Source organism: Passer montanus, unplaced genomic scaffold (assembly GCF_014805655.1).
Source record: "Passer montanus isolate IOZ18808 unplaced genomic scaffold, ASM1480565v1 scaffold62, whole genome shotgun sequence".
In the NCBI taxonomy this organism is placed as follows: domain Eukaryota; kingdom Metazoa; phylum Chordata; class Aves; order Passeriformes; family Passeridae; genus Passer; species Passer montanus.
The window spans coordinates 1,401,552-1,469,947 of record NW_024371260.1 but is presented as its reverse complement, the minus strand read 5'-3'; the positions used below and the strand labels follow the sequence as shown (position 1 = coordinate 1,469,947).

At 48.3% G+C, this 68,396-nt stretch overlaps 5 protein-coding genes across 7 annotated transcripts in view; 4 read left to right on the top strand and 1 right to left on the bottom strand.

Moving 5' to 3' along the window:
- The window catches only part of C1QTNF12 (C1q and TNF related 12), a 9,409-nt gene extending 6,876 nt beyond the window's left edge, over window positions 1-2,533 (top strand). The window contains exons 7-8 of the mRNA XM_039727692.1: window positions 1,434-1,512; window positions 2,401-2,533. Coding sequence (XP_039583626.1) covers window positions 1,434-1,512; window positions 2,401-2,499 — 178 coding nt within the window. The 3' untranslated portion in view covers window positions 2,500-2,533. The remainder of the gene's footprint in view (window positions 1-1,433; window positions 1,513-2,400) is intronic.
- Window positions 2,534-13,398: 10,865 nt separating this feature from the next.
- Window positions 13,399-16,759, bottom strand: B3GALT6 (beta-1,3-galactosyltransferase 6). The gene has a single exon (XM_039727791.1). The coding sequence runs from the start codon at window positions 16,547-16,549 to the stop codon at window positions 15,533-15,535; it is 1,017 nt and encodes a 338-aa protein (XP_039583725.1). The 5' UTR covers window positions 16,550-16,759; the 3' UTR covers window positions 13,399-15,532.
- Window positions 16,760-17,345: 586 nt separating this feature from the next.
- Window positions 17,346-28,533, top strand: SDF4 (stromal cell derived factor 4). Of its 2 annotated transcripts, none has more exons than XM_039727695.1 (7): window positions 17,346-17,412; window positions 19,277-19,650; window positions 22,094-22,230; window positions 22,582-22,695; window positions 25,191-25,349; window positions 26,002-26,177; window positions 26,907-28,533. In XM_039727695.1, the coding sequence occupies exons 2-7, from the start codon at window positions 19,343-19,345 to the stop codon at window positions 27,081-27,083; spliced, it is 1,071 nt and encodes a 356-aa protein (XP_039583629.1). In that variant the 5' UTR covers window positions 17,346-17,412; window positions 19,277-19,342; the 3' UTR covers window positions 27,084-28,533. The 2 variants fall into 2 exon arrangements, with proteins under 2 accessions (XP_039583629.1, XP_039583628.1); XM_039727694.1 differs by lacking the exon at window positions 17,346-17,412 and adding an exon at window positions 17,762-17,918.
- A 1,501-nt stretch (window positions 28,534-30,034) lies between these two features.
- On the top strand, window positions 30,035-36,973 carry TNFRSF4 (TNF receptor superfamily member 4). The gene is made up of 7 exons (XM_039727786.1): window positions 30,035-30,312; window positions 31,248-31,370; window positions 32,038-32,139; window positions 33,010-33,076; window positions 33,526-33,794; window positions 35,060-35,185; window positions 36,114-36,973. The coding sequence occupies exons 1-7, from the start codon at window positions 30,174-30,176 to the stop codon at window positions 36,182-36,184; spliced, it is 897 nt and encodes a 298-aa protein (XP_039583720.1). The 5' UTR covers window positions 30,035-30,173; the 3' UTR covers window positions 36,185-36,973.
- Window positions 36,974-42,999: 6,026 nt separating this feature from the next.
- Window positions 43,000-61,714, top strand: TNFRSF18 (TNF receptor superfamily member 18). Of its 2 annotated transcripts, XM_039727787.1 has the most exons (7): window positions 43,000-43,756; window positions 44,755-44,922; window positions 45,432-45,566; window positions 46,034-46,121; window positions 46,713-46,801; window positions 47,543-47,713; window positions 48,633-49,304. In XM_039727787.1, the coding sequence occupies exons 2-7, from the start codon at window positions 44,790-44,792 to the stop codon at window positions 48,773-48,775; spliced, it is 759 nt and encodes a 252-aa protein (XP_039583721.1). In that variant the 5' UTR covers window positions 43,000-43,756; window positions 44,755-44,789; the 3' UTR covers window positions 48,776-49,304. The 2 variants fall into 2 exon arrangements, with proteins under 2 accessions (XP_039583721.1, XP_039583722.1); XM_039727788.1 differs by lacking the exons at window positions 43,000-43,756; window positions 44,755-44,922; window positions 45,432-45,566 and adding exons at window positions 45,712-45,772; window positions 55,497-55,618; window positions 60,847-61,714 and having other exon boundaries at window positions 46,034-46,801; window positions 48,633-48,756.
- The last annotated feature ends 6,682 nt before the right edge of the window (window positions 61,715-68,396 follow it).

Here is a 68,396-nt window from a genome sequence, read left to right as displayed (position 1 = left end):
GATCAGGATGGATTTGGAACAGATCCCAGATCCATCCACCCCCCCATCCATCATCCATCATCCATCATCCATCCATCCATCATAATTAAAAAAAAAAAAGGAGGAAAGTTGTTGATTTAGTTGGGAAAATAAGGAAAAGCCGGGCTCAAAGCTGAGTTTAACTGGGTGTGTGCTCAGTGGCAGGTGGCAAGTGGCTCCCACTTTTTATTTTTTCTGGAAAAAACCCATTGGGACTTGCAGGGATTCATCACTGGGAAAAAAATAATTTAAAAAAAAGGAGGAAAGGGGTTGGTTTAATTGGGAAAATAAGGAAAACAATGATGGGCAGGAATTCCATCCCTGATGGACCCACCAGGCTCTGCCCTGATGGACCCACCAGTTCCATCCCTGCTGCCCACTGACGGATCCCCCTTGGATCTGCTGCCTTTGGCTCCATCAGATCAGAGGAACCTTCTGGCACCTCCTGCGGCCGTCCCGGGGCTGCTGGTGTCCCTGGGGAGCGCAGACCCCAGAACTGGTGGGGCTCTGACACTGTCCCCCTGTTCCTGCCAGACCACAGCGAGCTGAAGAGCAAAGTGCAGCTGCGGGCGCGGGACAGCGTGCGGGTGCTGATCTGCATCGAGTCCCTGTGCCACCGGCACACGTGAGTCACGCCGGGCCCTCCTTCTCCTGATCTGCCACATTCCCAGCACTTCAGCCACTTGGGCAGTTCTTTCCCTCCCGTTTCCCTCAGGGGGATTTTGGGAGCTTTTCCAGCAGAGGGCAAAGCTGGGCTCTGTGCTTGGCCCCAGATCACAAATCCCTGCCCAGGGTGGTTTTAATGCCCTGCCCTGAGCTCCTCCAGATATCCACAGATGCAGAAATGCAGAGATGCAGAAATGCAGAGATGCAGAAATGCACAGGTGCAGAAATCAGGATGGATTTGTGATGGAACCCAGAGAGATCAGGATGGATTTGGGGCAGATCCCTCAGGATGGATTTGGGACACATCCCAGGATGATCAGGATGGATTTGGAACAGATCCCAGATCCATCCACCCCCCCATCCATCATCCATCATCCATCATCCATCCATCCATCATAATTAAAAAAAAAAAAGGAGGAAAGTTGTTGATTTAGTTGGGAAAATAAGGAAAAGCCGGGCTCAAAGCTGAGTTTAACTGGGTGTGTGCTCAGTGGCAGGTGGCAAGTGGCTCCCACTTTTTATTTTTTCTGGAAAAAACCCATTGGGACTTGCAGGGATTCATCACTGGGAAAAAAATAATTTAAAAAAAAAGGAGGAAAGGGGTTGGTTTAATTGGGAAAATAAGGAAAACAATGATGGGCAGGAACCAGCCGGGCTTAAAACTGAGTTTAACTGGGTTTGTGCTCAGTGGCAGGTGCCAAGTGGCTCCAACTTTTCATTTTTTAATCTGTTTATTTCTTATTTTTTAGGTCCTTGGAAGTCATTGCTGGCCTGGAAAGCAACAGCAAAATCTTCACTGTTTATGTGCATGGCTTGCTGCAGCTGCAGGTGGGGCCCTGGAAATTGGGAATTTCTGCCCCAAATCTCTGGGCAGGACAGAGATTCCTCCTTCTCCTTCTCCTTCTCCTTCTCCTTCTCCTTCTCCTTCTCCTTCTCCTTCTCCTTCTCCTTGTTCTTTGTCTTGTTCTTGTTCTTGTTCTTCTTGTTCTTGTTCTTGTTCTTGTTCTTGTTCTTGTTCTTCTTCTTCTTCTTCTTCTTCTTCTTCTTCTTCTTCTTCTTCTTCTTCTTCTTCTTCTTCTTCTTCTTCTTCTTCTTCTTCTTCTTCTTCTTCTTCTTCTTCTTCTTCTTCTTCTTCTTCTTCTTCTTCTTCTTCTTCTTCTTCTTCTTCTTCTTCTTCTTCTTCTTCTTCTTCTTCTTCTTCTTCTTCTTCTTCTTCTTCTTCTTCTTCTTCTTCTTCTTCTTCTTCTTCTTCTTCTTCTTCTTCTTCTTCTTCTTCTTCTTCTTCCTCGTTTTCTTCTTCTTCTTCTTTTTCACCTTCTCCTTCTTCTTCCTCTCCACCTCCTCCTCCTCCTCCTCCCTGGTTTGGGTGGTTTTGTGTAACGGGATAAAGAGCCCCCACTGCGGCCCATGGCTGGTTGATTATTGGGTTAAAAGTAATAATAATTAAGGTGTCATTTCCTAATTGGACACGTTGTCCTTATTTAGCCTTGCAGAGAGAGCTCCAGAGCTGCATTTTTGGTTTGCTGGAGTGCAGAACTCCCAGCTTGCAGCACAACAATGTCGATAAAACCCAGTCAGCATCTGAGTCCCAACGGGAAATCCCCTCTCACACACTCAGACACAGACCAGACCCCAGCCCCGCCGGTTCCTGCTGCTGGAAGGGGATTTCCTGCTTTTCCCCCCGGAAATTCCCATTCTTTTCCCGTTTCCCTGCAGGCTGGCCAGTACACCTCCATCTTCGTGGACAACGGCGCCGGGGCTGCCGTCACCGTCCAGCACGGATCCGACTTCATGGGAATGCTGCTGGGAGCCTAGCGCCAGCAGGGCCGGCCCCAATCCCAAAAATCCCGAATTCCTGACTTTGGGATTGAAAAAAAACCCCAGAAATCCCAAATTCCTGACTTTGGGACTGTGCTGCTGGAAGGGGATTTCCTGCTTTTCCCCCCGGAAATTCCCATTCTTTTCCCGTTTCCCTGCAGGCTGGCCAGTACACCTCCATCTTCGTGGACAACGGCGCCGGGGCTGCCGTCACCGTCCAGCACGGATCCGACTTCATGGGAATGCTGCTGGGAGCCTAGCGCCAGCAGGGCCGGCCCCAATCCCAAATCCCAAATTCCTGACGTTGGGATTGAAAAAAAACCCCAGAAATCCCAAATTCCTGACTTTGGGACTGAAAAAACCCAAAAAACCCGAATTCCTGCTTTTGGGACTGAAAAAACCCCAAAATCCTGAATTCCTGCCTTTGGGACTGAAAAAACCCAAAAACCCCGAATTCCTGCCTTTGGGACTGAAAAAACCCAAAAATCCCGAATTCCTGCCTTTGGGATTGAAAAAAAACCCCAAAAATCCCAAATTCCTGCCTTTGGGATTGAAAAAACCCAAAAATCCCCAAAATCCCAAATTCCTGCCTTTGGGACTGAAAAAAAACCCAAAAAATCCCAAATTCCTGCCTTTGGGATTGAAAAAACCCAAAAATCCCCAAAATCCCAAATTCCTGCCTTTTGGACTGAAAAAACCCAAAAATCCCAAATCCCAAATCCCTGCCTTTGGGACTGAAAATCCCAAATCCCGAATCCCGAATCCCTGCCTTTGGGACTGAAAACCCCAAAACCCCAAATCCCGAATCCCGAATCCCTGCCTTTGGGACTGAAAATCCCAAATCCCGAATCCCTGCCTTTGGACTGAAAATCCCAAATCCCAAATCCCAAATCCCTGCCTTTGGATGAACCCCCTCCCTCTGGCCTTGAAGTTCCTCCAGAATCGCGAATCCCCCCCGGCTCCTCCACTTTGCTCCCAGAAGTCGCTGCTGGTTTTGGAGCTCCTCACCAGCTCGTTCTTCACCACAATTCTGCTTTTTTCCCTCTTTTTACCCCCAAAACCCCTGGAATATTTAATTTTTGCTTCACGGAGCAGCACGCTGACCTTTGGGGCTCGTTCGTTGTAATTTGATTTTTCACCCTAGCACTTGGAACCAGCACGGGGTTGGGGGTTTTTTGGGGTTGGTTTGGGGTTTTTTGGGGTTGGTTTGGGGTTTTTTGGGGTTGGAAATGAAGGATTGAGCTGGGAAATATCAGAAATAAATCATGACTCCTTTCTGTGTGCTGGGGGGGAGGGGACAGGGATTTTCCAGCAAAGTTGGTTTTTCCAGGGGGTTGGAAATGGTTGGGATCCTCCCCAGGCTCAGAATTGGGTGCGTTTGACCAGGAAAATGTTGGATTTTTCCACAACCCAAGGAAGCCAAGCTTGAACTCTTTACTTGGGGTCCTTTGTAGCAAAATAAAATTCTATATATTATAATTATATGTTATATATTGTACATTTTATAAATATAATTATATATATTATTTTTAAATGCATATAATATATATAATTATATGTGTATATATGGTTTTCCATGGTTTATAACGAGTTTTCCCAGTTTATTTATTCACTGTCCCTCAAACCTGGAATCCTGAACTCCTCCCCAAACCAGGAATCCTGAATTTATCCACGAACCCAAGATCCCAAATTCTCCCTCAAACCAGGAATCCCAAACTGCCCCCAATCCCAGAATCCCAAACTCTCCCTCGGACCAGGATTCTCAAACTCTCCCTCAATCCCCAAATCCCAAAGTCTCCCCAATCCCCAAATCCCCCAATCCCAGAATCCCAAACTCCCCCAAAATCCCAGAATCCCCCTCAATCCTGGAATCCCAAACTCCCCCAATCCCCAAATCCCAAAATCCCCAAATCCCAAACTCCCCCTCAATCCCAAAGTCCCAAACTCCCCCCAATCCCAAAATCCCCCAATCCCAGAACCCCAAACTCCCCCTCAATCCTGGAATCCCAAACTCCCCCAACCCCAAATCCCCCGATCCCAAGCTCCCTTTTCATCCCAAACCTGAGCCAGCTCCCCCATCCCGGGCCTTGCTCCCTCTGGGACATTTTCCGGGCAATCAGGGACGGGAGCAGAAGCGCAGGAATTCTCCCAAAATTCCCTTTTTTGTTGTTTCCAGGGTTTGATTTTCGTTTCCTCCCAGCTTTGATTTTCCTTTGTCCCTTTGATCTGCAGAGCACGAGGGGACGGAGGCGAGGGGCGGTCACGGGTATTGGATTCCCAAAAAAAATAAAATAAAACCTGGAAAGGGGAAAAAAATGGGAAAGCAAAAGTGAAAAAGGAAAATCCAAGAGTGAGGGGGACGTGGGCATTCCCTGCGATATTTTGGGAGTTTTTCCACCCAAAAATTGGGGCCCAATTCCAGAGCTGGAACCTCACTTTGATCCCTGGGTGTGGGGCTGGGAGAGATCCCTGGAAAATTCTGCTCCTGCTCCTGGGAATTCCAGGTTCTGGGTCGGAATTTGGGGGGAATTTGGGGGAGTTTGGAGAATTCTGGGTCCCAAATCTCGACCTGTGTGTGCAAATCCAGGTGTGAATTCCCAAATCTCGACCCGTGTGTGCAAATCCAGGTGTGAATTCCCAAATATCGATCTGTGTGTGCAAATCCAGGTGTGAATTCCCAAATCTCGACCCGTGTGTGCAAATCCAGGTGTGAATTCCCAAATATCGATCTGTGTGTGCAAATCCAGGTGTGAATTCCCAAATCTCGACCCGTGTGTGCAAATCCAGGTGTGAATTCCCAAATATTGATCTGTGTGTGCAAATCCAGGTGTGAATTCCCAAATATTGATCTGTGTGTGCAAATCCAGGTGTGAATTCCCAAATCTCGACCCGTGTGTGCAAATCCAGGTGTGAATTCCCAAATCTCGACCCGTGTGTGCCAATCCCAAGTGGAAAAGTTCCCCGGGGCAGGAGCCGGAGCTGCGGGGCAGGCGCTGAAGGATCTGTCAAGTGGAATTCCAGGAGAAGTGGGAACTGCCAGAAATGGAGAGTCTGGAATGTGCCTAAAATAAATATTCCCTGCCGGGTGTTTATTTTGTCTGGAGGTTCCTGCTCAGGGCTGCAAATCCCGGCCTCGGGATTCTCCAGGGAATCCAGGTGCATTTGGGATTTGTGTGCTGCAAACCTCGCCTCGTTCCCGCATTCCCTGCAGGATGGGGCTGGAATTGTGCTGGGATCCCAAAAGGATTCAGCTGGGACAGAATTCCAGGGAATTCCTCAGGGAAGCAGCTGAGAATCCTTGGAAAAGTGTCCAGGGGGGATTTAATTCCCTGCCTCGGGATTCTCCAGGGAATCCAGGGCCTGGCATCGTCCTAAAGTGGATTTTGGGATTTTTGTGCTGCAAACCTTTCCCTCAATCCCTCCTTCCCTCATTCCCTGCAGGATGAGGTTGGAATTCTGCTGGGATGCTGTGGGATCACATCCAAGTCCAGCTGCCCCATTTGTTTTTGTGGATAAAAGCCCCAAAATTCCCTCCAAAAATCCCACTTTGGGAGCACAAATAATTGATCATTGCATTAATAATAAATCCCAATATTTGGGTTTATTCCTTTTCCTTCCCAAACCTTTGGTTTCCCTGAAGGAATCCCTTTTTCTTTTTGGGATTTTTTTGGTGGGTTTCTTGGGGTTTTTTGGGTGGAATTTTGGGGGTTTTTAAAGATTTTCTTTCTGGTTTTCAGCTCCTTGCTCAGCGCTCCCACCAGGACACATCTCCTGGCTTTCCTGGCTTTCCTGGATTTCCTGGATGGAATTCCAGGCTGTTTTCTCCCATCTGGAATCCAGACACCCAGAGCAGGTGTTCCCACTAATCAGAGCCTTCCAGATGTTCCCGGCCTCGGGGTGTTTGTCTTACACAGGCAAAATCCCAAAAACTCCCCTCCAAATCCCAAATCCAAGAGGGAAACCCCATCCCTGGGACTGGCTGTGTACTCCGAAGGGATCATGGAGCTTTTCCCAATGGATCATGGAATGGATCATGGAGCCTTTTCCCAATGGATCATGGAGCCTTTTCCTAATGGATCATGGAGCCTTTTCCTAATCAATTGTGGAGCCTTTTCCCAATGGATCATGGATTGTTTTCCCAATGGATCATGGAATGGATCACGGACCCTTTTCCCAATGGATCATGGAGCCTTTTCCTAATCAATTGTGGAGCCTTTTCCCAATGGATCATGGAGCTTTCTCCTAATGGATCACGGAGCCTTTTCCCAACGGATCCCATCCCAATTTCCCAATGGATCCCAGCCCCTTTCCAAAACGGATCCCAGCCCCTTTCCCTAACAGATCCCAGCTCTATTTCCCAATAGATCCCAGCCCCTCTCCCCAGTGCCAGCGAGCTCCCCTCCATTCCAGGAAGTCTCCATGCCCAGAACCCCGGTGATCCCATCCCCATTTCCCAATAAATCACAGCCCCTTTTCCCAACGGATCCCAGCCCCTTTCCTGGTGGATCCCAGCCCCATTCCCCAGTGGGTCCCAGAAGTCCCCATGCCCGGAACCCCGGGGATCCCATCCCCATTTCCCAATGGATCCCAGCCCCTTTTCCCAATGGATCCCAGCCCCATTCCCCAGTGGGTCCCAGAAGTCTCCATGCCCAGAACCCCGGGGATCCCGTCCCCACGGGGGTCCAGGGCCAGCCCAGCCCCTCTCCCCAGTGCCTGCGAGCCCCCCTCCATTCCGGGAAGTCTCCATGCCCAGAACCCCGGGGATCCCGTCCCCACGGGGGTCCAGGGCCAGCCCAGCCCGGTCCCCGCTCCCGGGAGCGCGGAGCCCCCGGCTGCCGTCCCGTCCCGTCCCGTCCCGTCCCGTCCCGTCCCGTCCCGTCCCGCTGCAGTTAATTCCCTAATAGCCGCTCTCCCCAGCCAGGCTGGAGCCAGCCCCGCAGCAGCCCCTGCCATCAAACGCTCCTCTGTGCCTGTGACACTGGCGCCTTTGATGGAGCAGCCCGGGACGGTTCCAGCAGCGGGGATTAAATATCCCAAATATCCCAATTAGTGCGGTTCGCAATTAGCGACAATTAGCTGGTCCCTCTCCAACATTCCCCGAGTGCTCATCACCCCCGGAGGAGGGAGGGAGGGAGGAGGATGCTGCAGAGATGGTTTTAGGGATGGTGTGGATAAATGTGGGGTAAATTCCACTTCCCAGCCGGAATCCCCCATCTCAGAGCCATGGAAAAATGGGATTTTGGGACTCTGGCCTGCAGAAAGCAAAGGAGAAGAGGCTGGGTCTGGAGAAATTTGTCCAGCAAAATTATTCATATTAATATAAAGAATTACTATATTATATAGCTTATATATATTATTATTATATTATATAGCTTATATATTATTATATTATATTATATTATATTATATTATATTGCTTATATATATATATATTAAGAATTACAAAGAATGAATTAATTCATATTCTATATCCTGTTATGTTATATTATATTATATTATATTATATTATATTATATTATATTATATTATATTATATTATATTATATTATATTATATTATATTATATTATATTATATTATATTATATTATATTATATTATATTATATTATATTATATTATATTATATTATATTATATTATATTGCTTATATATATATATATTAAGAATTACAAAGAATGAATTAATTCATATTCTATATCCTGCCCAGGCCCCCAAACACAGGATTTTCCCTCTGAATTCCCACTTCTTTGTGGGAATGAGAGGAAAAAAGCTCTGACAGGTAGTTTTGAGTCCCAAAATGTCCAAGGAGAAGCACAGGAATGTTAAAATTCTGCCCAGTTCTACCTGGAATCCAGGTGGGTTCCTGGCTGTGCTCTTGAGGGTGCCAAATTTGGGAGTCAAAGGTTGGAAAAGCCCTTTAGGATCCCCAAATCCAGCCATGAACCACCTGGCTGCTGTTGTTCCCCAATAAAATTCTCCTTGTGCATTGGATTGTTCTGGATTTGCCCAGAAAAAGGAAAAAATAGGGAAAAAATTCCTTCTATTTCCATTTAACCCCATTCACAACCAGGGCAGGATGTGAATTCCCAACACTGCAGGGTGATCCCAAGAATCCCTTAAGGATCATTTCATCCCAATTTCTATCCTGAATTTTGTATTTTCCTCACCTTCCCTTCCCTGCTCTGCAAAACCAGAGAGGGGAACGAGCAAAGCTGTGGAAAAATATTGGATTTAAAGTGTTAAAAAAGGAAAGGGGGGGGAAAAAAAACCCCAAAAATTCCTGGCTTTTAAATCACCCTCAGGGCTGCTGATGCAGTTGTTTACCAGCCGCTGTTCCAGCCCATTTCACGGACAAAAGCCAAGGGAAAGGAGCTCTTTGATGTCTGCAAAGGCATGGGAAAGCATGGAAAAGCTCCCGGGGACGGGGAAGTGCTGGGATAAACACTCCGTGATTGCGGGAAGGGCTGCGGGGCACCGGGCATCACCCCGTGATTGCGGGAAAGCAGGGAACGTTCAAGGAATGGGGGCATTTTCTGGGATTTCCATCCCCGTGGGGAATATCCTGGGCTGGGAGGATCCATGGGATCATCAGTTCCCATCCTGGTCCTGCAGGAAAGCAGGGAACGTTCAAGGAATGGGGGCATTTTCTGGGATTTCCATCCCCGTGGGGAATATCCTGGGCTGGGAGGATCCATGGGGTCATCAGTTCCCATCCTGGTCCTGCAGGAAATCAGGGAACGTTCAAGGAATGGGGACACTGGGACACCCAGAATCATGGAATTAGGGAATTAGGGAATATCCTGAGCTGGGAGGATCCACGGGATCAGAGTTCAGCCCTTATCCCAGCCCAGAACACCCCAAAATCCCACCTGTGATGCCCCAAAATCCCACCTGGAAGCATTGTCCAAAACAGGGAAGGGGCTGAGTGCTCCCCACCAGGGAAACCAGGGATAGTTCAAGGAATGGGGACACTGGGACACCCAGGATCATGGAATTAGGGAATATCCTGAGTTTGGAATCAATCCCTTTCCAATTTTTCTAATCCAGGTTTATTTTCTCTTCACCCAGGTGATGCCTGAGGTCCCATCAGGGTCAGGAGATGCTGACTCCACTCAGGAATTCCTTTTCCAGCCTCCTTCCCTTTGCTCTGGTTATTCCCTGCCTCTATCCCAGCAGGAACTGCAGCTTTTTTAATTCAAAGAGGGAATTTTAAAAGGAGGGAATTCCCTCTTGGAATTAAAAAAGTAATCTCCCCCCTTAATTCCTCCTTTTCCCCTCAGTCCTTCCCCTGAGGTGCCCCAAGGAAAACCAGGCCAGGCCTGGCTATCCCACACCTTGCAATATTTATGGATTTCCTTGGAGACAGAGCTCTTTGGGCGCCTGCAGCTCAGGTTTTAGGATTTATTTCGGTGTCTCCAGCCCTGCTGTCTGAGCCTGAAAATAGCAACCGAGGCTGATCTTATCAGCAGCTCTTGGAGACTCCAATTATCTCCTCCCGCGGCTCCGCAGAAATCGGATCCCACTTATTGTTTTCTTATCCCACTCCCTGTCCTCAGAAACCTCCCAGCCACGGCCCGTGGAGCTTTTCAGGAGCCACGGTGGAATTTTATAAAGTGGGAGATAAGCAGAATTCCCGAAATCCAGCCAGGCTCCATCAGGCAGAATTCCCGAAATCCAGCCAGGCCTCCATGCCGAAGCCTTGGGCCCAATGTTCTGAGGGAGAAACTGAGGCAAAAATTCCTTTTTATCATCTCTTCCCGCTCAATTCCCTTGATTTACAGCACCAGGCCAGGATTTAGGAATTTTGTGTTTGGGTATGGAGTGGAAAATTCCAGAAATGCTGACTCCAGTTAACTGCAATTCCCTAAATCCAGGCAGGCCTGCATCCCAAAGCCTTTGGGATCGGTGCCTGAGGGGAATCTGAGGGAGAAACTGGGGCCAAAATTCCATTTTAGCATCTTTTCACACTCAGTTCCTTTGGAATTATGGATCCACAGCACCAGGCCAAGATTAGGTTGGATTTTTGGGAATATTTTCTCCCTGAAAAGGTGCCCAACCACTGGAATGGGCTGCCCAGGGAAGTGGTGGAGTCCCCATCCCTGAAAGTGTCCCAAAATCCTGTGGATCACCATCCCAAAAACCTGTGGATCACCACCCCAAAATCCTGTGGATCACCATCCCAAAATCCTGTGGATCACCATCCCAAAATCCTGTGGATCACCATCCCAAAAACCCCTGGATGTGGCACTTGGGGGCTGTATTTGCATCTTGGAAGGTTTTTCCAGCCTTAATTCCAAGATTCCAGGGAGCAGCTGAGTGACCCCCACCCCACAAAAACCCCAGAACTTCCTCCTAGCCAGGAATCCCTACGGAATTAAAGGCAATGATAAAGAAAAGCGGAACAATTAAATTTTTTCCAAGTTGTTGTGCACAGCACCTCAAATTGGGAAAATCCTGAGGATTCTCCCGATGTTTTTCGCAGCAGGATTTGGGAAGGGACAGTGGGATCTGCAGAGCTCTGGAGCTGCAAATCCCAGCAGGAAAAAAAACCACCCAGAAAACTGCAAAAAAACCTCCAAAATTAATCCCAGTCTGGGATTTGAGTTTAGCAAAGCCGGGTCCAGCCCAGCACATTCCCAAGGGTGAGCAGCACACTCATTTTTGTGGTTTCAGGGCATGGAAAGAAGGAGAAATAATTACCCAAGATAAAATCAGAAGGATTGGCCCCAAATTCCAGCTCCTAGCACCTCAAGCCTCGGGATTTTGGCACATCCAGATCCGTGATCCTGGCTCGAGTCCTTCCCTAAAATCAACACCTAAAGTAAATATTTGGAATTGTCCCGGGCAGCAGCAGCTCTGGATAAATGTTTTTTCCAGTGGTTTGTGCTGGGATGATTCCAAACCCTCTGGCACCACCCCAAATCCATCGATCAACCGGCGGCAACGACGGCGTCTTCCTTCAGTTCCAAAATCAGGAATTATTCCTTTTCCAGCCTTTTTTTTTGTTCCCCGTGGATCTTGTGCTTTGTGGGAGCTGCTCCGCTTGGCCAGAGCTGGAGAGTGGAAAATAAACAGGGATTTGTCATCGCATTCCTGGGATTGTGGCTGTCAGGGGAGCAGGGAGTGACGGGACCACCAGAGAGTGGGAACTGGGGTTTTCCACCACGAGCTGCTCCTGCCCAACATCCTGGACATTGCTGGGCACCCCAGGGCTCTTTGGGAGCGTGGATTTCTGTTTTCCTCAAAATTTGGAGCAGTGTCTGAACTTTTCCTCATTTTTTTTCTATTTTTTTCCATGATTAGAGGTTCTTCAGCCTCATTCCCAACTTTTTGGGGTCCATCTCTGTGGTGGCCTTGGCACCCCAGAGCTCTCTGGACCTGTGGGATCATGGATTTCTGTTTTCCTCAAAATTTGGAGCAGTGCCCAGATTTTTCCACATTTTTCTACATTTTTCCATGCTTTCCATGAGAAGTTCCTCAAATATAACAAAATTCGAATTTTCCCCTAAATTCCAGCATCCAATCCAGGTGAATATTCTTGTTGAAAATAAAGAGGAATTAGTTCCCAATCCCAGAAAAAAATCCCCTGGGACTGCTGGAGTGTAATTTTAAATAAATTTTAATAAGAATTTGTAAATCCTACAGTTTTTAATAATCAAAAAAAAAAAAAAACTGGAGCAGGGGTCCCACATGGACAGGTTTGGGAATTAAAATCCTTTGGAAATTCCTTCGGAAAATGAAATTTCCCAACTCAAATCCGTGGGATTTTCAGCTGAGGAAACCCCAAAAATTCCAGATTAAAAGGGGACACAGGGACTGGGATTTTGGCTTGAGTTGCTCCATAAAAAAATCCAGGAATGGTTTTTAATTATTTTAATTAAATTTTAGTAATTTTATTAATTTTTTCCTGTATTTTAGGGGCTTTTTCAAAGGTTTCCACATCAATTTTCCATGGATTCCATGGAAAAACACGGTGGCTCCATCCTCAATAATTCCATTTTTTAATTGGAAAACCCCTTTCCCTTTTCCCCCAATTATTTTATCTTAAAATCAGAGAACGCCGCCCGACTTTAGTCACAAACATCTGGGTGTGGACAGTTAAATTCCCTTTTTTTTTTTTAAGGAATTCACATTCCAAAGGCTTGGAGTGACATCTAGCGACTGCCTGGGACAGGCAGCAAAATCCGGGAATAAATTCCAAAGGATCCCTTTGCTGCAACGGTTATCCCGAATTATTTATGGGAAAAAAATCGGATTATTTTCATTTTTGAGGGAAGTTTGAGACCTTTGTTTGAGGGTGGAATGTTTGGATTTGGGGGAAAGGTGATGTAAAAAATATTGGAATGTTGGGGATTAAAGATTCCAAGAAAATCAAGGGGGAAAATTTTTTTTTTATAAAATAATTTGGCCTCATCCTCACTTGATTTTGCTTCCCAGGTGGAATTTTCTAGGGGAAAATGGATAAAATAATGGGAAAATGGATGTTATTCTGGGAATAAATGGATTTATTTGGAATTTTTCTGAGATAAAAGGGTAAAAGTGGATAAAATAATGGGGAAATTGATGTTATTCTGGGAATAAATGGATTTATTTGGAATTTTCCAGGGAAGAAAGGGTCAGATGGGTAAAATAATAGGAAAATTTATGTTTTATGGGAATAAATGGATTTATTTGTAATTTTTCTGGGAAAAAAGAGTAAAGGTGGATAAAATAATGGGGAAATTGATGTTATACTGGGAATAAATGGATTTATTTGGAATTTTCCTGGGAAGAAAGGGTAAAGGTGGATAAAATAATGGGAAAATGGATTTTATTCTGGGAATAAATGGATTTATTTGTAATTTTTTCTGGGAAAAAAGAGTAAAGGTGGATAAAATAATGGGGAAATGGATTTTATTCTGGGAATAAATGGATTTATTTTTATTTTTTCTGAGGAAATAAAGAGAATACACTGGTAAGAATTAGAAATAAATATAATTATAAATAAATATTCACATTACAGGTAATTCATCACGATACAGACAACACTGATGAACCTCAGATGGCAAATGGATGTTTAAAAAACTGGGATTTGCTGACATCTTGGAAAATTCCTGCTTTGGAATAGGATATTTGGGGAAAAAATACTCCCTGGTAATCCCCACGCATGCATTATAATAATAATTATAATTATTAGAATAATAATTATAATAATTGAGTTGAACATGCTAAAATAATCGAGTTTTTGCAGGATTTTAGTTTTGTTTTAGGGCAAAAATTTGAAGTTTTCAAAATAAAAATATCTTCTGAAGATTTTTGATCTTCAGTAATGAATGAATTAAACCAAGAATAACAAAATAATAAAATTACAATGCAACTGATCCCTTTGGTATTCCTAATTCCTAAAATTCCTAATTTTGCTAAGCAAAAAGAAAGAGAAATCGGCACTTTTTTTATTTTTCAATTTTTCTGTGCCATTTGTTTCTTCCAGCCAGAGTTGGGAAGGAGGGAACGCAATGGGAATGAAAGTGCAGAGTGCAACAAACACCAAAAAAACCTCACAAAAAGACGTTTAAAAAACGGAATTTGACATTTCCAAAGTAAAAACCAGAGCTGCAGCTGGCACAGGGGACTGGGAAATTCTGAAATTCGGGAGCAGCTGCCACTGGAAAAGGTTGGAATTCCAGGTTTGGAGGTACAGAAACCACGGCTGAGTCCTGTGTGAGCTCTGATTGTGTTGGTGCAGGCAGCACTGAGGGAAAAACCCAAATTTTGGACGAGTCACTGGTAATTAATTCCATTTTAGTTCCTCTGCAAGGGATTTTTGGAGAGGAGGAGGGAATTCCCTCAGCTTTGAGCACCTAAATGTGATTTTTAGTGTGTTCTCCAAGTTGAATTTTTAGGGTGGGGGGAACATTTTTCTCTTGACTACACAAATTTCACTTTTACACCTTAAATCCCCACCTCTGGGCAAATGGTTTTTGAACTCTCACTGGTCAATTCTTGCTCATTTGTATTAAAAATAAATGTAAATTTGAAGTCGTGGTGCAGCCAGGGAGTTCTTGAGTGAGTGTTGGAGGGAAATGAGCTCAAAACAACACCTGGAGGCTCTGAAAAGCCAAAAACTCTTCTCCCAAAATAAGAATAAATTGAATTTCTGCCAAAACTCAGCCACCTCCCTTTGGGGGTGCCAGGTGATTTATGTCCATTGCCTTTCAGAGAGAAAAAAAAAGATAAATGAATAGATTGAATGATTCCATTCTCTGCCAGAATGCTCTCCCAGGAAAAGCTGATCCCTTTTCCTGCCCTCTGGAATCTTCTGGTCCCAGTTTGGGCTCTTCCCTCCGTGCCAAGCTGGCATTTCCTTGCCAGGCAATAAACAGCAGCCTCATTTGAGTCTTATCAGCATCAAAACTTAGCATGACCTTTAGCAAATCAACCTCAGAATCTGTTCCAGCTTTTCATTCCAGTTCTCTGCCCCCGATTTTCTCTGCTTTTTGTGTTTTGCCACCTTTTATTTGCCTTCAACGCTGGCATCTGACCCTTGGCTGTGCCTGCTGGCACCTGTTTGATTTGATTTTTTAAGCATCTCTAACCATGCCACGTCAGCAGCTCTCAGGGAGTGACAGAACGAGTCGTGCAAAATCTTTTTAAGAGTAATTAACCCCTGACTCCAATTAACTGCTCTTCCCTAAATCCAGCCAGGCCCGCATCCCAAAGCCTTTGGGATCGGCGCCTGAGGGGAACAGCTTGTTCCCAATGTTCTGAGGGAGAAACTGAGGCAAAAATTTAATTTTAGCAGCTCTTCCCTCTCAGTTCTGCTGGGATTATGGACCCACAGCACCAGGCTGGCATTTGGGAAGTCTGTCGTTGGATATGGAGTCAGAGATTGCAGGATTCTGCTCTTCCCTAAATCCAGCCACGCCAGCACCCCAAAGCCTTTTGGCCCAAAGTTCTGAGGGAGAAACTGAGGCAAGAACTCCATTTTCATGGCATTCTCCCCGTGTAACAGCGAGCAGAGTCCACACCCCGAGCCTTGCTGCCGAGGCTTTCAGGGGATGCCATCCTTCCTCTGGCAGCACTGCGAGGGCGGCACTCCCCAGTCGTACATGTAGGAAAGCCTGAGCTTCACCTCCTCCTTACAGAGCCTGCCTTCCTTGGCCAGCGTCTGGTGCTTCTCCAGCATGTCCTCGATGCTCTGCTTGTGGGTCACGATGTATTTGTTGCTGCAGCCGCGCGATTTGTACTCGGTGTCGAAGCGGGGGTCGTGCACCCTCTTCACGTCGATGGGCGCCAGCCACACGCCCAGGGACACGTCCTCGCTCTGCCACAGGTTCAGGTAGTCGCTGCTGAGGCGCAGGTAGCGCACCAGGTCGGCCGAGATCACGTAGCCGCCTCCCAGCGCGTAGGGCAGGTAATAATCACACAGCAGCCAGGCGCTCTCCTTCCACTTGCCGCCGGATTTCACCCGCCCGCGGCCCGAGAAGAAGCCCCAGTAGAGGCGCCGCGGCTCCTTGGCCCTCAGCTCCTCCACCAGCACGTCCAAGCGCACGAAGGTGTCGTCGTCCGCCTTGAGGGCGAACTGGAAGTCCAGGTGCGCATCCAGCCACACGTAGGTGGCCAGCACCTTGGCCGTGAGGTTCTCGTAGGAGTCGCGCAGCTCCGGCAGCAGCAGCAGGTCGCGGTGGCGGCTCTGCTCCAGCTCCAGGCTCCGCAGCTCCTCGGCGCTCAGCCCCGCCGTGCCCACCACGAAGCGGCTCCAGACGTGGCCGTGAGGCGCCTGCCGCGCCGCCGCCATCCAGGTGCTGCGGATGATGCTGCGCCGCTCGCTGTACTTGGGGCCGCTCATCACCACCACGGCCACGAAGGCGCTGCCCTCAGGGCCGGCCGGCGGCGCGGCGTGGGCCCCGCGGCCGGGCTGGCTGTGCGGGAGCGCGGGGGGCGCGGGCAGCGGGCGCAGCCCCTCGGAGGTGCACTTGGCGAGGTAGAGCAGGACGGCGGCGCAGAGCGAGAGCCCGCCGAGCCCCAGCGCGGTGCGGTGCCGGCTCAGCCGCCGCAGTGCCTTCATGGCCGCGGGGCCCCTCACGGCCGGCGCCGCCGCCACGCCCGCCGCGTTTAGGCGGGAACGGCGGCACGGCCACCAGAAGGGGAAAAGCTTCTGCGGGAGCGCTCACCGCGCGCCGCCGCCGCGCTGCGGTGGTTTCATGGCTCTCCCCGAGCTTTCTGCCTTCTCCGCGGGGAAGCGGCGGTTCCGTCCCTGCTCTGGCCGCGGCTCCGGCGGTTCTCGCACCGGGGGAAGGGGCGGGAGGAGAGGCGGAGGCCGCAGCGCCTGACGCGGCCGCTGCCATCTTTGAGCAGGGCATGTGAGTGCGAGCAGGAGCCATCTTGGGTTTGGGCGCTGCGCCTTGGCCGTGCCGTGTTCATGGAATCATGGAATGGTAAAAAGATTGGATGCGCTCAAAGCCCATTCAGTGCCATCCCCCGCCATGGGCAGGGTCACCTTCCACTCCCCCAGGCTGCTCCAAGCCTCAGTGTCCAGTCTGGCCTCGGGCAAGGGATTTGCATTAGATGTTATTTAAGGCCGCTTCCAACCCAAACCATTCCCTAGCTCAATGAAAACAGCCACACACACAGAGCCAGGAAGCAGGACATCAACATGTTAACAACGGAGACAATGACGGGACCGCCAGGAAAACTCCTCTTTGCCCCTGTCTGCCGGAAATGGCGGTGCCCTCAGCTAAGATGGCAGCCGCGCCTTCCCGCGGCGCGGCGCAGTGACAGAACATCCGCCTCCTCCCGCCTCCCTCCGCTGGCAGCGCCGGGCTCCCTGAGGGCCGTCAGGGGCTCTCAGCGGCGGCCGGGCCCGGCTCAGCCTCCCCGCGGCCGTCACGGCGCTCGGGGCAGTGTCCGCTCCCTGCCGGGCGGCTCCCGGTGAGTGCGGGCGGCTCCTCCCGCAGCCCCGCGGGGATCGTGGAGGGCTCCGAGGGGTGCCATGGGCAGGGTCACCTTCCACTACCCCAGGCTGCTCCAAGCCTCAGTGTCCAGTCTGGCCTCGGGCAAGGGATTTGCATTAGATGTTATTTAAGGCCGCTTCCAACCCAAACCATTCCCTAGCTCAATGAAAACAGCCACACACACAGAGCCAGGAAGCAGGACATCAACATGTTAACAACGGAGACAATGACGGGACCGCCAGGAAAACTCCTCTTTGCCCCTGTCTGCCGGAAATGGCGGTGCCCTCAGCTAAGATGGCAGCCGCGCCTTCCCGCGGCGCGGCGCAGTGACAGAACATCCGCCTCCTCCCGCCTCCCTCCGCTGGCAGCGCCGGGCTCCCTGAGGGCCGTCAGGGGCTCTCAGCGGCGGCCGGGCCCGGCTCAGCCTCCCCGCGGCCGTCACGGCGCTCGGGGCAGTGTCCGCTCCCTGCCGGGCGGCTCCCGGTGAGTGCGGGCGGCTCCTCCCGCAGCCCCGCGGGGATCGTGGAGGGCTCCGAGGGGTTCTGAGGGCCCCGAGTGCTCTGAGGGACTCTGAGGGGTTCTGAGGGCCCTGAGTGCTCTGAGGGCTTTGGAGGATTTTGAGGGTTCTGAGGGCCCTGAATGCTGTGAGGGGTTCTGGGGTCTCTGAGGGGTTTCTGAGGGCTCTAAGAGGTTTTGAGGCCTCTGAGAGGTTTTGGGAGCTCTGAGGGCCCCGAGTGCTCTGAGGGACTCTGAGGGGTTCTGAGGGCCCTGAGTGCTCTGAGGGCTTTGGAGGATTTTGAGGGTTCTGAGGGCCCTGAATGCTGTGAGGGGTTCTGAGGGCTTTGAGAGGTTTTGAGGCCACTGAGGCGTTCTGGGAGCTCTGAGGGGTTCTGAGGGCCCTGAGTGCTCTGAGGGCTTTGGGGGGCTCTGTGAGGGCTCTAAGAGGTTTTGAGGCCTCTGAGGGGTTCTGGGAGCTCTGAGGGCCCTGAGTGCTTTGAGGGGTTTGGGGGTTTTTGAAAGTTCTGAGGGTTCCGAGGGATTCTGAGGGGTTCTGGGGACTCTGAGGGCTCTGAGGGGATTGGGTTCCTTGGCGCTCTCTCTGATAGATTTCGGATTATTTTTTCCCTGGAATTGGGAGGGATGGCCCCTGTGTGTCACTTCCAGGGCAGGACACTCGGATTTTGTGGCTCTGTGACAGGATTTGGGATTGTTTTTCCCTGGAATTGGGAGGGATGGCCCCTGTGTGTCACTTCCAGGGCAGGACACTCGGATTTTGTGGCTCTGTGACAGCTCCTCCCTGCCGCTGTTCCCTGGGTGTTTCCAGCTCCACTTTCTCTTGGATCTGCCCCTATTAATGCCATATATTTATTATTTAATATGCTTTTTTAATGTCTGGCATTACAATTTTCTCTATTTTTATGTAGCTTTCTCTAAATTTATTCTTGTGTGTATGTATGCAAGTGTATATATACACACTTGTATATATATACACATATATATTAAAGTACACATATAAACATGTATATATATACATATATATATATTAATAAGTTATTTACCTATATGTATATAAATAAGTTGTGTACCTATATCTATCTATATATAAAACATTTATGTACATCTATTTATGTGTATATAAATAAGTTAAGCACATATAATTATATGTAAATAAGCAAGTTATGAATACTTTGTGTAGGTTATTTTAATTTTTATATGTTCATTAATGACCTCTTGCTTTGAAGTTTAGTTTGTTTTTCCTCTTCTTTTCCTTTTAGATCCTTTAACCCACAGTGACCTTTTGCATCAGAGTCGAATTGTTCTTTTATCTTTTTACCTTTTAGATCCCACAGTGATTTCAACAGCCGATAAATAATAAAAAAGGACAAAACCCATTAAAAAACCCCAAAATGATGTCAAGACAAGCTTTCCTGTGCAGCTTGGGCTCCCTGTACCTCTCCCTGCTCTTCATCTTCCTCCTGATGGACGTGTACGCCAGGCCTGCCAACCACTCGGTGCTGAAGGAGAGGGCAGGGGAGGGCAGGGAGGACAACGAGATCCTGCCCCCCGACCACCTGAACGGGGTCAAGCTGGAGCTGGACGGGCACCTGAACAAGGAGTTCCACCAGGAGGTGTTCCTGGGCAAGGAGCGCGACGGCTTCGAGGAGGACTCGCAGCCCCGCCGCAACAGGAGGAAGCTCGTGGCCATCTTCTCCAAGTGGGTCCATTGTTGGGTTGTCTGGGTCTGGGTTAAGGTGCTGGAGGTGATGGTTCATGTTTGGGCTCGGGTTTTTATTATTTCTTATCACTAAACAGTCTCACTGCTGTGAGTTCTGCAGCTTTTCGTTAGAAGGCACAAAATGGCCAAAAATCTCTTGTTACAAGGTCTTTGAGGACTAAACTTTGGCACTTTTCCCTTTAACCCAATAACTGATCCCACAGAGCTGCAATGCAACTTTTCTGCCCAATTACAAAATGCCACCCAAACCCAGGAAGAAGAAGGAAGAAGAAGGAGGAAGAAGGAGGAAGAAGAAGGAAGAAGAAGGAAGAAGAAGGAAGAAGAAACCCAGGCCCACAGCCTGTGCCCTCCATCCCCACACACTCCAAATCCCAGACCCTAAATGTCTCAGCAGTGACACACCTACACCACTCTGTGATCCATTTCCACTTTTGTGGGGTCTGTCTGTCTTGAATTTAGGGAACTTTCTCCAGGAATGAGGGTCGGGGTCAGGAGACCCCAGAGCAGGCAGAGAAATATTCCTGAGATATTCCTGAGATATTCCTGAGATATCCCTGAGATATCCCTGAGATATCCCTGAGATATCCCTGAGATATTCCTGAAATATTCCTGAGATATTCCTGAAATATTCCTGCAATATTCCTGAGATATTCCTGCAATATTCCTGCCCTGGGTTCCACAGGGAGTCAGGATTGCATTTGCAGGGATGCCCCAACCAAAGCAGGAATGCAGTTGACTGCATGATATTATATTATATTATATTATATTATATTATATTATATTATATTATATTATATTATATTATATTATATTATATTATATTATATTATATTATATGGATACTTACTGAATGCTAAAAAGATAATAAAGTATAAAAATATAAATATAAAATATAAATATAAAAATATGAAATATAAAAATATAGTCAATATAAATAAATAATGTTTAAAAATCGGGAATTTAAATGAATATCTTCAAAATTAAGGATTTTAATAGTTCCAGATTGGAAATTTGAATGAATCTTTTTTAAAATGGGGAATTTTAATGTTTTCAGAATTGGGAATTTTAATTAATATGTTCAAAATTTGGAGTTTTAATATTTCAAAATTGGGAATTTTAGAAAATAGATAATATTTTCCATTAATGGCTTTTAAAACAAATTAATTAATTTCTTGATTTGGTGGAAAAATACTAAGTTTTATTTTAAGACATTCAAGCATTTTCTTGAATAAAATTCCCTTTTTTTTGGCTTTGTTTCAGCACTTTCAGACAGCAGGTGGCAGAATTGGCTTTATTTGCATTTTTTAATGAAAACACCTCCAATTAATACCACAAGGGGGATAAACTTCCAAAGCTTTATTTGCTGCCAACGTTGCCTTGAATCAATAGAATTTCATTCAAGTAATTATTGAAGAAATAATAAATAAATGAGAGAAGGCTCTCCCTGGTGGAAGCTGTGATATTGAAACTCCCTAAATCTGCAGTTTTTGGGGCTGTTTATCTCTTTTTTCACATTTGGTTGACATTTCAAGGCAAATCACATCTTGAATAATTCAAGTTTCAATCAAAACAACTCAAGTGATGCCAGCAGATAAAGGCCAGCCTCAAAGTGGGGCTTTTGAGCTCTGGTTTTTCTGTGACTTCTGAAAAAAGTGGTTTGCAGGTGCTTTAAATAGAATTTGAAAGGGTAACAAAATAAAATCTGATTTTTAGTGACATTTTGAATTACAGAGAGTGGGTTGGGGATGCTTTAAATAGAATTTGAAAGGGTAACAAAATAAAATCTGATTTTTTTAGTGATATTTTGAATATTTATTTCATGCTTAAAAAATCCCTTCAAAGTGGCAGAAATTTGGATTTATTTTTGGTTTTGAAATGTAATTTTTAAATTAATTTTGAGGATTGATTGGATTGGATTTTTCTGATAATTTTAATCAGGAAAAATTGAATTCTGCAGCTCTGAATCCAAGAAATTCCAGAAAACTCATGGAGAACAAATGGATGTGCAATGTTCAAATGTGTAAAAAAATTAAAAATTCAATTAAATTTGAAAAAAAAAAGGGTTTGGAAAGAGAAATTGAGAGAGAATTCAAGGTCTGGAAGAAAATGCTTCCAATCCTGAATTTGGAGTGACCCAAAGTTCCATCAGGAAAAATTCCCTCAAAACCACAATTTAATTCCAGTAAAAAAAAAAAATTCAATGAGTAATAACCTAAATCTTGCTAAGTTTAATTAAATTAATTAAATTATTTACATTTAATTCTGAACTAAAGGCTGATCTGCCACTTGTTTTTCACAGAGACTCAAAAATATTCATTTTTCTGTGAATTTTTGTTGAATAAAACAATTTTTAAACTGAAACCCGAGCAGATCTTTCCCTGCTGACCTCCAGACTGAAATCCTGTTTGTTTTTCCTCCCCAGGGTGGACATAAATAATGATAAAAAAATCAGTGCCAAGGAGATGCAGCGTTGGATCATGGAGAAAACAGATGAGCACTTCCAGGAGGCCGTGGAGGAGAACAAAATGCATTTCAGGGCTGTGGATCCTGATGGGGATGGTAAAATCACCATTTTTCCCCTCAAAAAAACCACTTTTTAAGTCACTTCTAGCACCTAGAATTTATTCTTGTGATCAAAGTTAGGCTGGGAATCTCAAATTTGGATTTTTAGGAAAGGATGTGCTGCAGGCAGCTCTTTGTTTCATAAAGAAATGAAAAAAAAATCAAATTTTTTACAAAATTTTATGGCTGAAAAACCCCAAAAATGAATCAGCTGGCAGCTTTTATGTTGTCATTCCTAAAATTCAGTGTGGGGTTGTGATGGTGGACTAAAAAACTTTAAAATTTGCTGATTTTGGAAGAATTCAATCCAGAATTCATCATTTCAAGTTGAAATGTTCTCAATTGCAGGTCACGTTTCTTGGGATGAATACAAAATTAAATTCTTGGCAAGCAAAGGCTTCAATGAGAAGGAAATTGCAGAGAAAATCAAAAACAACGAGGAGCTGAAAATAGATGAAGAAAGTAAGTGCAGAATGGGGATTTTGGTCTTAAAACCTGGGGCTGAAAGTAGAAATGGGAGGGAAATGTTAAATAATAAACCAAAAATTCTGCAGTTTTTAATGTAAAATGTGCTGTGAAAATTAGATTTTTTTTTTTGAGGAATCTTCCTGGTTTCCTCCTTAATTAAAAAAAAAAAATCTGCTTTTTTTCCACCTAAAATTTGGTGTGAAAATGACATTTTTTAGAGGAATGTTATTGTTTTTTTCCTTAAAGAAATATTTAAATTTATTCTAAAATCCCCCCAAAAATTAAGTCAAAAGACACAAATCCCACATTGTTCCTGCCCAGAATCTGCCATGAAAATTGCAATTTTTAAGGGGAATCTGCCATGAAAATTGCAATTTGTAGGAGGAATCTGCTAAAAAAATTTTCAAATTTCTTCTAAAATCCCCCCAAAAAGTGAAGACAGAGAACACAAATCCCACATTGTTCCTGCCCAGAATCTGCCATGAAAATTGCAATTTTTAAGGAGAATTTGCCATGAAAATTGCAATTTTTAAGGGGAATCTGCCATGAAAATTGCAACTTTTAGTGGCAATCTCCCCATTTTCCCCCTGAAATAAATTTGAATTTATTCAAAACTCCCCCAAAAAATTGAAGTCAGAGGACACAAATCCCATTGTTCCTGCCCAGAATCTGCCATGAAAATTGCAATTTTTAATTGCAATCTCCCCATTTTCCCTCTGAAATAAATTTGAATTTATTCAAAACTCCCCCCAAAAATTGAACTCAGAGGACACAAATCCCCCATTGCTCCCGACCGGAATCTGCGCTGAAAATGGGATTTTTTAGGAGGAATTTTCCTGTTTTTCCCCTTCAAAGAGCATTTCAGTTTCCTGTAAAATCCCCCCTGCACCTTTCCCTTTCCCTGCAGGGATGAGTCATTTCCAAATTGCTTCGCTGACATTTTCCAGTGCTGCAAAAACGCCTGAAATGCAGAAAAAAGGAGCTGAGAATGTGCAGGGAAATCACCTGGGGCTGATTCCAGGAACCCCAGAGCTGCTGAGTCAGCGCCTCACGTCTGCACCTGAGCCCCAAAATCTTCTGCAGGAAAACCAAATTATTCATCCTCCACTTCCTCAGGGGTTTTTTCTTCTCCTCCAAACACTGTAAAAGTGATTTTTGGGTTTTTTTACTGTGACAGTCGAAATCCTAAAAGTGGATTGGGACAACTGAAATCCTAAAAAATGGATTAGGGCAACTGAAATCCTAAAACATTGGATTGGGACAACTGAAATTCCTACAACTTGGTTGTTCCAACTGAAATTTTAAAATGTGATTGTGCCAAATCCCAAAGATGGATGAGGGCAGTTCCAGCCTTTGGGATGAATTGTGCCAAATCCCAAAAACGGATGGGGGCAGTTCTATCCATTGGGATGAGCTGCAATCCCAAACATGTGGGCTCAGCCTTTGAGATGAGCTGCAGTCCCAAACATGTGGGCTCAGCCTTTGGGATGAGCTGCAGTCCCAAAGCCAGGCAGTTGTAGCCTTTGGGATAAACTGCAATCCCAACTGTGTGGGTGCAGGGTTTGGGATAAACTGCAATCCCAACTGTGTGGGTGCAGGGTTTGGGATCTAATCCCAGCCCTGCAGGTGCAGCCTTTGGGGTGAGCTGCAGTCCCAGCCCTGCGGGTGCAGGGTTTGGGATGCAGTCCCAGCCCTGCGGGTGCAGCCTTTGGGATGCAGCCCCAGCCCTGCGGGTGCAGGGTTTGGGATGAGCTGCAGTCCCAGCCCTGCGGGTGCAGGGTTTGGGATGAGCTGCAGTCCCAGCCCTGCGGGTGCAGGGTTTGGGATGCAGCCCCAGCCCTGCGGGTGCAGGGTTTGGGATGAACTGCCGGCCCAGCGGGTGCAGCCTTTGGGATGCAGTCCCAGCCCTGCGGGTGCAGGGTTTGGGATGCAGTCCCAGCCCTGCGGGTGCAGGGTTTGGGATGCAGTCCCAGCCCTGCGGGTGCAGGGTTTGGGATGCAGTCCCAGCCCTGCGGGTGCAGGGTTTGGGATGCAGTCCCAGCCCTGCGGGTGCAGGGTTTGGGATGCAGTCCCAGCCCTGCGGGTGCAGGGTTTGGGATGCAGTCCCAGCCCTGCGGGTGCAGGGTTTGGGATGCAGCCCCAGCCCTGCGGGTGCAGGGTTTGGGATGCAGCCCCAGCCCTGCGGGTGCAGGGTTTGGGATGAGCTGCAGTCCCAGCCCTGCGGGTGCAGGGTTTGGGATGAGCTGCAGTCCCAGCCCTGCGGGTGCAGGGTTTGGGATGAGCTGCAGTCCCAGCCCTGCGGGTGCATGGTTTGGGATGCAGCCCCAGCCCTGCGGGTGCAGGGTTTGGGATGCAGTCCCAGCCCTGCGGGTGCAGGGTTTGGGATGCAGTCCCAGCCCTGCGGGTGCAGGGTTTGGGATGAGCTGCAGTCCCAGCCCTGCGGGTGCAGGGTTTGGGATGCAGTCCCAGCCCTGCGGGTGCCGTTGCAGCGCAGGAAGTGCTGGACAACCTGAAGGATCGCTGGTACCAGGCGGACAATCCCCCCCCGGACCTGCTGCTGAGCGAGCAGGAGTTCCTGTCCTTCCTGCACCCCGAGCACAGCCGCGGCATGCTGCACTTCATGGTGCAGGAGATCGTCCGTGATCTGGGTAAGCTGGGAATTCTGTCCATGCATTCCCGTTTTTATGTGGGTATTTGGGGCGTGCTGCACTTCATGGTGCAGGAGATCGTCCGTGATCTGGGTAAGCTGGGAATTCTGTCCATGCATTCCCATTTTTATGTGGATTTTGGGAGGGAGCAGTCTGCTGGAGTTCCATGGATTCCCGGGAATTCTGTCCATGGATTCCCATTTTTATGTGGATTTTGGGAGGGAGCAGTCTGGTGGAGTTCCATAGATTCCTGGGAATTCTGTCCATGGATTCCCGTTTTTATGTGGGTATTTGGGGCGTGCTGCACTTCATGGTGCAGGAGATCATCCACGATCTGGGTAAGCTGGGATTCCCGGGAATTCTGTCCATGCATTCCTGTTTTTTATGTGGATTTTGGGAAGGTTTTGCATGGAATAGTCTGGTGGAGTCCCATGGATTCCCATGTTTATGTGGGTATTGGGATGGGTTTGGTTTTTGCACAGACCGGGGGGAAATTCCCATTTTAATGGGATTTAAGCAAATCCGTTTTAATTTTTTGCACAGATCAGTAGGAAATTCCCATTTTTACAGGATTTAAATGAACATATTGTAAATCCTTGTGTTTTTCTCACGGGAATGAATGAGCCCGTTATCACCCGCGTGTTTCTCCCAGACCAGGACGGGGATAAGAAGCTGACCCTGTCCGAGTTCATCTCCCTGCCCGTGGGCACGGTGGAGAACCAGCAGGCCCAGGACATCGACGACGACTGGGTGAGGGACAGGAGGAAGGAGTTCCAGGAGGTCATCGACGCCAACCACGACGGCATCGTCACCATGGAGGAGCTGGAGGTGAATCCTCGGCCTTTTCCGGCCCATTATTCCAAAACACGGCTTTGGAAACGTCACAAATTCACTCACAGCTCATTTTTTTAATTTAAAAAATGGAGATTTGAGTTTAATTTTAATTTCGTGTTAATTGAATTTTAATTTTGTGTTAATTTCATGTTTCATTTAGAAATAGTCTGTGGGAACAGTCAAGAAAGCAGGAAAAATGAGAGAGTTTAGGTCCTGAAAATTGATCTTTCATTTTTAACTGGAATTTGATCCTGAGTTTAATTTGCAGCCCAAATTCCACAAATACTCCTTGGAATGAGCCGAAAAAATCCCGGATTTCTGTGGGAGCAGCCAAAGAAGCAGGAAAAATGAGAGAATTTGTGTTCTGAAAATTAATTTTTAATTGGAGTTTGATCCTGAGTTTAATCTGCAGCCCGAATTCCAGAAATGTTCCTTGGAATGACCCCAAAAATCCCAGATTTCTTTGGGACCAGCCTAGAAACCAGGAAAAATAATAGAATTTAGGTTCTGCAAATTGCTAATCCTTAATTTTTAACTGGAATTTGAGCCCAAATTCCACAAACACTTCACAGAATGACCCCAAAAAATCCCCGATTTCTTTGGGAGCAGCCTACAAACCACCATGAAACCCTTCCTAAAGACCTTCACCCCACTTTGGGCTGGGGTGGGGATTCTGGGAGCCCAGCCAGGGCTGGTCCCAGGTGGTTTTCCCACATTTTCCAGGAATACATGGATCCCATGAACGAGCACAACGCGCTGAACGAGGCGCGGCAGATGATCGCCGTGGCCGACGAGAACCAGAACCACCACCTGGAGCTGGAGGAGATCCTCAAGTACAGCGAGTACTTCACCGGCAGCAAGCTCATGGACTACGCCCGCAACGTCCACGAGGAGTTCTGAGCTTCCTCCCCCTCTTCCAGAACTTTCTCTTCTCCTCCCAACCCCCCCAGAAGAAATCCCAGGGAAGAAGGGTCCAGCGAGCGGCGGGATTCTCGATTTTCCGTCCGTCCCTGCGGGCTGCAGCTCCTCGGAGGGGTTTTTCCTGCTGGAAAAAATTCCTGGATTCAGGTAGTTTTGCTCCTTGGTTTGTGGGTTTGGAGCCAGCTGGAATTCTGGGTGGGGAGGATCCTGGAATATTCCCTGGTTTCCTTCAGCTGCTGATCCAGGGGATCCCAAATAAAGGTTGGATTTTGGGAAGGGAACGGTGACTCCAAGGAATTGGGTCCTCCACACCCAATTCCATTTGGGAAATTCCTTAAATTTATTCCCTGGTTTCCTTCAGCTGCTGATCCAGGGGATCCCAAATAAAGGTTGGATTTTGGGAAGGGAACGGTGACTCCAAGGAATTGGGTCCTCCACACCCAATTCCATTTGGGAAATTCCTGAAATTTATTCCCTTGTTGCCCTCACAGCTGCTGATGCAGGGGATACCAAATAAAAGTCGAATTTTGGGAATTTTGGTGATTCCAAGGAATGTTTGATCTCCTGGGAATTGCCCTCACAGCTGCTGATGCAGGGGATCCCAAATAAAGGTTGGATTTTGGGAAGGGAATGGTGATTCCAAGGAATGTTTGTCCTCCACACCCAATTCCATTTGGGACACTCCTTAAATATTTGTTTCCCTCAGCTGCTGATGCAGGGGATCCCAAATAAAAGTCGAATTTTAGGAATTTTGGTGGTTCCAAGGAATGTTTGTCCTCCTGGGAATATCCACACTCAATTCCAGTGTTTTTCTCAACTTCTTGAAGAGTTGTTGGGAATTTAATGGAATTTTTTCAGGGAGCTGTGGGGAAGAATTTATTTGAAATGTTACAGAAAAACTTTCTGGAATTAAATTTTAAAAAATCAAGTAACATTAATTAAGATTAAATTAATATAAAATGACATTGTTTTGTTGACATCTGCACTGGGAATTGGAGAGTATGCTTTTAAAAAAATCAGATTTCAGTCAAAAATCAAAAAACTAGGAAGTTTTTTTGGGAATTTAAGCTGTTGGACAGAGCAGTGGGAATTCCCATGGAGTTTGATGGCTGCTTAATTAATATTCACTGCAAAAATTAATGAACTCTGTGTTAATTAATGCTGTTAATGAGCTGCTGATGATGATTTGGGGGAAATTCCAGGCTTTGGATGAGCTCTTTCCCAAATAAAATTGATTTTTCCCTCTGCTTCCATCTTTCCTGGGAAAAACCCCTCTTTGGGAAAGAATTCCTGAAAATCTGAGATGTTTTATTTGATTAAATTTATTCTTAATATAATGTAAATACAGGAACTGCTGTCCCTCTTTCCCTTTTCCTGCTCTTTATTTGATGTTTTTATTAAATTCCTTGGATAAAAGGTTTTATATCCATTTTTTTGTTTGTTTTCCATTAAATATTTCTCTCCATGCTTTGGAAATTCTGCTGCTTTTAAGGTTTGTCGGGGCTGGGGAGGGGGATAAGAGGAATCAATTCCATGGATAATCTCTGATAAAATGAGTTTAAACACAAAAATTCCAGTAAAATCAGCTGATAATTGTAATTATCTATGAAGAGATTTTGCCAAAACCATCCCAGTTTAATTCTGGGACAACGTGAGCATGGAATATGTAATTTCCAGTATTTTCTGGAGTCAGTGAAGGTAAAGCTGCAATTCCAGCAGCTAGAACACCTAAAATTGAGATCCTGGGTCCCATTCTAATAGGCTGGAAAATGAAATTCCTTCATTCCCACTATTTTGTGGATTCAGTGATGCCAGGGAGCTCTCCTAGAGCTTAACTGAGCTCCTGGCTCCAGCTCCGGCAATCTGGAAAACTGAATTCCCGAATTCCCACTACTTCCCCACCTCAGCCAGGGCATTCCCACAGCGCTCCTCCATACCTGCTTTTCCAGCCCTTCCCATCGGGATTTCCCTCCCTCGAGGGCTCCTTTTACCCCTTAAACCCTTCTCTAGCTCAGCATTTCCTTTACCTGCCGAAAAACCCCAAACCGGGAGCGGGAAGGGGCGTGGAGAAAAGCGGGAATTTCCCGCAAATGTCCCCGCCCGGAGCCGTTCCCGCTCTCGGGGCCCTCACAGCGCCCTGAGGGGAACGGAGCCGTGACAGGAGCCGGCTCCGTGAGGGGAAAAGCACCGTGAGAGGAGCCGGCTCCGTGAGGGGAACGGCACCGTGAGAGGAACGGAGCCGTGAGGGGAAAGGCTCCGTGAGAGGAACGGCTCCGTGCAGGGAAAAGCGGTATGAGGGGAAAGGCGCCGTGAGAGGAAAAGCACCGTGAGGAGAACGGCTCCGTGAGGAGAACGGCTCCGTGAGAGGAGCCGGCTCCGTGAGGGGAACGGCACCGTGAGAGGAACGGAGCCGTGAGGGGAAAGGCTCCGTGAGAGGAACGGCTCCGTGCAGGGAAAAGCGGTGTGAGGGGAAAGGCGCCGTGAGAGGAAAAGCACCGTGAGGAGAACGGCTCCGTGAGGAGAACGGCTCCGTGAGAGGAGCCGGCTCCGTGAGGAGAACGGCTCCGTGAGGGGAAAGGCGCCGTGAGGAGAACGGCTCCGTGAGGGGAACGGCTCCGTGAGAGGAGCCGGCTCCGTGAGGGGAACGGCTCCGTGAGAGGAACGGCACCGTGAGGGGAAAGGCGCTGTGAAGGGAAAAGCGCCGTGAGAGGAAAAGCACCGGGAAGGGAAAGGCACCGTGAGAGAAGCCGGTTCCGTGAGGGGAAAGGCTCCGTGAGAGGAACGGCTCAGTGAGGGGAAAGGCGCGGTGAGGGGAAAGGCTCCGTGAGGGGAAAGGCACCGTGAGGGGAAAGGCACTGTGAGGAGAACGGCTCCGTGAGGGGAAAGGCGCCGTGAGGGGAACGGCTCCGTGAGGGGAACGGCTCCGTGAGGGGAAAGGCGCCGTGAGGGGAACGGCTCCGTGAGTGGAAAGGTGCCGTGAGAGGAACGGCTCCGTGAGGGGAAAGGCGCCGTGAGGGGAAAGGCACCGTGAGGGGACGGTGCCCCGAGGGAACGGCTCCCTGCGTGGGAATGGCGCTTCCAAGGATTCCCTGGAATTTCCCCGCTCTCTGCTGGCTCCTGGCCGTGCCCATTCCCGGTTCCCTGGGCTTGCAATGCCAGGAGCACCAATACAGCTTCCGTGACAAATGCTGCAGCGACTGCGCCCCCGGTGAGTGCCCGCCGCGGGGCTGGGGTGCGAGAACCGGGCTTTAGGGGCACATCGAATTTCTTCTTAGTGTAATGCCTATTTTAGACTGATAAAAATAAGTTTTAGACCAAAAAAAAAGGAAATATCTTCCTTTTTGAGAATGGTTTTTAACTTTTTTTGATGTCTTTTTGCTTCCTAAATGCCTCCGTCCAGGGGCATTTCCTAAATCCGTGCCCATTCCCGGTTCCCTGGGCTTGCAATGCCAGGAGCACCAATACAGCTTCCGTGACAAATGCTGCAGCGACTGCGCCCCCGGTGAGTGCCCGCCGCGGGGCTGGGGTGCGAGAACCGGGCTTTAGGGGCACATCGAATTTTTTCTTAGTGTAATACTTTTTAGACTGATAAAAATAAGTTTTAGACCAAAAAAAGGGAAAAATCTTCCTTTTTGAAACTGTTTTTTAACTTTTTTTGATGTCTTTTTCTTCCTAAATGCCTCGGTCCAGGGGCATTTCCTAAACGTTTTTCCCTGACTCTGGAAGGGATATTTGGGATCCACTGGGACAAAAATTTGGAGCATTTTCTCCAATTTCAGCCCTCCCCAGCCCTTTTCATCTGCTCCATTAAATGTTGATTTTTTCCTCCTGGCCAAACTTACAGGGATTTTTCTTAACAAAAAAAAATTCTGGGCACCATTTGATCCCAAAGGGAGAAATTTAGGATTTTTCTCCTCATGATCCCAGCCAACCTGATTTATTCCCAAGGTTAAAAATTAGGATTTTTCCCTTCAGGACCCCACTGAATCCCAATTTTTGTGGCGTTTTTTAGGGGAGAGGATGTGGAGTCAGCCAACACTGTCTGCTCCCCAGGCCAGTGACAGACTGTTTGTTCCCAAAGGATGAAATTTAGGATTTTTTCCCTCAGGATCCCACAGAATGCTGATTTTTGGGTGCTTTTAGGGGAGAGGATGCGGAGCCGCTGCACGGCCTCGGCCGACACCGTGTGCTCGCCGTGCCAGGATGGATATTTCAGCTCCCGGCACCACCACGGCTTCTGCCACAGCTGCACCATCTGCAACACCCGTGAGTGCTGGCATTTGGGGGAAAAAAATCTCATTTTGGGGAAAAAAATCCCTTTTTTGGGGGGGAAGTCTCATTTTTGAGGGAAAAAATTGCCTTTTTGCGGACAAAAAAATACCAGGTTTGAGTAATTTTGGGAGAAGGGGGAGAAAATCCCTTTTGGGAGATAGAATCCCTTTTTGGAGGGAAGAAATCCCATTTTGGGGAAAAAAAATCACTTTTGGGGGGGGAAAAAATCCTTTCCTGGGGAATTTTTGAGGGAAAAATGTCTCTTTAGGGGGCAAAAATCCCTTTTGGGGGGAGCAATCCCTTTTTGGGGGGAGAAATCCCATTTTGGGATAAAAACTCCCTTTCTGAGGGGAAAAAAATCCCTATTTTGGGGGGAACAATCCCATTTTGGAGAAAAATCCCTTTTTGAGGGAATTTAGGATGGAATAAAATCTCATTTTGGGCCTTTTTCTGGCTGCTCCCCCCCGAGTTGTGAGGGCCTACCTGAAAATCGCTGTCCTCAAACAAAACCACTGAACGATTCGGTTGTTAAATTAATTATCAGTTACAAATCACGAATTAATTGTTAAATTGCTGAATTCCTACACACAAAACCCCAACCCCCGAGGAGCTAATTGTTGCTGTTAATGAAGGAATTAATGAATTTCTTGGCCTTGGCCAGGGAAGGGCAGCGTGGAGGTGAAGCCGTGCGAGAAAACCTCGGACAGGGTCTGCGCCTGCCAGGCGGGATTCCAGCCAGCCGGGGGGGCTCCTGGGGCAAGGGGTGAGTGGGGACTGGAATTCCCTTGGGAAGGGGTGAGTCAGGATTTGGAATTCCCTTGGGAATGGGTGAGTGGGGACTGGAATTCCCTTGGGAAGGGGTGAGTGGGGTCTGGAATTCCCTTGGGAAGGGCTGAGTGGGGACTGGAATTCCCTTGGGAAGTAGGTGGTGGGGTTTGGAATTCCCTTGGGAAGGTGGGGTCTGGAATTCCCTTGGGAAGGGCTGAGTGGGGTCTGGAATTCCCTTGGGAAGGGCTGAGTGGGGACTGGAATTCCCTTGGGAAGTAAGTGTTGGGACTTGTAATTCCATTGGGAATAGTTGGGATTTGAGCCAGCCAGAATTCCCTTGAGAAGCAGTGAGTCAGGATTTGGAACTCCCTTGGGAAGGGGTGAATTGGGATTTGGAATTCCCTTGGGAATAGCTGGGATTTGAGCCAGCCAGAATTCCCTTGGGAAGCGGTGAGTCAGGATTTGGAATTCCCTTGGGAATTCCCTTGGGAAGGGATGAGTCAGGATTTGGAATTCCCTTGGGAATTCCCTTGGGAAGCGGTGAGTCAGGATTTGGAATTCCCTTGGGAAGCAGTGAGTCCAGGCATGGACCAGCTGGAATTCCCTTTGGAATTCTGGGATGTGCCAGCCCTCCCAAAGTCCTGCCTCCTGTGTGGCAATTCCTGGCTGGAATTGTGGGATCCTCCCAGATAATATCCAGAATGAATAGTCCTGGATAATCCAGAATTATCCAGTGGATAAAACTGGGAATTCTGCCTCTTCCCTGGATAGTTTCCATAATTGATAATCCCTGATAATTTCCATAATTACCCAGTGATAAATCTGGGAATTCTGCCACTTCCCTGGATAATCCCTTTTTTCCCAGAGTGCTCCCGATGTCCTGAAGGGACTTTCTCCAGAGGAGGGAACAAGAACTGCCAGCCTTGGACCAAGTAGGAATCCTTTTTTTTGGGGAAAAAATCCTTTTTTGGGGAAAAAAAATCCTTTTTGGGTGGAGGATGCTCAGAGCAGCTCTGGGGGTTTCATTTTTCCAAGAAAAGCCCAAATCCAGAGAAATAAATTGGAATAAAACTGGATTTAAGTGCCATGAATCCCATCCTTTGGGAATTTTAGGATCCTGAAGGGATTTTTAGGATTTTCCACCTTTATTTAAAACCTCTCGGATGTTTTTTGGGAACAAAAAATTCCTGTGCCAGAATCAGCTGGGGGAAAAATCCCTCATCATTTTTCCCAGCAACAACTGATTTAATTATCCCTCCCATTCCTGTGGGATGTCGGGATAAAATCCTAAATTTGTAGGGACAAAACACAGATTGAGGTTGTGCGGGTGGGATTCAGGAATGATTCCACGTGGGCAAACCCTCTGGGATTTCTTTTCCAGCTGCAGCAGCTTTGGGAAGAGCACGCTGCGGGCTGGCACGGCCACAGAGGATGCCCAGTGCAGCAGCAGCCCTGGCACCGCCAGCAGCCCTGGCCCCCTTCCCCCTCCCACGGAATTCCCGGGAAACAGGGGCCCCTTTCCCACGGAATTCCCAGAAAACAGGGACCCCTTTCCCACGGAATTCCCAGAAAACAGCTCCAGAGCGTCCAGCCCCAGGGACATCCCCGCGGTTTGTCGGGATGCCGGCGTTCCCACGGAGCCTGCATGGGGTAAGGACGGGCAGGGAGCCCAGCTGGGGCTGCTCCCTGGGAGGGGAATTCCCCCTTCCTCAAGAGCCAGAGCTGGATTTCACAGAACATTCCAGCATCCCACATTCCCATCTGAGCTTGCTTTCTGGGAAGGGAATTCCCAATTTCTCTGAATTCTTTTCTGTGTTTCACAGAACATTCCAGGATCCTACATTTCCATCTGGGTCTGCTTTCCTGGGAAGGGAATTCCCATTTTCTGTGAATCCTCTGTATTTCATACAACCTTCCAGGATCCCACATTTCCATCTGGGTCTGCTTTCCTGGGAAGGGAATTCCCAGTTTCTCTGAATTCTTTTCTGTGTTTCACAGCACACTCCAGGATCCTACATTTCCATGTAAAGCTGCTTTCCTGGGAATGGAATTCCCACTTCCTCAAGAGCCAGAGCTGGATTTCACAGAACATTCCAGCATCCCACATTTCCATCTGAGTCTGCTTTCTGGGAAGGGAATTCCCAGTTTCTCTGAATTCTTTTCTGTGTTTCACAGAACATTCCAGGATCCTACATTTCCATCTGGGTCTGCTTTCCTGGGAAGGGAATTCCCATTTTCTGTGAATCCTCTGTATTTCATACAACCTTCCAGGATCCCACATTTCCATCTGGGTCTGCTTTCTTGGAAAGGGAATTCCCACTTCCTCTGAATTCTCCTCTGTATTTCACACAGCATTCCAGGATCCCACATTTCCATGTAAAGCTGCTTTCCTGGGAAGGGAATTCCCAGTTTCTCTGAATCCTTCTCTGTGTTTCACACAACCTTCCAGGATCCCACATTTCCATGTAAAGCTGCTTTCCTGGGAGGGGAATTCCCATTTTCTGTGAATCCTTCTCTGTATTTCACAGCACATTCCAGGATCCCACAATCCCAGCTGGAGCTGCTTTCCTGGGAAGGGAATTCCCACTTCCTCAAAAGCCAGAGCTGGATTTCACAGAACATTCCAGGATCCCACATTTCCATGTAAAGCTGCTTTCCTGGGAAGGGAATTCCCAATTTCTCTCAATCCTTCTCTGTGTTTCACACAGAACATTCCAGGATCCCACATTTCCATGTAAAGCTGCTCTATTTCCATGTAAAGCTGCTTTCCTGGGAAGTGAAATCCCATTTTCTCTGAATCCTTTTCTGTATTTTCCACAACTTCCCAGAGTTCTGGATTCTCCCTGTGGAACCTGAGAATCCATCCAGAACCAGGAATCTTTGTTTTTTAGGGAATTTTTCCATTCTAATTCCAGGCTCTTTATCCCTGCTGCTCCTGTGCCTGATCCTGCTGATGGTGAGTGGAATTTCCATCCTGCTCCTGATCATCCAAGCAGCCCAGAAAAAATCCAGGAATGGGCCTGGGAGGAGCAGCCAGCACAGTGAGTTCCCTTTTCTATGGGGTAAAAACCAGGAAAAAAATTAATCCAGTGAGTTCCCTATTTTATGGGGTAAAAAAACAGGGAAAAAAATTCCCGAACATTCCCTGTTTCCCTGGACACATTCCCTGTTTTTTCCCTGGACACATTCCCTGTTTTCCTGACCACATTCCCATTTTTCCTGACCACATTCCCATTTTTCCTAAGCAGCCCAGAAAAAATCCAGGAATGGGCCTGGGAGGAGCAGCCAGCACAGTGAGTTCCCTTTTCTATGGGGTAAAAACCAGGAAAAAAATTAATCCAGTGAGTTCCCTATTTTATGGGGTAAAAAAACAGGGAAAAAAATTCCCGAGCATTCCCTGTTTCCCTGGACACATTCCCTGTTTTTTCCCTGGACACATTCCCTGTTTTCCTGGAACATTCCCGTTTTTCCCGGAGCCATTCCCATTTTTCCTGGAACATTCCTTGTTTCCCTGGATACATTCCCTGTTTTCTTGGACACATTCCCTGTTTTTCCTGACCACATTCCCATTTCCCTGACCACATTCCCATTTTCCCGGAGCATTCCCTGTTTTCCTTGAGCCATTCCCATTTTCCCGGGAGCCATTCCCATTTCCCGGAGCATTCCCTGTTTTCCCGGAGCCATTCCCTGTTTTCCCGGAGCATTCCCATTTCCCGGAGCATTCCCTGTTTTCCTTGAGCCATTCCCATTTCCCAGAGCCATTCCCATTTCCCGGAGCCATTCCCATTTCCCGGAGCATTCCCTGTTTTCCTTGAGCCATTCCCATTTCCCAGAGCCATTCCCATTTCCCGGAGCCATTCCCTGTTTTCCTTGAGCCATTCCCATTTCCCGGAGCATTCCCATTTTTCCCGGAGCCATTCCCATTTCCCAGAGCCATTCCCATTTCCCGGAGCATTCCCTGTTTTCCAGAGGCGAGCAGCTGCCGGATCCCCATCCAGGAGGAGCAGATCGATTCCAATTCCAGCCTCATCAAGAACTGAGCCCGCGGGAGCTGCAGGAGCACCGGACTAATTAATGCGGGCTGCCGTGGCTTCATTAGCAGTTCATTAGCGGCTCTTCGAGGAACTCGAGAGCTCCCTTCGGAATTTGGGAGAATTCCTGAGGGAATTTTCTGTGGATTTTTTTTTTTTCCCCCTTTTGAGCAAACCCTTCAGCTCTAAACCCAGGATTAAGTGGCAGATCTGAGCTCCAAAACCAGGATTAAGTGACCAAACTGAGCTCTAAAACCAGGATTAAGTGGCAGATCTGAGCTCTAAAACCAGGATTAAGTGACAGATCTGAGCTCTAAAACCAGGATTAAGTGGCAGATCTGAGCTCTAAAACCAGGATTAAGTGACAGATCTGAGCTCTAAAACCAGGATTAAGTCAAACTCAATCCACTTTTCATGAAATGAATTTTCCTTCTCTAATTGCTTTCCCACAAATTTGGAAAGGAAATTTTTTGGGAGCAAATCCCAAACTCTGGAATGTGGGGGAGGAGCCCGAAGTCTCCTTTTGCTGAATTTGAAATAATTCCGTGGAAATTGCAGAAAAAATTGAATTTTTTATCGTTCTGGAGTGATTTTCCCTCCAACTATCAACAGAAAATGCCTCAAAAATGGGAATTTTAAACCCATAAATATCCCAAAGTATCCCAAAGAATCCGGCAGGGAGTGGATGAGGGGATCCGAGAGGCCTTGGAGGGCCTGGTGGGGAGGATTTGGGATTTTTTATATGTTATACATATGCAGGGCTTTATACCGTGTATAGGAACGTTTGTATCGTGTACAAGGGCGGGGAATAAACGCTGAGAAACGGAGCTGGTGTGGGAAAATGGGAATGCTGGGAAGATTGGGAAGGGCTGGGGTGGAAAATGGGATAAACGCTGAGAAACGGAGCTGGTGTGGGAAAATGGGAATTCTGGGGAAATGGGAATTCTGGGAAATGGGAATTCTGGGAAATGGGAATGCTGGGGGAATGGGAAGGGCTGGGGTGGAAAATGGGTAAACGCTGAGAAACGGATCTGGTGTGGGAAAATGGGAATGCTGGGGGAATGGGAATGCTGGGGGAATGGGAGTGCTGGGAAATGGGAATTCCGGGAGGATTGGGAAGGGACAGGGATGGAAAACGGGATAAACGCTGAGAAACGGATCTGGTGTGGGGAAATGGGAATGCTGGGGGGATGGGAATGCTGGGGGGATGGGAATGCTGGGGGAATGGGAATGCTGGGGGAATGGGAATTCTGGGGGAAACGGAGCTGGTGTGGGGAAATGGGAATTCTGGGGAATGGGAATTCTGGGGAAATGGGAATTCTGGGAAATGGGAATGCTGGGGGAATGGGAAGGGCTGGGGTGGAAAATGGGATAAACGCTGAGAAACGGATCTGGTGTGGGAAAATGGGAATGCTGGGGGAATGGGAATGCTGGGGGAATGGGAATGCTGGGAAATGGGAATTCTGGGGAATGGGAATGCTGGGGGAATGGGAAGGGACAGGGATGGAAAATGGGATAAACACTGAGAAACGGATCTGGTGTGGGGAAATGGGAATTCTGGGGGAATGGGAATGCTGGGGTGGAAAATGGGATAAACGCTGAGAAACGGAGCTGGTGTGGGGGAAAAATGGGAATTCTGGGGAATGGGAATGCTGGGAAATGGGAATGCTGGGGTGGAAAATGGGATAAACACTGAGAAATGGATCTGGTGTGGGGGAAATGGGAATTCTGGGAAATGGGAATGCTGGGGTGGAAAATGGGATAAACGCTGAGAAACGGAGCTGGTGTGGGGAAATGGGAATGCTGGGGAATGGGAATGCTGGGAAATGGGAATTCTGGGAAATGGGAATTCCGGGAGGATTGGGAAGGGAACAGGGATGGAAAATGGCAAATGAGCACATTGCTGAGGGGGGAAAATCCCATTTTTTATTGGAAAAAATGGCAAATAATGGGAAATTCCAGGAGGATGGGAGAGCCTGGGAAGGGAACAGGGATGGAAAATGGGATAAACTCTGAAAAACTGATCTGGTGTGGGGGAAAATGGGAATTCCGGGAGGATTGGGAAGGGCTGGGGTGGGTGAGCTGGAAAATGCACCGGGAAAATGGCAAATAATCCCATTCCTGAGGGGAAAAGAATCCCATTTTTCCTTGGAAAAAAATGGCAAATTAGCACATTGCTGAGGGGAAAAAAAATCCCATTTTTCCCTGGATAATAATCACATTCCTGAGGGGGGGAAATCCCATTTTTCCCTGGATAACAGCTGTATTCCTGAGGGGAAAAGAATCCCATTTTTCCTTGGAAAAAAATGGCAAATTAGCACATTGCTGAGGGGAAAAAAAATCCCATTTTTCCCTGGATAATAATCACATTCCTGAGGGGGGGAAATCCCATTTTTCCCTGGATAACAGCTGTATTCCTGAGGGGAAAATAATCCCATTTTTCCTTGGAAAAAAATGACAAATAATCGCATTCCTGAGGGGGACAAAATTTAATTTTTGTCTGGATAATAATCACATTCCTGAGGGGGAAAATAATCCCATTTTTCATTGGAAAAAATGGCAAATGAGCACATTGCTGAGGGAAAAATAATCCCATTTTTTATTGGAAAAAATGATACAAATAATCACATTCCTGAGGGAAAAAATCCCATTTTTTCATGGAAAAAAAAAGACAAATAATCACATTCCTGAGGGCAAAATCCCCATTTCCCCTGGATATTTCACCCCTCAGCTTCCAAACAAACCCCCCACATTTCTCCAATTTTGGACAAAAATCAAACCCAACCTCCCAACATTTCAACCTCCCTGAAAAAAAAAAATCCAAATAAATTCCATTTTCCCTTCTTCCCAACCCCCCATCCCCAAATCCAGCATTTCCCTTCATTTCCCCGCAGGAAAGGATCCCCAATTAACGTTTAATTAGCCAGCACCGTAATTAGATGGAATTGTTTCAGGTTCACTCCTGCTCTGGGCTTTGCCTTTGGGCCCCTCCTGGTGACGATTTGCCGCTCCCTTAGCTCCGGATTTCCTTTTCTCCTCAACTCGGTTTTGACTCAATTTTGCCACCAGAGGTGGAAAAAAAACCTCACAGGAAGAACTTCGGGGCCGGCTTTGGGTGTTCCAGGGTTTTGGGAGTTTTTCTGGATTTTTTTCCTACATTTTTCCTTTTTTTTTTCAGGTTTTTCAAGTTTTTTTTTCCTGGGTTTTCCAAGTTTTTTTTCCCAGGTTTTTTTCTGTTTTTTTTTTTTTTTTTTCCTGTTTGTTTTTCTTCTTTTTTTTTCCCCCTGGGTTTTTATAGTCTTTTCCCCCAGATTTTTTTCTGGGTTTTTTTTCCTTCTTTTTTCTTTTTTTTTTTCTTTTTTTCTTTTTCCTGTTTTTTAATAGTTTTTTTTTCCCAGATTATTTTCTGTTTTTTTTTTTTTTTTTTTTTCCCTGGGTTTTCCCTCTGTCTAGGTTGGTTTCCCTTCGGGAATATCAAATATTTTAGGATTTTCCTCATGGACACACCAAATTTGGAAGAAAAAAGGGGGAATTTTCACAATCCTGAGGGGAAAAAAATCTTATTTTTCCCTGGTTAATAATTGTATTTCTGAGAGGAAAAAAATCCCATTTTCCCCTGGATAATAATTTTATTTTAGGGGAAAAATCCCATTTTTCCCTGGATAATAATTGTATTTCTGAGGGAAAAAATCCCATTTTCCCCTGGATAATAATTTTATTTTAGGGGAAAAATCCCATTTTTTCCTGGATAATAATTGTATTTTTAGGGAAAAAAATCCCATTTTCCCTGGATAATAATTGTATTTCTGAGGGAAAAAATCCCATTTTCCCCTGGATAATAATTGCATTTTTTGGGGAAACATCCCATTTTCCCAGAGCCTCCCGGCAGCAATTCCCCATTTCCCGACCTCCATCCCTGACTAACACCCCCTTTGGGTCAGGCCTAACGGGTTTTAAGCCCGGCCTAAGGAACATTTATCCCCCAGATCCCAGAGATTCCCCTCCAAAACCCCCGGCACCACCCACGGATTTTCCCACAACATGGGAATCAAAATTCCACTTTGTGGGGTGGAAACCACCCCAAAGCCCGGCCTGGCTGGGCTTAGGCCGGGCCTAACACCCCAGAGCTCCTGAGGGTGATTTTTCACAGCAGGATGAGCTCAGGGTTTCCTTTCTCCCCTGATCGGCGAAAAATCGGCGCCAGGAAACCAAAACCGCGGCGCAGAACGGCTGAGAGCGCTCGGCTGCTGACGTGGGCTCCTTTTTTGGGGCTGGTTTCCTTTTTTTGGGCAGTTTCCTTTGTTTTGGGGTCATTTTCTTTTTGTTTTAGGGTAGTTTCCCTTTTTTAGGCTGGTTTCCTTTGTTTTCGGCTGGTTTCCTTTGGTTTGGGGTCGTTTCCTTTGGTTTGGGGTCGTTTCCTTTTTGTTTTAGGGTAGTTTTCCTTTTTTGGGGCTGATTTTCCTTTTTTTGGGCAGGTTTTCTTTTTGTTTTAGGCTGGTTTCCTTTTGTTTTAGGGTAGTTTCCCCTTTTTTGGGCTGGTTTCCTTTGTTTTGGGGTCATTTCCTTTTTGTTTTAGGGGAGTTTCCCCTTTTTTGGGGCTGGTTTCCCCTTTTTTGGGCTGGTTTCCTTTGTTTTGGGGTCATTTCTTTTGTTTCCTCCCAAATCCCCTCATTTGGGCGGCTCAGAGAAAAGGAGGCTCCGGGGAAAGGGGAAATGGGGGAGATGTGGGCACGGGAGAATTCCCAGGAATTCTTGGGGCTGGAAAAGCTCTGCAGGGTCAGGGATGGGAATTCTGCCCTTTTCCCAAAGCCCCGATTCCCTTCCCATGGGGAAATCCCAACCCAAATTCTCCTGGCACCATTTTTTGGCCGTTTCTTCTCATTCCCCTCAGAGAGGGGAATTTTTTCCCAGGGGAAGGCAGGGCTGTGATCAGGGGTTTCTTTTTTGGGAAGGATTCTGGGGTTTTGATGGATTTGGGGTTTCTGGGAATGTCAGATTTTTTAGGATTTTCCCCGTGGAGTCCCCAAATTTGCAGCCCAGAGAGGGGAACCTTTCCATGGAGTGTGCTGAGTGAGTTTTTGGGAAGGATTTTTGGAGGTTTTGATGGATTTGGGGTGAGGAATCACTCCAGCATTCTGGCAATGTCAGATTTTTAGGATTTCCCCGTAATTTGCAGCCCAGAGAGGGGAACATTTCCATGAAGTGTGCTGAGTTTTTGGGAAGGATTTTTGGAGGTCTTGATGGATTTGGGGTGAGGATTTCACTCCATCCTTCTGGCAATGTCAGATTTTTAGGATTTTCCCCAGATTTGCAGCCCCAAGGGGGGAACCTTTCCGTGGAGTGTGCTGAGTGAGTTTTGGGGTGAGGATTTTTGGAGGTTTTGATGGATTTGGGGTGAGGATTTCCCTCCATCCTTCTGGCAATGTCGGATTTTCAGGATTTCCCCCGATTTGCAGCCCCGAGAGGGGAACCTTTCAGTGAAGTGTGTGCTGAGTGAGTTTTTGGGGTGAGGATTTCCCTCCATCCTTCTGGCAATGGCGGATTTGTAGGATTTTCCCCAGATTTGCAGCCCCGAGAGGGGAACCTTTCCATGGAGTGTGCTGAGTGCGTTTTTGGGGTGAGGACTTTTGGAGGTTTTGATGGATTTGGGATGAGGATTTGTAGGATTTCCCCGGATTTGCAGCCCCGAGAGGGGAACCTTTCCATGGAGTGTGCTGAGTGAATTTTTGGGGTGAGGATTTTTGGAGGTTTTGATGGATTTGGGGTGAGGCTTTGTAGGATTTCCCCGGATTTGCAGCCCCGAGAGGGGAACCTTTCCGTGGAGTGTGCTGAGTGCGTTTTTGGGGTTTTTGGATTTTTTGGTTTGAGGACTTTTGGAGGTTTTGATGGATTTGGGATGAGGATTTGTAGGATTTCCCCGGATTTGCAGCCCCGAGAGGGGAACCTTTCCGCAGGACTTTCTCGGGGAGGGAAGCAGCCGCGGCGTGGGCCCGAGCAGGGGAAATGTCAGCAGCCAGAGGCGGAGCTGCCGAGAAAACCCCGCGGGCAGCAGGAGATGATCGGGCTGATAAATCCCATCATCAGCGCCACGAACGCGATAAACCCCAAAGGGCAGCGCTGCCTCCCGGCCCCGCAGCGGAAAGTTCCGTCACCTGACCTCAAAGGGAAACCCGGAGCGAAAAATCCCCGGGGGTTTGAAAAGAGAGAGAGAGAAAGAAAGAAATTGGGGTTTGCTGTGGGGAACGAGCAAAACCAGCTGGGAGGGGCGGGGGGCACCGGGGTGGGGTGGGAAAGGGGGAAAGGGTGGGATGGGATTTAGGGAAGGGTTGGGATGGGTTTAGGGAAAGGTTGGGATGGGAACGAGGGAGAAGCTGGGATGGGAAAGAGGGAAAGGTTGGGATGGGATTTAGGGGAAGGTTGGGATGGGATTTAGGGGAAGGTTGGGATGGGATTTAGGGGAAGGTTGGGATGGGATTTAGGGGAAGGTTGGGATGGGATTTAGGGAAAGGTTGGGATGGGAAAGAGGGAAAGGTTGGGATGGGTTTAGAGAAAGGTTGGGATGGGTTTTAAGGAAAGGTTGGGATGGGATTTAGGGAAAGGTTGGGATGAAGTTTATGGAAAGATTGGGATGGGTTTAGGAAAAGGTTGGGATGGGTTTAGGGAAAGGTTGGGATGGGAAAGAGGGAGAGGTTGGGATGGGATTTAGGGAAAGGTTGGGATGGGAAAGAGGGAGAGGTTGGGGTGAGGTTTATGGAAAAGTTGGGACAGGGTTTAGGAAAAGGTTGGGATGGGAAAGAGGGAGAGGCTGAGATGGGTTTAGGGAAAGGTTGGGATGGGTTTAGGAAAAGGTTGGGATGGGTTTAGGAAAAGGTTGGGATGGGTTTTAAGGAAAGGTTGGCATGGGGAAGGCCGGGAGGGATTTTAGGGAAAGAGGGTGATTGGGATGGGTTTTGGGGGAAGCTGGGATGGATTTTAGGGAAGGAGGATGGTTGGGATGGGTTTTGGGGGAAGCTGGGATGGATTTTAGGGAAGGAGGATGGTTGGGATGGGTTTTGGGGGAAGCTGGGATGGATTTTAGGGAAGGAGGATGGTTGGGATGGGTTTTGGGGAAAGCTGGGATGGATTTTAGGGCTGAATGGGTCCATGGATAGAATTCCCAGGGGATTTCTGGCCCCATCCCTGAAGTGCCCCGGGCCAGCCGGGGATCCCTGCAGAGCTGATTCCCCCTCCCTCCCTCCATCCCAAATCTCCCCCCTTTAACCCTCCATGACCCCAACCCCCTTTTTTTGGGGCCCCCTTTCCCTGAACCCAAACCTTCTCCCCGCCCCCAAAAACAGGAAGAGCCCGGCCACAAAAACCCCGGCGCCTCCTCCGGGCCGGGACAGCGACCTGGTGGCACTGAGGGGTGACACTGCCCAGTGGCACTGCCGGGTGGCACTGAGGGGTGACACTGCCTGGTGGCACTGCCTGGTGGCACTGCCCGGTGACACTGCCCGGTGTCATTGAGGGGTGTCACTGCCCGGTGGCACTTTGGGGTGTCACTGCCCGGTGTCACAGCCCGGTGGCACTTTGGGGTGGCACTTTGGGGTGGCACAGCCCGGTGGCCAAATCTCCCCCTTTAACCCTCCATGACCCCAACCCCCTTTTTTTGGGGCCCCCTTTCCCTGAACCCAAACCTTCTCCCCGCCCCCAAAAACAGGAAGAGCCCGGCCACAAAAACCCCGGCGCCTCCTCCGGGCCGGGACAGCGACCTGGTGGCACTGAGGGGTGACACTGCCCGGTGACACTGCCTGGTGACACTGCCCAGTGACACTGCCCAGTGGCACTGCCGGGTGGCACTGAGGGGTGACACTGCCCGGTGGCACTGCCTGGTGGCACTGCCCGGTGACACTGCCCGGTGTCATTGAGGGGTGACACTGCCCGGTGGCACTTTGGGGTGGCACTTTGGGGTGGCACAGCCCGGTGGCACTTTGGGGTGGCACTTTGGGGTGACACTGCCCGGTGGCACTTTGGGGTGTCACTGCCCGGTGTCACAGCCCGGTGGCACTTTGGGGTGGCACTTTGGGGTGGCACAGCCCGGTGGCAGTGCCAGGACATGGCCCCGGGCCGGGTGTGGCTGCTGCTGGCGCTGCTGGCCGGGCACGGGGCCGGGCAGTGCCAGGACGGGGAGCTCAGGACGCTGTGGGGCGGTGGCACCAAGTGCTGCCCCAAGTGCACCTGGAAGGGAGGTGAGTGCGGGGGAAATGGGAATTGTGGGGGAATTGTGTGTAAATTGTGTGTAAATTGTGTGTAAAGGGGGGGAATTGTGGGGTAATTGTGTGTGATGGGTGTGAATGGGGGTGAATCGTGTGTAAATGGGTGTAAATTGTGTGTAAATCGTGTGTAAATGGTAATTGTGTGTAAATTGTGTGTGAATTGTGTGTAAATGGGGGTAAATTGTGTGTAAATCGTGTGTAAATGGTAATTGTGTGTAAATTGTGTGTGAATTGTGTGTAAATGGGGGTAAATTGTGTGTAAATCGTGTGTAAATGGTAATTGTGTGTAAATTGTGTGTGAATTGTGTGTAAATGGGGGTAAATTTTGGGGTGGCACAGCCCGGTGGCAGTGCCAGGACATGGCCCCGGGCCGGGTGTGGCTGCTGCTGGCGCTGCTGGCCGGGCACGGGGCCGGGCAGTGCCAGGACGGGGAGCTCAGGACGCTGTGGGGCGGTGGCACCAAGTGCTGCCCCAAGTGCACCTGGAAGGGAGGTGAGTGCGGGGGAAATGGGAATTGTGGGGGAATTGTGTGTAAATTGTGTGTAAATTGTGTGTAAAGGGGGGGAATTGTGGGGTAATTGTGTGTGATGGGTGTGAATGGGGGTGAATCGTGTGTAAATGGGTGTAAATTGTGTGTAAATCGTGTGTAAATGGTAATTGTGTGTAAATTGTGTGTGAATTGTGTGTAAATGGGGGTAAATTGTGTGTAAATCGTGTGTAAATGGTAATTGTGTGTAAATTGTGTGTGAATTGTGTGTAAATGGGGGTAAATTGTGTGTAAATGAATTGTCTCTCATTCCCTGGGATGGGGGGGGGGGCAATTTTGGGGATCCCTTTTCCCAGGAAAACTCTCTCATTCCCTGGGAACATGAAGGACAATTTTTGGGATCCCCTTGCCCCAGACCCTTCCCCGTGTCCGGAAGTGCTGCCTCCCCCTTTTCCCTGGGAACAGGAATTCCCTTGGGATGGGAAGAGCAGCATTAACCCCTTCCCTGCCGCAGAGAGCCCCACGGCCTGCCAGGCGGCGCAGGACCGCGACTGCAAATGTCCCCAGGGCCACGGCTGTGCCACCGAGCCCACTCTGTTCTGCAGGAGACTGCCCCAGTGCCAGCCGGGCTGGGAGCTGGGCAGGAGAGGTAACGGGATTGGGAACGGGAACGGGAATGGGAATGGGAATGGGACTGGGAATGGGGCTGGGAATGGGGATGGGAATGGGGCTGGGAATGGGAATGGGGCAGGGAATGGGGCAGGGAATGGGAATGGGGATGGGGCAGGGACAGCCCCTGCCTGTTCTGCAGGAGACTGCCCCAGTGCCAGCCGGGCTGGGAGCTGGGCAGGAGAGGTAACAGGATTGGGAACGGGAATGGGAATGGGAATGGGACTGGGAATGGGGCTGGGAATGGGGCTGGGAATGGGGATGGGGATGGGATGGGGAATGGGAATGCAGCAGGGAAAAGGGAATAGGGCAGGGAATAGGGCAGGGAATGGGACAGAGAATAGGAATGGGACAGGGAATAGGGCAGGGAACGGGACTGGCCCTGGCTGTGCTCTGCTGGCTGTCCCCACTTTGGGATCTCAGCCGTTCCCATCCCTTTCCCTGCAGGACTGGTGAATTTCGAGTTTGAGTGCAAACCCTGCAGGAACGGCACCTACTCCAGCAGCAGGAACAGCTGGTGCCGCAACTGGACCGAGTACGGGGGCAATAACCAATAATCACTGGTCAATAACTCACCATGTCTGCTAGGAACGGGACTTCCTGCTTTGAAAACAGAAATAATAATGTTAATAATGAGGATAAGAATGGACTGAGCAGGGGTTTATTGATATTCCCCTTATCTGGGGGGGAAAAAAATAGACTGGGTTTTTTTCTCCCCCACTTTGAAATTAGGGAATAAAAATAAGAATAATAGAATAATAATAGTAATAATAATATAATATAAATTCATATTGAAATATCAATGAAGATGTTTGATACTGCCATTAGAAAATCAAATTGAATCCAAGATGGTGATCATGTGATTAATTGATGAATTTTTAAATTAAGCAACACCTAGCATTTCTCTTCTTAGTCTCAAGGCAGAGCTTAAGCCAAACTCCCAGTTTAAAGTCAGGCTTTAGATGCTGGAAAAAATATCCCCAACAGGGAAATCCATGGAAAAACAACCGGGAAAGTTTGGGGAAGAGCCCGAATCTGCCTGCACTGCCCCGGGAGGGGAGGGGAGGGAGGCGGAAATGGGGAATCTCCGGAGCCCAATTCCCTTTGGGTGCTTTGTCCTCGGCAGCTGCGAGAGCAGCGGCTTCGTCACCCTGCGGGAGGGGAACAGCACCCACAACGCGGTGTGCAGCCTGCCGGCCAGAGCCCCGGAGCCAGGTACCCCGACACGGGATCCCCTTCTCCTGCTGCCCCCCGATCGGGGATCCTTCCCTCCTGCTGCCCCTCCCCAGCCCAGGTACCCCGACACGGGATCCCCTTCTCCTGCTGCCCCCAGACCCCGGGATCCCTCCCTCCTGCTGCCCCCCGATCCGGGATCCCCGACACGGGATCCCCTTCTCCTGCTGCCCCCCCGACCCCGGGATCCTTCCCTCCTGCTGCCCCCCGACCCCGGGATCCCCTTCTCCTGCTGCCCCCCGATCGGGGATCCTTCCCTCCTGCTGCCCCTCCCCAGCTCAGAATCCTCCCGGGAAACTGGTGCTGCCTGGTAAAACATGGCCCCTGTCTTCTCTTTCTGCTTTTCCGTTTATTCTTCCTTTTCCTCTTCCATTTCCCATTTTCTCTTCCCTCTTTTTTCCTTCTCCTCTTCCCTTTCCCTTCCTTTCCCATTTCCTCTTCTCTTCCCTCTTCTCTCTCTTTTTCCTTCTCCTCTCTCCCTTCAATCTTCCCTTTCCTCGTCCTCATCCCATTTCCTCTTTCCTTTCCATCTTCCCTCTCTTTTCCTCCTCCTTCTCCTATTTTCATTTCCTTCCCTGCTCCATTTCTTTTCCTTTCCCCTTTTCCTTCCCCCTTTCCCCTTTTCCATCCCATTCCACAACTCCCAGACCGATCCCCACACTCCCCTGGAAGGTCTCCCTGCCCCGGGACGCTGAGTTGTTAATTAAGGCGCGTTAATTGCAGCGCGGGTTGTGCCGGGGCTCCCGTCCAGCGCGGTCCTGGCCGTCCTGGCGGCCGTGGCGCTCTTCGTGCTGGTGCTGCTCTCGTTCCTGCTGCACTTCTGCATCTGGAGCCTGCGCGGCCGCGGCCACGGGCACGGGCACGGGCACGGGCACAGCAAGCTGCGGCACGGCGGTGAGGGACGGAGGGGACCGGGGGGGGAACTGGGAATAAATGGGGGGAGAAAACATGGGAATGGGGGAAACTGGGAATAAATGGGAGAAAACTGGGGTTGAACAGGATAAAACCTGGGAATGGGGAGGATAAAACATGGGAATGAGGGGGAAAAACATGGGAATGGGGGGATAAAACCTTGGAATAAATGGGACAAAACCTGGGAATAGGTGGGATGAAGTCTGGGAATGGCGAGATAAAATCTGGGATTGGATGCGATAAAACCTGGGATTGAACGGGATAAAACCTGGGAATGGGGGGGATAAAGTCTGGGAATTAAAGGGATAAAACCTGGGACTGAATGGGATAAAATCTGGGATGGAATGGGTAAAATCTGGGAATAGATGGGATAAAACTGGGAATGGATGGGATAAAATCTGAATGGGATAACAGGATGGAATCAGTGGGTTAAAATCCGGGATTTCCTCTGGGATCTGGGGCAGGTTCCCAGAATCATCCAGGGCAGCCAGGAAGGGTGGGATGGGATTTTGGGATGCAATTCCTGGAATGAGTTTCTCTGGCTGCCCCTGGATCCCTGGAATTGTCCTTGGAGCCCCCTGGGACAGCAGGAAAGGTCCCTGCCCATGGATGGGGTGACACAGATCACCCCAAAACCCCCCTAACCCACCCCACCATGCCCTGACCCCACAAACTGCCATTCCCTCTGCATTTCCCAGGAGGATTCCTGGGGATTCCTGCCATTCCCTCTGAATTTCCCAGAGCATTCCCGACATTCCCTCTGCATTTCCCGGGAGCATTCCTGCCGTTCCCTCTGCATTTCCCAGAGGATTCCTGGTGTTCCCTCTGCATTTCCCGGAGCATTCCCGACATTCCCTCTGCATTTCCCGGAACGTTCCCGACATTCCCTCTGCATTTCCAGGCGCGGATTCCCTCCCCACCTTCCCGCGGCTGCTGCTCCAGGGGGAGGAATCCTACAGCATCCAGTTCCCGGAGGAGGAGCACGGCGACAAGAGCGAGGACAAGGACAGGGACAAGGAGAGGGTGTACGGCGAGCTCCGCTAGCGGGATCCGCCCCGGCATTCCCAAAATCCCGGCCCGGCTGCGGCATTCCCAAAATCCCGGCCCGGCTCCCGCATTCCCAAAATCCCGGCCCGGCTCCGGCATTCCCAAAATCCCGGCCCGGCCCCGGCATTCCCAAAATCCCGGGCGGCTCCGGGATGGAGCCGGGCAGAGCGCCCCGGGGGGAGGAGGGAGCTCAGGGCGAGCTCGGACTTGTTTTTTCCTGAGAAAAGCTGGAATTTAGGGATGGATCCTGCTGGGGCTCGGGAGGAGAGGAGAAGGGATTTTCTGGGATGTGCTGGATTCCAGGAGTGGGGATGGCGGCCACATCTCCTGCTTTTCCCACATAATCTCCTGCTTTTCCATCATCTCCTGCTCTTCCCATCTCCTGCTTTTCCATAATTTTCTGCTTTTCCTCCATCTCCCGCTTTTCCCATATCTGCTTCTCCACATCTCCTGCTTTTCCATCATCTCATCTCCTGCTTTTCCATAATTTCCTGCTTTTCCCCATCTCCTGCTTTTCCATAATTTCCTGCTTTTCCCCATCTCCTGCTTTTCCATAATTTCCTGCTCTTCCCCATCTCCTGCTGTTCCCCGGGTTTCCCAGCACTGCCCCCGCTGGGTCATTCCCAGCCCCATTCCAGCCCCTCCCGACCCCATTCCTGCCTCTCCCACCCCATTCCTGCTCCCACCCAGATTCCCGTGGGAAGCTCCTGCTGTTCCACCAGGGATTTCCCTGTGGGTTCTTCCAAGGAAAATCGGGAAAAAAGGGAGTGAAGCTCCTGCAGGGACTGCTCAGAGCCCTGGAACCGCATTCCCAAAATCCCGGCCGGCTCCCGGCATTCCCAAAATCCCGGCCCGGCCCCGGCATTCCCAAAATCCCGGCCCGGCTCCCGCATTCCCAAAATCCCGGGCGGCTCCGGGATGGAGCCGGGCAGAGCGCCCCGGGGGGAGGAGGGAGCTCAGGGCGAGCTCGGACTTGTTTTTTCCTGAGAAAAGCTGGAATTTAGGGATGGATCCTGCTGGGGCTCGGGAGGAGAGGAGAAGGGATTTTCTGGGATGTGCTGGATTCCAGGAGTGGGGATGGCGGCCACATCTCCTGCTTTTCCCACATAATCTCCTGCTTTTCCATCATCTCCTGCTCTTCCCATCTCCTGCTTTTCCATAATTTTCTGCTTTTCCTCCATCTCCCGCTTTTCCCATATCTTCTTCTCCACATCTCCTGCTTTTCCATCATCTCATCTCCTGCTTTTCCATAATTTCCTGCTTTTCCCCATCTCCTGCTTTTCCATAATTTCCTGCTTTTCCCCATCTCCTGCTTTTCCATAATTTCCTGCTCTTCCCCATCTCCTGCTGTTCCCCGGGTTTCCCAGCACTGCCCCCGCTGGGTCATTCCCAGCCCCATTCCTGCCTCTCCCGACCCCATTCCTGCCTCTCCCACCCCATTCCTGCTCCCACCCAGATTCCCGTGGGAAGCTCCTGCTGTTCCACCAGGGATTTCCCTGTGGGTTCTTCCCAGGAAAATCGGGAAAGAAGGGAGTGAAGCTCCTGCAGGGACTGCTCAGAGCCCTGGAAGAACGGAGGGAATGGGGAAAAGATCCTGGGAAATGCTCTCAGGTGGGATTTGGGAATTCTGAGCCCTGGGGGGCCCTTCCCCCTCAGGACATTCCAGGATTTTTGTGTCATTCCAGCCGGGTGGGGGAGGTTTTTGGGATGACCCCTGTGGAGATGCCAGTGCCAGGATCTGGATATGGATAATTAGGGATAATTAATTAGGGATAACCCAGGATGAGTTTCTCCTGGAAGCCATGGATTCTCCGTGGAAATCCATGGGAATTCCCAGGATTTCAGAGGAATTGCACAGAAATTCCCAGGATTTCAGAGGAATTGCACAGGAATTCCCAGGATTTCAGAGGAATTCCATGGGAATTCCCAGGATTTCAGAGGAATTGCACAGGAATTCCCAGGATTTCAGAGGAATTGCACGGAAATTCCCAGGATTTCAGAGGAATTCCACGGGAATTCCCAGGATTTCAGAGGAATTCCATGGAAATTCCCAGGATTTCAGAGGAATTACACAGGAATTCCCAGGATTTCAGAGGAATTCCAGGGGAATTCCCAGGATTTCAGAGGAATTCCATGGGAATTTCCAGGATTTCAGAGGAATTGCACAGGAATTCCTAGGATTTCAGAGGAATTCCACATGGATTCAAACCTCTGCTGGATGATCCCTGGATTCTGGGCTGGGAGCTCTGGGAATGTTCCCGGGAGAGGGATTGGGATGAGGGATGGAGGGACAGACACTGGCAAAGGAAAAGGGATCAGAAATCTGGGAAAAATCCCTCCCTGGGGGGTTCCAGAGGGATTCCAGCAGATTCCCTGGATTTGGGGGATTCCTGCAGGAACAGAGACCCCAAAAGCTGCTCTGGGGAGTTTCTGATTCCCTGGGAAAATTTGGGAACTTCCAAAGAAAAATTCATTTGAAACGAGTTGTTTGCTTTTGGGGTTTTTATTTAATTTGGGTTTTGTTCCCAAAATGATCCTGAGGAATCCCAGCCTCCTCCTCCTCCTCCTCCCCTCTGGAATTTTATCCCAATCCTGGAGAGAACTGAGCAAAAAAGATCCTAAATCACCCCAAAAAGATCCCAAATCGCCCCAAAAAGATCCCAAATCGCCCCAAAAAGATCCCAAATCGCCCCAAAAAGATCCCAAACCACCCCAAAAAGATCCCAAACCGCCCCAAAAAGATCCCAAATCGCCCCAAAAAGATCCCAAACCACCCCAAAAAGATCCCAAACCGCCCCAAAAAGATCCCAAATCGCCCCAAAAAGATCCCAAACCACCCCAAAAAGATCCCAAATCGCCCCAAAAAGATCCCAAGCCATCCTGTGGAACTGCGGGGATTGTGCCCTGGGCTGCCGGCATTACCAGGCAGTATTAGACACCGAGCGCAGATCTAAGCGTGCCTGGTAATTCAGCAATCCGCAGGGTGGCTCCAGGAAAGTCCCATTTTTCCCCATTTTTCCCCATTTTCCCCCATTTTCCCCCATTTTTTCCCATTTTCCCCCATTTTTCCCCATTTTCCCCACTTTTCCCACGTCCCCGGCTGGAAAGCGATCCCAGGGCAAGGCTCGGCAGCTCCCGGGGGGTCCCGAGGTCGGTTTGGGGCCGGGAATTGTTGGGAATTCTGGCTCAATTCTGCTTTTCCTGCTGGAAATGCTGGGGAGGATTTTGTGGGTGTGGGATCGTCCTTAAGTTCCCCTTGCTGAGGCAGTTTTTGGGATTTAGGCCTTGGAAGCTCCTAAACCACCCCAAAAAGATCCTGAACCATCCCAAAAAGCTCCTGAATCACCTGAAAATGCTCTAAACCATCCTAAAAGCTCCAAAACCATCCCCAAAACTTCCTGAAATACCCAAAAAAGCTCCTGAACCATCCCAAAGAACTCCTGAACCACCCCAAAATGCTCTAAACCACCCCAAAAGCTCCAAAACCATTCCACACTGCTTCTAAACCAACCCAAAAAGCTCCTAAATCATCCAAACAGCTCCTAAACCATCCCAGAATGCTCCTAAACCACCCCAAAAAGCTCCTGGAATACCCAAAAAATCTCCTAAACCACCCCAAAAAGCTCCTGAACCATCCCAAACTGGTCGCAAACCAACCCAAAAAGCTCCTAAACCATCCAAAAAGCTCCTGAACCATCCCATAATGCTCCTAAACCACCCCAAAAAAGCTCCTGAACGTCCCAAAAAGCTCCTAAACCATCCCAAAGAACTCCTGAACCACCCCAAAAAGCTCCTGAAATGCCCCAAAAACCTCCTGGAATACCCCAAAAGGCTCCTAAATCATCCCAAAAAACTCGTGAACCACCCCAAAAAGATCTTGAACATCCCAAACCGCTCCTGAACCACCCCAAAAGCTCCTGAGCCCCACACCCAGCGCTGGTGCTGAAGGGGTTGAAGGAAAATGGAATTTTTTGGGGTTTTTTTTTCTGTTTTTTCCCCACCAGGGCCGTGGGATTTTCCCGAATCCCTGGATTTGTTTTCCCAGGGATTTCCCTCTGGAATGTTCCCGGTCTTTGGGGTTTTTTTGGGGGTTTTTTTGGGGTTTTGGGGGGTTTTTTGGGGTTTTTTGGGGGTTTTTTGAGGTTTTTTGGGGTTTTTTGGGATTCCTTTCCCCAGGGCAGGTGCAAGGAGAGGCTGGGCCCCAGTCCCAGGGATTTATGGGCTCGTTAAAATCCAATTCCCACAATTCCTCCCCCATTTCCTGCGGGCCTCGGGAGCAGTTACTCATTAACACCCAGCCCTAATTAATCACCCCCCCTGCTTCCTCCTTTCCTGCTTTTCCTGGGAATTTCAACCTCCAAGGACAAACCGAGCTCTGGGTTTAGGGCAGCTCCCGAGCTCTCCACCTTGCAAGAATTTTATAACAATTATAATTTTAATTTTGAATATTTTTAATTATGAGCCATTTTAAATTTTAATTATGGACCAATTAATTCAATTTTTCCCTGATTATCCACGGATTTTAGCAAGGAATCTTAAGCCTGGTTTAGTGCAAAGCAGGAAAAAAAAGGATTTAAATTTTTCTAGGGATGAGGGAAGAGAATTCCAGACTGGTTTGGGTGGGGAGGGACTTGGAAATCCTTTAATTCCAAATTTTTGGGGTCGTTAGACCAGGTTTAATTTGGAATTTGGGGTGAGGGAAGGGATTAAAGCCAGGAAAAACCTCCTGGGGCTGGGATTTAATCCCAGATCAAATCCTTGGAATCCCACGGGAAACTCCAGGCCGGGAATGTGGGAAAGAAATTTAGGGCCAAAATCTGGGATTGGGAGGAATTCCGGGATGGAAAAGGGAATCAGGAGGAATTCTGGGGTGGAAAAGGGAATTGGGAGGAATTCTGGGGTGGAAAAGGGGAACCAGGAGGAATTTTGGGATAAATTCCATTTTCCAGAGGAATTTCCTTTAGGAATTCCATTTTCCAGAAGAATTCCCTTTGGGAATTGCAGTTTCCAGAGCAATTCCCTTTGGAAATTCCATTTTCCAGAGGAATTTCCTTTAGGAATTCCATTTTCCAGAGGAATTCCCTTTGGGAATTCCATTTTCCCTAGGAATTCCCTTAGGGAATTCCATCTTCCAGAGGAATTCCTTTGGGAATTGCAGCTTCCACCACGGATTGGATCCGTTCTCCACGAGCTCCTGCTGCTTTGGGGTGAATTCCTGGAGCTCGGAATGTTCCTCCAGCTGCTCGGAGCTGCTCGGCTGGAATTCCTGGTTTTTAGGGATTCCTGGGTTTTAGGAATTCCTGGTTTTAGGAATTCCTGGTTTTAGGAATTCCTCAGAGTAACGAACCCACCTGGAACAAGGCAGGGTGGAAAGGTCGGAAGTTCAGGAGCAAACACAGAGATTTAAGTGAAAAATTGGGAAAAATGACATTTGGGATTGGTGAAAAAAACTTTTGGAATGGGGGGAAAAGATCCCTTTGGGATTGGGGGAAAAAAGTTTTGGAATTTGGGGAAAAAACCCCTTTGGGATTGGGGGAAAAACCCCTTTGGAATTGGGATAAAAAAGTTTTGGAATTTGGGAAAAAAATCCCTTTGGGATTGGGGAAAATGACGTTTGGGATTGGGGGGAAAAAGTTTTGGGATTGGGACAAAAAACCCTTTGGGATTGGGGAAAAAACGTTTGGAAATTGGGAAAAATGATCTTTGGGAATTGGGAAAAACAAACCTTCAGAACTGGGAAAAAAAAACTTTTGGGATTTGGAAAAATGGTCCCAATTTCCCTTCCCAGCCCGGGCGCTGCCCTGAACCACCTGCACAGGCAGGAAAGGCAGAATTCCAGGAAATCCTGGCTGGAATTGCAGAATTCCCAGCAGGAATTGGAGAATTCCCAGGAAATCCCATCGGGAATTGCAGAATTCCTGGAAATCCCAGCAGGAAAGGCAGAATTCCCAGGAAATCCTGGCAGGAATTGCAGAATTCCTGGAAATCCCAGCAGGAAAGGCAGAATTCCCAGGAAATCCTGGCAGGAATTGCAGAATTCCAGGAAATCCTGGCAGGAATTGCAGAATTCCAGGAAATCCCTGGATTTGGGATGTTAGACCTGGCCTAACCAGGAGCACCTCGGGAGCAGCTCCAGCACTTTTCAGTGAATATTTTAATTTAAATTCCGATTTTCCGTGGCTGAGCCCTCCCCAAACCCATCCTTACCCACTTTCCAGCGAATATCCTGATTTAAATTTGATTTTCCCTCCCCAAACCCATCCTTACCCTGTGGAAAAGCTCCATCACTTTTCAGCCAATATTTTAATTTAAATTCCGATTTTCCCTGGCTGATCCCTCCCCAGCTCCATCCTTACCCCCTTTCCAGCGAATATCCTGATTTAAATTTGATTTTCCCTCCCCAAACCCATCCTTACCCCTTTCCAGCGAACATCCCAATTTCAGCTCCAGTTCCCTGCCAGCTCCATCCTTACCCACTTTTCAGTGAATATTTTGATTTAAATTTGATTTTCCCTCCCCAAACCCATCCTTACCCCCTTTCCAGGAACATCCCGATTTCAGCCCCGATTTCCCTCCCCAAACCCATCCTTACCCCTTTCCAGGAACATCCCGATGTCAGCCCCGGTTCCCTGCCAGCTCCATCCTTACCCACTTTTCAGTGAATATTTTGATTTAAATTTGATTTTCCCTCCCCAAACCCATCCTTACCCCTTTCCAGGAACATCCCGATGTCAGCCCCGGTTCCCTGCCAGCTCCATCCCGTGGCCGGGCCTGCCGGGGGCCCCCTTTGACCATCGTTACCAGACAGTGTTAGAGCTCGGCACCATCCAGCACTGCCCGGTAAGATGCCCACAGGGGACCAGGGCCAGGCGGCTCCTCGCGATTCCGGGGAACGGGGATGGCTCCGGATCCTCAGGGTCGGAATTCCGGGAAAAACAGGGAATGGCTGCAGGAAAAACCAGGGAATGGCTGCAGGGAAAACCAAGGAATGGCTGCAGGGAAAACCAAGGAATGGCTGCAGGAAAAACCAAGGAATGGCTCTGGATCCTCAGAATTCCAGGGAAAACCAAGGAATGGCTGCAGGGAAAACCAAGGAATGGCTCTGGATCCTCAGAATTCCTGGAAAAACCAAGGAATGTCTGCAGGAAAAACCAAGGAATGGCCGCAGCTCCTCAGGGCAGAATTCCAGGAAAAACCAAGGAATGGCTGCAGATCCTCAGGATTTCAGGAAAAACCAAGGAATTCCAGGAAAAACCAAGGAATGGCTCCGGATCCTGGGAATTCCAGGAAAAACCAAGGAATGGCTGCAGATCCTCAGAATTCCAGGAAAAACCAAAACCCAAACCTGATTTGATATAAACTCAAAATAAAACCATGAAGTTAGGCCTGATTTAACACAGATCTAAAAGCAAAACAGGAAGTTAAGCCTGACTTAACCCCAGGCTCCGCCCCCACCTCCCCCTTCCCTCCCCGTGAACATTCCCAGGACAGAATTCCCAATCCCCGTTCCTGAACCACCTCCTTCCCCACCTGCCCATCCCAAGTTTTGGGAATATTTTGCTTTTTCCCAGGGATTTTCCTTAAGCCAGGCCCATCCCGAGGGCATTTCCTCCACCCAGAATGAAGATTTCCCACTCCAGGCCTGGATTTGGGCCCAGGCTGAGGCCTTAGGCCGGGCTTAGGCCGGGCTTAGGCCTGGTGCGGGTCCCACGCCGCGCAGGAAACGCCACCACCATCATTACCAGGCAGTATTGGAGCGCACACATCATCCAGTGCTGGATTTGGGCCTGAGGAAGGGTTTAGGCCCAGGCCCAGGCTTAGGCCAGGTTTAAGCTTGGTGCGGGTCCCACGCCGCGCAGGAAACGCCACCACCATCATTACCAGGCAGTATTGGAGCGCACACATCATCCAGTGCTGGATTTGGGCCTGAGGAAGGGTTTAGGCCCAGGCTGAGGCCTTAGGCCGGCCTTAGGCCTGGTGCGGGTCCCACGCCGCGCAGGAAACGCCACCACCATCATTACCAGGCAGTATTAGAGCGCACACATCATCCAATGCTGCCCAGTAAGATGCTGAGGACGTCTCAGCTCACGCCCCAAAATCGGAATTTTTGGAGCAAAAAAAACCAAAAAGGGGTTTTGGGGAAAAATAAAAAATCAGCTGGGGATGGGGTTTTGTTGGGTTTGGGGTTTTTTTGGGGTTTTTTGGTGAGAAATGTGAGGAAATCAGCACGAAATTCTGTGTACAATATAAATGAAGTGGGGTTTTTAAAGGTTAAAACCTGGCTTTGGTAGGCGAGGTTTAATTATAAAGCCCAGCTCTGTCATCTATTGATTATGGATTAAAAGAATCAAAAATAATAGAATAAAAATGATAGAATGGAAATGGTGGGGTAAAAATTAAAATAAGAATAGGGGTAAAAAATAAAATAAGAATAAATTTAATAGTGATAGTAATGAATAATTGACAATGAAAATAAAAATGAAATTATAAAATAAAAACAAGAATGACAAGAATTATAATTATGGTAGTGAATAATAATATTATTATTGATAATAATAATTATAATAATAATGATGATAATAATAAAATAATCATAATAATAGTAATAGTAATAGTAATAATAATAATAATAATAATAATAGTAATAATAATAATAATAATAATAGAACCAATTCCCAAAAATACCCCAATATTTAACTGCAATTAGAGCAAAATGATCCAATTCTTAATAAATTCAGGAAATATTATTCAACAGTAAAAATCCAAAATTCTGCCTCCCAGACCAGGACTCGGAGTTATTCCATGAATAAAAACATTCCCAAAAAATTCCTGGAGTTCCTGGAGGCCTTGGATAAAAATATCCTTTAAAACATCCCCAAAAATCCCAATTTTTGATGGGATCTGGAGCTCGGGGGTGGGGACGAAAAATCAACTTCTCATTTTTCTTTCTTTCCAACAAAATCCATTTCCAATTCCTCCCCCTCATCCCCCATTTTCCCATTCCCAAAAGGATTTGTTGGGTTGGGGTTTAAAATTGGGATTTTCAAAGGAAAAATTGAAAAAAAAAAAAGGGATTTTTTGGGGAAAAATGAAAGTTTTAATTGGGAGGTCAAACAGGAACAGGAAAAATCTGATCCCAGGGGAAAAGTGGAATTTTACACCAGGACAGCTCGGAGGAGAGTAACAAAACCATCAGAACCAGTTCAAACCAGTTAAAGCCCAGCAAAACCAGTTAAAATAAGTAAAAACCAGTTAAAAACCAGTTAAAAACCAGTAAAATCCCAGCAAAAACCAGTAAAATCCCAGTTAAAACCAGTAAAAACCCAATTAAAAAAAAACAGTAAAATCCCAGTAAGAACCCAGTTCAAAACCAGTTCAAAATCATCCAGAACCAAAATGGGTTAAAAACCCAGTTTAAAACCAATTAAAAACCCAGTTTAAGCCCAGTTTAAAACCAATTTAAAACCAATTTAAAACCCAGTTTAAGCCCAGTTTAAACCCAGTTTAAAACCAATTTAAAACCCAGTTTAAGCCCAGTTTCCCAGAACCACATCCCAGTGTTTCACCGAGGCCTCGTCCTGCCTGGAGTAAAGCCAAGCTTAAATCCTGATCTGAGCTCAGAGCAAACCCCACCAAAACTTCAAAAACTCAAAAAACGCAAAAAAAAAAAAAAAAAACCCAAAAAATTCAACCCCACCCAAAAACCACCAAAAATTCAAAAAAAAAAAAAAAAAAATCCCAAAAATTCAACGCCAACCAAAAAGCACCAAAAATCTCAGAAATAACAACAAAAAACTGACAAAAAACACAACCAAAAAAACCCAAAAAACTGCTCAAAAACCCAAAAATAATGAGAAAAACCCCCAAAAAACTCAAGAAACAGCAAAAACCTCCAAAAGAGCAAAAAAAAAAAAACTCCTAAAATAACCTAAAACAAACAAAAAAACCAAAAAAATTCTCCAAAAACCCCAAAATAACAAGGAAAACCTGGCAAAAATCACGATAAAAACTACCCAAACCCCCCCCAAAAAATCCGAAATTCCCATTTTTATGGATAGGTTGGGCAAAAAAGGGGAAAAAATTGAATATTTTTAGTTTTAGAATAGATCTTGGAAAAGTGGCAGAAAAAAAAGAGGGAAATGCGGAAAACCAGAAGGAAAAATGGGAAACTCACCCAGATTGAAATTCCCAGAGCATTCCCTGCTCCTGGGTAACAAAATCCCTCTCCCGGATTTTCACCCCCATTTCCAATGGAATTCTGACCCAAAAATGGGATTTTGGAATGGAATTCGAACCCAAAGAAATTGGATTTGGAAACGGGATTTTATCTCCAAAAATGGGATTTTTAAATCAAAAAAATGGGATTTTGAAAGGGGATTGTAACCCCAAAAATGGGATTTAGAGGAAGAACCCAGGGCCTGACCTCACCCTCCAGAAATTAAATAAAACCACTTTTATTTCACTTCTCCTTTCTCCCTTCGGAGCCCAACTCTCCAAAATCCAGGAGAACACCAGGAAATTCCTCCAAAATCCAGGAGAAAAACAGGAAATTCCTCCAAAATCCAGGAGAAAAACAGTAAATTTCTCCAAAATTCAGGAGAAAAACAGGAAATTTCTCCAAAAAAACACCAGGAAATTTCTCCAAAATTCAGGAGAAAATGAGGAAATTTCTCCAAAATCCAGGAGAACGCCAGGAAATTTCTCTAAAATCCAGGGGAAAATGAGGAAACTTGTCAAAAATTCAGGAGAAAACCAGGAAATTTCTCCAAAAAACACCAAGAAATTTCTCCAAAATCCAGGAGAACCCAGGAAAAGCCGATCCCGGTTGGATCCGGCACCGGGATAAAGCCAAAATTGGAATATTTGGGTTTTTCAGCACCAAAAAGAACCCAAAAAAGCCTGAGGTGAGAAAGAATCAACAAAACCGACCCAAAATGGCTCCTGCTCCTCCCGCCCGGATTTTCCTCCGCACCCACTCGGATCCCAACAGAATTCCCAAATTTTCTTCTCCTGCTCGGAAAATTCCCGATCCCAGGAATTCGGGTCAGGGAGGAGGAAAGATTTGAGGCTGGGGGGTTGTGGAGGGCGAGGAGAGCTCGTTAAAATGCTGGGTAATTAACGAAGTCATTAAAACGTGGCAATCGTTACCAGAGCCAGCAACAATCTGGGATTGGAATCCTCACTTTTGGCAAAATCTGGGAAATCCTCCCTTAAATCCAAATATTCCAAAATATTCCAAATGTTGGAAGAGCCCCCTTCAATTCCAGGCTCATTTTATATCAATTTTATTGGGATTTTAATTGAATTTTAATCAAATTTTAATAATATTCCTTTTTTTTCAGAGCAGCAGCAAACTCGAATCGTGACTTTTACTCCCAAAACTGGGAAATCCTCCCTTAAATCCAAATATTCCAAAATATTCCAAATGTTGGAAGAGCCCCCTTCAATTCCAGGCTCATTTTATATCAATTTTATTGGGGTTTTAATTGAATTTTAATCCAGTTTTCACAATATTCCTTTTTTTTCAGAGCAGCAGCAAACTCGAATCGTGGCTTTCACTCCCAAAATTGGGAGATCCTCCCTTAAATCCCAATATTCTGAAATCCAAAAATATCGGAAGAACCCCCTTCAATTCCATGCTCATTTTATATAGATTTTATTGGGATTTTAATGGAATTTCATCAGATTTCCCCAATATTCCTTTTTTTTCAGAGCAGCAGCAAACTCGAATCGTGGCTTTCACTCCCAAAATTGAGAGATCCTCCCTTAAATCCAAATATTCCAGAATCCAAAAATATTGGAAGAACCCCCTTCAATTCCGTGCTCGTTCCTATCGATTCTATTGGGATTTTGATCAGATTTTCCCAATATTCCTTTTAATTTTCAGAGCCAGCAGCAAACCTGGATTTGGAATCGTCACTTTTACTTGAAAACTGGGAGATCCTCCCTTAAATCCAAATATTCCAAAATCCAAAAGTTTTAGGAGAACCCCTTTCAATTCCATGCTCATTTCCTATTGATTTTATTGGGATTTTGATCAGATTTTCCAAATATTCTTTTTTTTTCAGGGCCAGCAGCAAACCCGGATTTGGAATCGTCACTTTTACTCGAAAACTGGGAGATCCTCCCTTAAATCTCAATATTCTGAAATCCAGGAATATTGGAAGAGCCCCCTTCAACTCCGTGCTCGTTCCTATCGATTCTATTGGGATTTTTTGGGATTTTTATGGGATTTCCCTTTTCTCCCCACCTTTCCTGGCACCTGGCTGCGCTCAGCTTCCCCCCTCGTCTCCCTCCTCCCGGCAGCCCTGGATCTGCCCTGACTGGTTGGACTGGTTGTAAAATGAACGTTTGGATTCATGCGCTGCCCTCCCCTCCCCCAGTGCACACAAAACCTGATCTGTCCAACAAAACCCTCTCGAATCCACCTGGGGGGAGAAGGAGGAAGAGAAAAGAGGGCGGAATCCCGCAGAAAGTGAAGCGGGGAGAGGGAAGACCCATGGAAAAGTAGGAAAGGCCCTCCAAGAAGTCGTTCTCGCGCTCCCTAAATCCCATTTTTTTTCCCTCCCCGCTCTACCTGGAAACTTTGGATCTTACCAGGACCAGCACAAAATCCAGGGAAAACTTCAGTGCTGGGAGCTTCTCCCACAGCCAGGTCAGCCTTCAGGCGGGGAAGGAATTTTGGGAGGATGAGGAGCCAGGAGAGTTTTTCCTCTTCCGCGTCCTGGAAAAGGCGACCTTGGATTTCGCGGGGAAATCGGCGCCGGAGCAAACGGTGGCAAAACCACAGCCAGACCTGGAAAAACAACACCTCTACACCTCGTTAGGCTGCTGAAACTGAGCTTAAAAAAATAAATAAAATCAAATAAAACCCAGCTTAAAAGGGCAAAAAAAGCAGGCCGGGAAGGGCCGGGCCGAGCGCGGCGGCGCGGAGGAGCTGCGTGTTGGAGCTGGAGTTGAGGAGGATGGTTGGGGAGCGAGGCCAAGGCTCGTCTTACATGGAGCCCGGCACCCCTCCCCGCGCAGGTGCACGCCGGGCCAGCCAATCCCGCGGCCCCGCGGCCAACAGGTGTGTCCTGGCCTTGGGGAGCGGCCGCCAGCCGCCCCGGCAGCGCCGGGCTGGGCCGGGCCTAACAAAGGCTGGCTTATTCCTTCCCGGAGCTCGGGGGGTGGTGTGCGCTGGAAGGGACGTTGGAGATCCAGGGTCACCTGGGCTGTGGGGAAGGAGCTTCCACCATCCCTCGGTGCTCCAAACCAGCCTTGGACACTTCCAGATTCTCAGGCCGAGGCCTCGCTGCCCTCACAAGGAACAATTTCCTCCCAATTTCCCACCTAAGCCTGCCCTCACTCTGCACAAAGCCGTGCCCTGCAAGGGACGTTGGAGATCCAGGGTCACCTGGGCTGTGGGCAGGGACCTTCCACCATCCCTCGGTGCTCCAAGCTGCACTTGGACAATTCCCGATTTTCAGGCCGAGGCCTCGCTGCCCTCAATTTCCTCCCTATTTCCCACCTAAACCTGCCCTCACTCTGCACAAAGCCGTGCCCTGCAAGGGACATTAAAGATCCAGCGCCACCCCGGGCGGTGGGCAGGGACCTTCCACCATCCCTGGGTGCTCCACGGGACACTTGGACACTTCCAAGCTGGACTTGGACACTTCCAGGGATGGGGCAGCCACGGTGCCTCAGGCCGAGGCCTCACTGCCCTCAGTTTCCTCCCAGTTTCCCATTTAGTCCTGCCTCATTCCGCACAAAGCCATTCCCCGGAAGGGAACTGAAGATCCAGGGTCACCCCGGGCTGTGGGGAAGGAGCTTCCACCATCCCTGGGTGCCTCAAGCTGGACTTGGACACGTCCAGATTCTCAGGCTGAGGCCTCGCTGCCCTCACAAGGAACAATTTCCTCCCAATTTCCCACCTAAACCTGCCCTCATTCTGCACAAAGCCGTGCCCTGCAAGGGACATTAAAGATCCAGCGCCACCCCGGGCGGTGGGCAGGGACCTTCCACCATCCCTGGGTGCTCCACGGGACACTTGGACACTTCCAAGCTGGACTTGGACACGTCCAGATTCTCAGGCTGAGGCCTCGCTGCCCTCACAAGGAACAATTTCCTCCCAATTTCCCACCTAAACCTGCCCTCATTCTGCACAAAGCCGTGCCCTGCAAGGGACATTAAAGATCCAGCGCCACCCCGGGCGGGGGGCAGGGACCTTCCACCATCCCTGGGTGCCTCAAGCTGGACTTGGACACGTCCAGATTCTCAGGCTCAAGCTGGACTTGGACACTTCCAGATTCTCAGGCCGAGGCCTCGCTGCCCTCACAAGGAACAATTTCCTCCCAGTTTCCCATTTAGTCCTGCCCTCATTCTGCACAAAGCTGTTTCCCCGGAAGGGAACTGAAGATCCAGGGTCACCCCGGGCTGTGGGGAAAGGACCTTCCACCATCCCTGGTGCTCCAAACCGGCCTTGGACACTTCCAGGGACGGGGCAGCCACAGATTCTCAGGCCGAGGCCTCGCTGCCCTCACAAGGAACAATTTCCTCCCAATTTCCCACCTAACCCTGCCCTCATGCCACACCAAACCATTCCCACTGTTTTATTCCTTGCCCCAAATCCCTCTCCTGGAGCCCCTTTAGGGCTCTGAGCTCTCCCCATTTAAAATAAAAATATTTAAACCAGGAGCATTTAAAAGAAAAAACATTTAAAACAAAAGCATTTAAAAGAAAATTGTTAAAAATGAGAGGTGTGGCCTTCTAAATATCCTTTAAAGATGGGGAATCATCCCCTTTCAAAGACGCCGTCGGAGAATTCCCCTCGGTGCCGTGAAATCAAACCAAAACACCAAATGTTTTCTCCTCGTTATGAAGGCACCAGGCTCGGGTTTCCCAGGGAAGCTGCACTCCCGACTCCAATTATCCCTTAATTGGCCCCCAATTGCCAAGTTGTCCTCCCGAGGTCCCTCGGGAAGCTCGGGGTGGGCCCGAGGGGTTTGAGCAGCCCCAGCTGAGCTCCTGGGCTGCTCCTTGCCCCACAAAGCGGTGTCTGGAATGAGCTGGGGCAGGGCTGGGGAATGGGGGCTGGAGGCTGTGGGGTCGTGTTGGGGGGCTGGCTCCTGCCTGGGGCCCGGGGTGGCATGGGCAGGACATGGCCACGGAACGTTCCTGGAGAACATTCCCGTTTGGGGAAATTCCCAAATATTCCCTACTCATCAGTCCTGGAGAACATTCCCCTGTGGGGAAATGCCCAAATATTCCCTACTCATCAGTCCTGGAGAACATTCCCCTGTGGGGAAATGCCCAAATATTCCCTACTCATCAGTCCTGGAGAACATTCCCCTGTGGGGAAATGCCCAAATATTCCCTACTCATCAGTCCTGGAGAACATTCCCCTGTGGGGAAATGCCCAAATATTCCCTACTCATCAGTCCTGGAGAACATTCCCCTGTGGGGAAATGCCCAAATATTCCCTACTCATCAGTCCTGGAGAACATTCCCCTGTGGGGAAATGCCCAAATATTCCCTACTCATCAGTCCTGGAGAACATTCCCCTGTGGGGAAATGCCCAAATATTCCCTACTCATCAGTCCTGGAGAACATTCCCCTGTGGGGAAATGCCCAAATATTCCCTACTCATCAGTCCTGGAGAACATTCCCCTGTGGGGAAATGCCCAAATATTCCCTACTCATCAGTCCTGGAGAACATTCCCCTGTGGGGAAATGCCCAAATATTCCCTACCCAGCAATCCCAGAGAACGTTCCCACAGAACGTTCCCGGAGAACATTCCCGTTTGGGGAAAATCCCAAATATTCCCTACCCCAATCAATCCTGGAGAACATCCCCAAAGAACGTTCCCATTGGAGGATAATCCCAAATATTCCCTACTCCATCAATCCTGGAGAACATTCCCATTTGGGGAAATTCCCAAATATTCCCTACCCAGCAATCCCGGAGAACATTCCCGTTTGGGGAAAATCCCAAATATTCCCTACTCCATCAATCTTGAGAACATTCCCAAAGAACATTCCCATTTGGTGATAATCCTAAATATTTTCTACCCCATCAACCCTGAAGAACATTGGGAAAAAAACACGAAAGCTTTGGAAAAACCTTAAAATCGTTTTTAAAAAAAAAACCTTAAAATCTTTTAAAGAAACCTCAAAACCTTTGGAAAAACCTTAAAATTGTTGGGAAAAAAACCTCAAAAACTTGGGGGGGAAACTCAAAACCTTGGGGAAAAAAATCAAAAACTTGGGGAAAAAACTCAAAAACTTGGGGGAAAAAACTCAAAAACTTGTGAGAAAACTCAAGATCTTTGAAACAACCCTAAATATTGAATTTTTTCCCAGTTTCATCCCTCGTGTCTCACTGCAGGCCCTCAGCTGTGTTTGCACAGGGCACGAGTGAAAGGGGAGACGATCCCAAACCTCGGGAGGGGATCGGGATCCCCTAATCAGCCGCAGGGGATTTGTTCTGTTCCAAGCAAACAAACACGGGGAAATCAGAGCCTTGAGCTGAGCTTAACTCCCGAAACCCGGATCAATCCAGCACTGATTGCTCAGGGCCTTTTACTCAGCCTTTAAATCACCTTGGGCTCAGCACAGGATTTGGAGAATCCACCTTCAAAACTTCCTCAGACTCAGTTTAAAAACCATTCCTTGAGACCTCGGACTCAGAATTTTGAGAACCCAATTAAAACCCTTCCTTGAATTCTTGGGCTCAGAATTTTGAGAATTCAGCTTAAACCCTTGGGCTCAGCACAGGATTTGGAGAATCTACCTTAAAAACTTCTTCAGACTCAGTTTAAAAACCATTCCTTGAATTCTTGGGCTCAGAATTTTGAGAACCCAATTAAACCCCTTCCTTGAATTCTCGGGCTCAGAATTTTGAGAACCCAATTAAACCCCTTCCTTGAATTCTCGGGCTCAGAATTTTGAGAACCCAATTAAACCCCTTCCTTGAATTCTCGGGCTCAGAATTTTGAGAACCCAATTAAACCCCTTCCTTGAATTCTCGGGCTCAGAATTTTGAGAACCCAATTAAACCCCTTCCTTGAATTCTCGGGCTCAGAATTTTGAGAACCCAATTAAACCCCTTCCTTGAATTCTCGGGCTCAGAATTTTGAGAACCCAATTAAACCCCTTCCTTGAATTCTCGGGCTCAGAATTTTGAGAACCCAATTAAACCCCTTCCTTGAATTCTCGGGCTCAGAATTTTGAGAACCCAATTAAACCCCTTCCTTGAATTCTCGGGCTCAGAATTTTGAGAACTCAGCTTAAAAATCCTTGGGATCAAGCACACAGAATTTTGAGAATCTGACTTAAAAATCTTCCTTGAGAACTTGGACTCAGAATTTTGAGAATCCAGATTAAAAATGCTCCCTGAATCCTTGGATTCAGCACAGAATTTTCAGAACCCAGTTTAAAAACCTTCCTTGGGACCTTGGGCTCAGAATTTTGAGAATTCAGGTTAAACCCTTGGGCTCAGCACAGAATTTTCAGAACCCAGTTTAAAAACCTTCCTTGAAACCTTGGGCTCAAAATCTTGAGAATTCAGGTTAAACCCTTGGGCTCAGCACAGAATTTTGAGAATCCAGTTTAAAAACCTTTGTGACCAACAACACAGAATTTTGGGACTCCGCTTTAAACCCCTGGATTCAGCAGAGAATTTTGATAAACCGATTTAAAATCCCTTGGAATCAACAACACAGAATTTTGAGAATCCAGTTAAAAAACCCTTGTGATCGATAACACAGAATTCTGAGACTCCGCTTTAAGCCCTGATTCAGTACAGAATTTTCACAAACTGATTTAAAATCCCTTGTGATCGATAACACAGAATTCTGAGACTCCGCTTTAAGCCCTGATTCAGTACAGAATTTTGACCAAGCGATTTAAAGCTGCCCCTGGCACCCTGGGCTGGGCACAGAGGCTGAAGCCCCACATCCCCTCGTTGCCAGGAACTGCGGCCGTTCCTGCCCTTTCCTCCTGCCGCTCCTCCCTGCGGATCCCGCCAGGACAAAGGCGACTGAGGAGAAAGAGGAAAAAAAAATAAATAAAAAAGGAACAAAGGCTTTCACCTGCAGAGCAGGAAGATTTCACCTCTGGAGCTCGGGGAGCCAAGAGCCGGGCTGAGCTCAGGGATTGGTTTTCCAGATTGGTTTTCAGCCCCTGCCGGGGTTTGGGGCCGTCCTTTCCCTGCCTTTGTTTGTCCTGGGGCAGCTGAGGGGAGCAAAATCCAAATTTAATCCCAGATTGGTTTCCAGGCCATCCTGGATTTTCCAGGCCGTCCTTTCCCTGCCTTTGTTTGTCCTGGGGCAGCTGAGGGGAGCAAAACCCCAAATTTAATCCCAGATTGGTTTCCAGGCCGTCCTTTCCCTGCTTTTGTTTCCTCCTGGGGCAGCTGATGCAGAGCAGGAAGATTTCACCTCTGGAGCTCGGGGAGCCAAGAGCCGGGCTGAGCTCAGGGATTGGTTTTCCAGATTGGTTTTCAGCCCCTGCCGGGGGTTTGGGGCCGTCCTTTCCCTGCCTTTGTTTGTCCTGGGGCAGCTGAGGGGAGCAAAATCCAAATTTAATCCCAGATTGGTTTCCAGGCCATCCTGGATTTTCCAGGCCGTCCTTTCCCTGCCTTTGTTTGTCCTGGGGCAGCTGAGGGGAGCAAAACCCCAAATTTAATCCCAGATTGGTTTCCAGGCCGTCCTTTCCCTGCTTTTGTTTCCTCCTGGGGCAGCTGAGGGGAGCAAAACCCCAAATTTAATCCCAGGGCTTCCCATGGCTTCTCTGGGAATTCCATCCCAGGGATTTCTCAGTGTCCCAGGGAAGGATTTCTCCCAAATTTCTGATCCCAGGCATCCAGCCGTGGTTTCTCTGGGATCCCATCCCAGGACAGGATTTATCCCGAATTTCTGACCCAGGGCAGGGCCAGCCGTGGTTTCCGTGGGATCCCACCCCAGGGAAGGATTCATCCCGAATTTCTGACCTGAACAGACACAAGGGTAAGGCTAACCATGGTTTCCCTGGGATCCCACCCCAGGGAAGGATCTATCCCGTATTTCTGCCCCAGGGCAGGGCCAGCCGTGGTTTCCCTGGGATCCCATCCCAGGACAGGATTTATCCCGAATTTCTGGCCCAGGGCAGGGCCAGCCGTGGTTTCCCTGGGATCCCATCCCAGGACAGGATTTATCCCGAATTTCTGGCCCAGGGCAGGGCCAGCCGTGGTTTCCCTGGGATCCCATCCCAGGACAGGATTTATCCCGAATTTCTGGCCCAGGGCAGGGCCAGCCGTGGTTTCCCTGGGATCCCATCCCAGGACAGGATTTATCCCGAATTTCTGGCCCAGGGCAGGGCCAGCCGTGGTTTCCCTGGGATCCCATCCCAGGACAGGATTTATCCCGAATTTCTGATCTAGGGCTGGGGCAGCCACAGCTTCTTTGGGAATCCCATCCCAGGGAAGGATTTATCCCGAATTTCTGACCCAGGGCAGGGCCAGCCGTGGTTTCCCTGGGATCCCATCCCAGGACAGGATTTATCCCAAATTTCTGACCCAAACAGGCAGAAGGGCACGGCCAGCCGTGGTTTCCCTGGGATCCCACCCCAGGGAAGGATCTATCCCGAATTTCTGACCCAA

What these genes read in the sequence shown, in the direction of transcription:
- B3GALT6 (XM_039727791.1), bottom strand. Translation starts at nt 16,549, where the DNA reads ATGAAGGCACTGCGGCGGCTGAGCCGGCACCGCACCGCGCTGGGGCTC.
- SDF4 (XM_039727695.1), top strand. Translation starts at nt 19,343, where the DNA reads ATGATGTCAAGACAAGCTTTCCTGTGCAGCTTGGGCTCCCTGTACCTC. An exon ending in GCTGAAAATAGATGAAGAAA is followed by an intron (nt 22,696 to 25,190) that starts GTAAGTGCAGAA and finishes GTGCCGTTGCAG; the next exon opens with CGCAGGAAGTGCTGGACAAC. An exon ending in GGAGATCGTCCGTGATCTGG is followed by an intron (nt 25,350 to 26,001) that starts GTAAGCTGGGAA and finishes TGTTTCTCCCAG; the next exon opens with ACCAGGACGGGGATAAGAAG.
- TNFRSF4 (XM_039727786.1), top strand. Translation starts at nt 30,174, where the DNA reads ATGGCGCTTCCAAGGATTCCCTGGAATTTCCCCGCTCTCTGCTGGCTC. An exon ending in CTGCACCATCTGCAACACCC is followed by an intron (nt 31,371 to 32,037) that starts GTGAGTGCTGGC and finishes GGCCTTGGCCAG; the next exon opens with GGAAGGGCAGCGTGGAGGTG. An exon ending in TGGGAGGAGCAGCCAGCACA is followed by an intron (nt 35,186 to 36,113) that starts GTGAGTTCCCTT and finishes CCTGTTTTCCAG; the next exon opens with AGGCGAGCAGCTGCCGGATC.
- TNFRSF18 (XM_039727787.1), top strand. Translation starts at nt 44,790, where the DNA reads ATGGCCCCGGGCCGGGTGTGGCTGCTGCTGGCGCTGCTGGCCGGGCAC. An exon ending in CTGGGAGCTGGGCAGGAGAG is followed by an intron (nt 45,567 to 46,033) that starts GTAACGGGATTG and finishes CTTTCCCTGCAG; the next exon opens with GACTGGTGAATTTCGAGTTT. An exon ending in CAGCAAGCTGCGGCACGGCG is followed by an intron (nt 47,714 to 48,632) that starts GTGAGGGACGGA and finishes CTGCATTTCCAG; the next exon opens with GCGCGGATTCCCTCCCCACC.